At 43.5% G+C, this 65,821-nt stretch overlaps 1 protein-coding gene across 3 annotated transcripts; it reads left to right on the top strand.

Annotated features, from left to right (window-relative positions):
* The first annotated feature begins 5,281 nt into the window (after positions 1 to 5,281).
* PHF20 (PHD finger protein 20) lies at positions 5,282 to 60,935 on the top strand. 3 transcript variants are annotated; one of them, XM_026037291.1, is made up of 19 exons: positions 5,282 to 5,338; positions 11,301 to 11,415; positions 18,066 to 18,237; positions 18,464 to 18,548; positions 20,895 to 20,974; positions 24,087 to 24,474; positions 24,892 to 24,999; positions 25,969 to 26,148; positions 26,987 to 27,160; positions 35,945 to 36,220; positions 41,564 to 41,743; positions 44,463 to 44,561; positions 45,954 to 46,115; positions 47,752 to 47,921; positions 49,667 to 49,766; positions 52,449 to 52,644; positions 55,068 to 55,467; positions 56,653 to 56,836; positions 58,876 to 60,935. In XM_026037291.1, exons 2-19 carry the CDS (start codon positions 11,333 to 11,335, stop codon positions 59,016 to 59,018), a joined length of 3,180 nt encoding a protein of 1,059 aa, XP_025893076.1. In that variant the 5' UTR covers positions 5,282 to 5,338; positions 11,301 to 11,332; the 3' UTR covers positions 59,019 to 60,935. The 3 variants fall into 3 exon arrangements, with proteins under 3 accessions (XP_025893076.1, XP_025893077.1, XP_025893078.1); XM_026037292.1 differs by lacking the exon at positions 41,564 to 41,743; XM_026037293.1 differs by lacking the exons at positions 35,945 to 36,220; positions 41,564 to 41,743.
* Positions 60,936 to 65,821: the final 4,886 nt, after the last annotated feature.

Genomic DNA, 65,821 nt, shown 5'->3' with positions numbered 1-65,821 from the left:
GGCCCCGCGCTCCCTGCCTTGGGGAGGCCTGGCGGGTACCGCGTGTGCGGGGGGGCCGCGCGGTGCGGCCGGGCCCGGCGCCCCCGCCCTGCCCCCGGGATCGGGATCGGGATCCCGCCGCGCTCCCGAGCGGCCCCCGGGTCCACGCGGTGGGAGCAGCTCGGCGGGCGGGCAGGCGGCCGCGCTGCACGAGCCCCGCACGGGAGTGCGCCGCCCTGCCCGCCTACGGGCTCCAACGGTGTGCCGTAATAGACGAAACGACTTCTTAAATACTCTGCTGTAAAGTAACTTGGGGAAAGGAAACAAAAAATGCGAGTGTCTGTGCGGGCTCTTGTAACTGAGGAGCTGTTGAGCAGGAACGCTCGTGATGGGGATTTATTTATTTACCTGTGTGCAGGTGAGCAAGGAGTGCGCCGCAGGGTCTGTTTGCAGAGCCGGGCGAAAGGAGCCACAGTGGGGATGCGCCAGCGCGGGCCGCTCGCCGCGCTTCGCTGTCAGCAGTTGTGCAATAGGGAGGGCCTGGAGGAATTCCTCTTGCTTGACTCAAGTCCGCTCGCGGGAGAGTTCGGTTTATGTTCTGCCCGATAACTTTGTTAGCGTTTCCTAAATGGATATACTGGGCTCTTCTGAGAGTGAAATCTGTTTGCCTGCTGCCCTGGGTAGTTAATCAAGGTCAGGTTGAGAAGGAGACTAGAATGTTAATTGCTTATAACAGTGCTGCCTTGGCTGGAACGTAAGAAGTGTATAATTAATTCTTACCTTTAATTGGATAAGTTCTCTGAAGCCTCGTCTTTGGTTCTTGTGGTTCCTGGATAACTTAGGCAATGATTTGACCTATTTTGACCTAAATTTGACCAATTTTGACCTAAATTCTCCCTGCTGTATAGGAAAAGGTGCAATCTCTGGTTTATTTGTAGGGGATGCTAAATTCTGTATGACTGCCTCTTTGATACGTTACTTCAGCCCTGGAAACCATGTGCTGCCTGTGGCTGTAACGTGTCAGACCTTTGGCATAAGTGGACGTTGTCACTACAGAAAAGCAATCCTGCCTCTTTCCTCCTTGTTTCTGCCCGTGTGGCACCGTCCCCTGCGGAGGGGAGCGCTGGGGCTGCGGGCCCAACTAAAGAATGTGCGTGGGGGAGAGCTTATTGTTCGGCCCTGCAAGTGGTTGTCTTCGGTATTTATACTGTGTTCTACATTCTTGCCTATTATTATTATTTTTTTAAAGATATTTTCATTTTACTGTTACATTTGTGTTGGGAAGCCTTGAGAAGCCTCTGTAGCAGTTTGGTCAACAGTCACACGTGTTTGCTCTTTATTACTTCATTTTGTTCCTTACCGGTTTCAAACTTCTCTTCCTTGCCCACAGGGTTCTTTTCTCTTGTGCTTCCTGTACGAAGAGAGTTTCTTCAGGTAAGAAATAGTGACTTAGTGCTCCCACTTTATGCTTAATGTCAAAATGCCAGTAGCCACATGGCCTGTAACTTCCAGAGAACATGTTGGCACTAGTGACTTCTCAGGCTGTGTTCTTGTAAAAAGCAACTTCTTTTTTTTTTAGAAGGATGTATTCACCGAATTTAAACAATCACTTGTGTGCACATGTATAGTGTGGCCATTCCCACTGACTGTAGATGCATATACAAACATATGTTATTTTGTGCAATGTAATATATACTGTGGTTTTTTTTTGAATGTTGCTAATTCAGAAACTTGAGAAAGAAAAAAAACCCCTGGACTTGAGTACTTCTGGCCAACCTTGTTTAAATACAACCAACTGAAGTCTGCCCTGCCTGTTCTAGTCCTCCATTTTGGGTCAATTTCCAAAGTTGGTCAAAACTGTAGTGTTTTGTGAATTTTTTGTTTTAAGGAAGGCATCACTAAAGAGCTTTCTTATTGTTGTTACTGAGGTTAAAATATTGATTTTTAAAAAAGTTTCTTCTTCTCTCATACGGAAATGAAGAATATTCTCTGCTTCCATATAGTGCAGTAGTTGGCCTTGCTCCTTTGACAGGAAGAACTCTCTTGAGCATGTTCACTGCTCCAGCTATAGAACTGAGCATCTTTAGCCTATGGACATGATGGACATTGCTGTTGCTTCAGTTAGGATCTTTAATTAGTCTTAGTGCTGAAATCTAAATGGCTTCTGTAGTGTCATAGGGCTTTCAAATGCACCAGACCCTTCACGAGTCCTCACCGCACTGGAAGATGCCGATGACTTGGTCCCTAGGGCTCTGCCGAGCTCGCAGCTCTCTCTTGTCGGCCTTGCTGTCGTCAGCCTTGAGAAACGGGCACTGATTTGAGACACGTGTCCTTTCCGTCCCTGAGCTGTGAGATGAGTCTAGAGGCAGCCTTGAGGTGTATCACTTTCTGTAATAAAATAGGCTTCACTTCTTCCTTACAGTGTGGAACACGTTCAAACACTCTGTCTGCTTCACAACGTCAACAAAATACAAAGTCCTTTATCAAGAAGTAGAGTGGCCTTGATCCTGCCCAGTCAGAAAGCGATTGGGAGTGGAATAGCAAATGCTGTATCTGACTGTTAGGACAATATTCACCGGCTGGCTGTAAACAGTGACTGAGGAGGGTTTCAGCAGTCACTACCTCAGGTGGTAACTGTGGAAAATGCTCAGTCCTTCCATCTTAGTCTTGTTATTTTTCTTCCGATGGTTATAATACATTTTGGTGCTCACTGATGAGAAAAATCTCATGTTCAACACTTTGCTACAAATGCACTTATGCTGTTTGAATATCTAGAGCAATCTCAAAGCCAGGCATAGGACGGCTGGTCCAAAATGAAGAGTTTGCTGACCACTAGATAGCCTTAAGTACTAAATTTCTGTGCTACTGCGAACAGCTTCTGTCACCATTTCTTAAAGCTCAGAAATGGTGTGGTAATTGGCGTGGTTCAGTAAAGCTGTGGTCATCTGTGATCTTGTAAATGCAGGCTTTCCTAAAATACCAAGCTATTCCTTTCAGAAAAGTTGTCGGTGATGATACTTAAGTGTCATTTAAGAGTTAAATGTTTGTGCTAGCTTTAAAGCTTTGACATCAATTGAAGAGCAGCATTAGATTCAGTAAGCTAGATGTTTTGACCAAATGTGCTTCTGTTTGTTTGCTTTTTCTTTTTTCTTGCAGCCTGTGAGGAAGTATAGCACAGGAATGAGAATCTGTCCCTATCTTTCCTTCTGTTTTCCTTCTTTTTTTCTGCAAAAAGGTGGTATGACTCCACAGGTGTTCGTTAGGCAGGACTGAAGGGACTTTTTGAGGACAATAACAGTTTGTTTGGCATGAGGCAGTGTTTCTTTTTTTTTTTAATACGATGCTAATATATTCTTTTTTTCAGTTCAAGTTTCAATCAGGAAAAACTGCGTTGGGCTTCCCAATGCAGACTGAATTAGGCTTCCCAGAGCAATTCAGGCCTGTAGCCTGTTTTCTGTCACCCTTCTGAAGTCTGCAGGAGTCTCATATATGGAACGGAGCGGCTGTGTGGATGCAGAAGCAGTTCTGAACGTTTACGTGACGCAGCCGCAGCTCCTCCTGCCGTGTGTGGGGGGCCGTGGCGCCTCCGGCCAGGGAGGTCTCGGGCCTCGGGGAGCGGTCGCGGTGCCTCGAGGAGCGGTTCTGGCTCTTGCCTCCCGTCCGTTCGCGTGGCTCGCTGCAGCCGGGGCTGGCGCCACGAGCCTCGGCTTCCGTGGGAAACCCGGCCAGCAGCCTGCAGGGCTTCTTGGGTTGGGACACGACTGAGCGCTTCATTTCCTTGAGAGAGTTCTTACCGTTCAAGCTGTTAGCTTGCACCTCGGAGTGTGCCTCACGCAGAGTTTGTGGTTTTTTCTTGTCCAAGGTCTAGAACCAAGGGAATGTTAGAAATCTAAAGTTGACAAAAATTTTTCAATGCAAGAATTGTCTTTTTTTTTTTTTTTTTTTCTACTCTTTTGTGGCTGTTTATAAATGCAAGAAGATTGTTTTTGCATATCTTAATTATTGAAAGGAGCTTATTAAATATTGAAGCCTAGGTTTTATTAAACATAGATTTCTGAGATAAGTATTAGAGTGTATCTCTGTGAATGTATTTTCGAAGGTACTGTGGCTAGATGCATCAAACCTGGATTTTTGGTTTTAAATATCCTATATTAAAAGTTTATGAGGAAAGTTCCTTAACCGTGATGATGCCACAGCAGAAATCCCCTAGTGTGAGTAGAAATTGTATGCTGCGTTGGAAATGACGATTTTGGTTCAGTGAGTCTCAAGTCTCCTTTAATTCTTTTGCAGAAGGAATTCGATGCGCTTCCAGATCTAGAATGCTCAAGCATTTTGACCCTTTGGCGCAGATCTGTCGCTCTGGAATTTGTTTATGGCTTGCTCTTGTTCTTAAATATTAGTTTTGGTGTTTTTTTTTTCCCTCCCTCCCTCTGTCCTCCAAGTTAAAGAAGGTTTGGATGTTGTGAGTATAATTAATGCAGTGATACTTGTGGGGGTTTCTTGGTAGCAGTTTTCATTAAGCTCATGGAAGGAGGAGGTGGTGTTAGAGTGGTTGCAGTTAAGACTGGGGCTGTTTTGGTTGTATTTGTTTGAAAACCCTTTCTGCTGAATGGTGGTGGATCGAAGTCAGGAGAGGAGCTAAGAATTTCAGTGACTTGGAGAAACAGAGGGAGGAAAAGGAAGAAAAGATGTGATGCGGGAGAAGACAACAGTGTGAGCTTCTGTTTTCATCATATTTAGTGATCCATTGGAAAAGAAAGTGAACACACATGCTTGTGTGTTGGTGATGACTGGTTTTTAGTCTGTTATTTCACCTTCAAGTCCTATGGTTTCAATAATGGGCAAGACAAAACTGGCTATAGTCTGTACCTTTCTTTGGTCCGTGCAGTGGGTTTGTCATGTCAGTAGGACGTTCTGCTCCACGTATGTGTAGACAGTGCCTCAGCTTTTGACTTACTGACATATGCAAAGTTCACTGGTGAAACTGGCTGCTTGCTTAGCTTGTTCGGTGCTGTCTGGTGCACCAAAGCAGGAATAGCTAGCTGTAAACTTCCTGATGGCTTCTACTTGGCAAAGGATAAATAAATGATTAAAAAAAAATAAAAAGAGGTTGTTAAAACATTGTGGGGGGCTCTGTTTCTAATTTGGATGACAGCAGCTTACTGACTCTCAGTATTGAAATAACTTCAGAGTAATTGACCTTGCTAGAATAATGACTGTTGAGTAAGCATTTTTCTGAACTCTGAAATACCTGTGTTGCGGAACTCGTATGACTCCTTTTTTTTTTTTTTTTCTTCACTATAGTTGCACATAAATACTTGGAATGTCTGCATCTCTGTAAGCAACGAGTTTCTTCTTGGTGAGTATAGCTAAATATCTCTTTTGTTAGTTTTAGCCTTATTTTCTTTAAGCTGTTGAAACTGTGGTTTAAATTTCGGGGTTTTCCTAATTTTTGCAAATGTGTTTTATAGTCTTAAAATGAGCTTGCAGATTTTTAATTGGATAAAATATGGCAGTTTGATTGAAGTAGATATTCTTGAAAATACTGTATGTCATTTAGGAAACACATACTTAATTTCATATGACTTAAAGCAAAAAATACAGCTACAAAACACTTCCCAAATCTTTTTGCTTGTCCCTTGCCTGTTTTTTTTTTTCTTTTTTTTTTAAAGGGGCAGGGAACAAGCAAAAAAAGAAACTTAACCAGCTAAATGAGAGATGATCAAGTGACTAAAAAATGAATACTCATTTCTTTAATTGCACTTGGTAATAGATTTTATTGTAGAAGGTTGCCATTTCTTTGTTCTGTCGAATTATCCATGTTTTAATTTCTGCTTCTGTGTTGGTCTTTCCTAGCCTCCACACAACAGCACAGTTGTGTGGGATGATGTTGAGAGGATGAAAATGAGTTTTGCAAAATGCCCTTTAATTCAGCAGAGAGCATGAGGCCCTCGGTTTAGAGAGGGTGACTTATGTCTGCTGGTAGCTCTTCATGGTCACACCAAGGGTGTTGAGTAATTCTAGGCCCCCACCTGAAGAGCAGAGCAGATAGAGCTTTTGAGGTGTTGTAGCTTTGTTGGTCTACTAGTAGGTTCGTTAACGAGAGAAAAACATGGATCTGAAATTATGTAAAAGTCTTTTGCTCTGAGTAAATATTTCAGCTTTAAGGAACTACCTATACAGTGTCCTTATCACTGGAAATTAAAGTATTAATTCAAGATCCAATTTCGAGTGTTGTGTTGCTCAGTCAAGAACTTGCTTCCTGTGCTATATTGATTTAGTCTTGGAAACTTCCAAAGAAAGGAGTGAGTGTTGGTCAAGATCTAGTTGAGGATCCTCCATAGTGCAGGCCAGAACCAGCTGCATGCAGCCCCGTGTCTTGTTTGGAACGTGTCTTTTGGATAGATATGTGCAGGAGCTGCATTATTCCTGGAAGTTGCCAGGAATGTCTAATTGTCTGCCTGTCCAGATGGAATTTTGCTGTAGCTGCTGCTCCTGCATTAGAAGACTGGGTAGAAGGTCCGAAGCTTTGTGGTTGAGGACACGTGTGAGTTATGACTGTGTCCTGAGGCGCACTCGCTTTACTTTGAAGCACTATGTGTATGCGAAGCATGAGGGGGGAACAGAGAAATCCTTAGATTAGTAGCTAGTACAGAAACCATTGCTTGGTTATATATAACTGATGTGTCTTAGTGGTGGTTTTTTTAATTACCAGGGAAAATAACAGTGAGCTATAATTGATAGTGGCAGTGATGCTGCAGGCAGAATCTGGTAGGCACAGTACAGGCAGGTGTTTTTGTCTGTGGACAGTAAGTCAGTGCCTCCTAGGTTGGTACCAAAGTCATTTTATAAAATGGTGCTTCAATATTTGTGAGCATTATACTCAGTTTTCCTGAGATGCTGTAGGTTTGTCTAACGTAATGGTGCCTGTAAGTCGTGTTGTGCAGTGTTCCTCCTCTGCAGGTGTGTGGTTCCAGCACGGCGTGGCCGTGGGCACGCGCCCGCACAGGGGCCAGGGCTTCCCAGGGGACCGTCCCTTCCTGCGGGGCTGCGTGCGCGGGACCAGCTGCTGCGCGAGGCCTTCGGGCGCGCGGCCGGCTGCTGGAGAGGAAGGGCCGTGCCCGAGGGAGGCACGGGGCGCTGGGGAAAGGTCAAAAGCAGCTGTGGCTGAGCAGGAAAGACTTTAAAACATGCTGGGCCTCAGTCCTTGGCCATTTCAAAATGGGCAGTTCTGTGTGATGGCAGCTTTGGCACGCTCTCTAGTGCTGGAGGGAGTGATAGAGTCAGCTTGTGTTTTGTGGCATCTATGTTATGTGTCCTGGCAGAGGAACTGTTAATACTGCTGTGCATTAAGAAAGCAAAATATACCTGTATCTTCCAGTGCTTGTGGAGGAGCCAAATTTCACCTCGTGGCATTAGCGGACCAGTATTTAGCTGTACCTGTGCAGCACCTCCTGTGAAAACAGTGCAGTCTGTTGCTAATTCTTTTCACTGCAGCAGTGCTGTCAGTGCTTTTTATTAACCCAACACCTGTCCTGCCTCCAGCTCTTCATAGTCCTCTTGACCCTCTAGCCATGCGGAATGGCTCTTGGGAAACTCACAGCATGCTTCCCAGGCAGGCTGAATTCAATGTGATTTTCCTCCAAATATTTACATATTTGTATTTATGTAATCTGTCAGAGTTTTAACATGCTTATTTATCAATCCAGAGGACTAAGGCTATGAATAAAGTGTAAGTGTCTCTATTATTTTCCTCTCCCCAGTATTTGGCTCTGGAGGGGGGGGAAAAAAAAATCTGGCTTTCACGCAGATATATTAAAGAAAGAAGGAGGCCGAGTTGTGGAAACCAACTGTAAGCTAAGTGATATACCAAGTTTAGAGATAAAACTTACCCATGAGAGATTAAAACAGACCTGTACTCTCAAAGAGAATTTGTTTTAAAATGGAAAGAAAAAAAAAAAAAGCATTTTTAGCAGGGAAAGTGCGAAGGAGAACATGTTTCTTCCTGGTACTTGTGGGTTATTGAATAGTCTTTTAAATCTTAATTGCCTCATAATGGCTTCTGTTTGGAAGAAAATGCTCCCCTGTTTTAACAGTAGAACCCAATAGCTTTAGTGACATGGACTTTTGTTTGGAAGAGTGACTTGCCTAAGTCCCAGCATAATGGTTCCTGAAACAGACCTAATCTTCCTAGTGGGGTGACAAGTTCTAGAGAAAAGGCTTACAACTTTGGGAGCAAGCCTAATAACCAGCCCTTGTTTTAATTGTGGTCTTGAGCACTTCAGAAATGCGGATTCCTGAAGTTACCAAAGTAAAAATCCTGCCCAAGTTTGGCAGGCAAGTTACCAAGTTAACTCAAATTCTTTCTGCTGAATAGCATTTTTAAGGAGATGTTTGGATAAAGCTTTCTTCTTTCCAAGTCATAGCTGTTACGCTCTCTAACTTAGCCTGGGGTGCTTTGTTAAGAAATCTCTTCTGATATGATTTAATTTAAAGTTTCTAATTAATCTAAGGTTTCTAAATTGAGGTTTCCAAGTTTCTGCCCTTCTCACAAAGGAGGGCAGAGGGGCTGGACCTTAAATTGCTGAGCAGAGGCAAGGCCCCGTGTTGCCTCCGAGAGCGGAGGCCTCCTGTTGCTGCGGTGCTGGTGCTGGCGCAGTGCAGACGGGTCTCGGAGCTGCCTGCTGCTCTCCCTGGGGAGAGGCGGGCGAGGGCAGCGGCCACGAGGGTCGGAGGGTCGAGGGTCTGCACCGTGCGGCTTCCACCTCGCCTCATGGCCATGTGGTTACGGCTCCAATCGCTGAGTTGCTCTGGTGAGTAACTGATTTAGCTCGTGTCACGTGCTGCCAAGTTGGGACCTGCTCGAGAAAGCTGTGTCTAAAATGAGCTGCGAACGAAGAGGACGGCGTGGCTGGCCACACGTGTTAAGTGTGGGGACTGATGGATCTAGTGAAATGGATCATTCAGATGCGAGAGATAACGCGGAGGAGCCCGAGTTTAATGAACTTGGGGCAGACGAGTAAGGAAGGATGTGGGAGGGGGGGCAGAAATGAGAAACAAATTTTTGTCCTTACTGTTCCTGCCCACTCCCGAGTTTTTCCATCAGTTGCCTTGCAGCGAGTCTGGCTGGCATAGTGATGCGTAGCCTGTGCGTGCTGCAAAACACACTCGTGTCCCCCTGACTGCAGCTAGAAATTGGAAGCAGTTTGGGTATTTCACGGAGTCTGTAGCCTCTGTAAATATAACTAAATGCTTCCCTTTCCTTGTGGTACTCTTAGCCATTTTCTGATAGTCAACTGAGAATATACTAATGCCTTCCTCATCAGGTTTGATGTGGTTTTGGGTGCTGCTAGAAGCCCTGTTTTATGGGATTTTGCTGCTGAAGTCTGCAGACATGTAGCGTGCTCCTCCTGGAGCCTCAGAGACCTGCCCAAAAGGACTCTGGTGCTCCAGCATTGCGGCCCTTCCGGAAGGGGACTGGTGCAGATGGCCTGGGTACATCTTTGGGACTGTTTTGTCTCTTCATGTCCATTCTCAGTGGAAAACTGAAATAAGTTTTGTGGTACAGGAGAGGACTTGCAGCTGTGCTTTCTCTTACACTAGAAGTAAAACACAGAGTTTCTTTCTATTATGCATTTGGAGTCATTGAATTTTAGTGCTAATGGCAGAAGGTGATACTTTATTGCTTATAAATATGTAAGGGAAAATAGTGCATATTTTAGATATAAGGGGCTAACCTGTTTGAAAAAGTAACCTGTTTGGAGAGGGGAAAAAAAAAGACAAACTTTCTTCTAAAATTTCCTCCTTTTTCCCAGTTAAGTTATGGAGTTATAAGTTAAAGAAATAAACAATTGAACAAAAAACTCTAGCACGCTCGAGCTGTGTTAGGAGATGGTAGGTAGTGAACTGAATCAGAACCACGCTATGCTGACCCCGTATTTGGTTATCGGATACTATGGAAAAGTAACGCTCAATGTTTCTGAATTCTTATCTGACTACAATGTTTTCTAGTTAGTGTGAAGCACCATATAGTGAATTGAGCACTAAGAGTATTTTTTTTTCCCCTCCCACCTTGCTTATTCTTTGCAGGCTTTTTTATTTATTTTGTGAAATAGAAGATGCCTTTTGGTGGGATGCCCACTTGACTCTTGCCATCCCTTGGCAAATGGCCTGACTTAAACAATGTAAATCAAGTAGGTTTTGCCTATATAGAAGGTTCATGATCTTCCTAAAGATCTTTCATATCTAAACTGCATTGCAACTCTGGATAGTTATTCCTAAATACAGTCTTGTAAATGATGTCATTCAAGATCTGAAATCGGTGAAAAGAAACTACTCCTGCTTAATTCTTACCTTACAGTGCATGTTTCCTTATTCCTCTAGTGTGAGATAAGGTGGGGGTTTGTTTGTTTGTTTGTTCTGTTTTTTTAATTCAGTCTTCAAGATAAAGTCCTGCGTGTGCAGGGGGTTTGGACTAGATGATCTCTAGAGGTCTGTTCCAACCTTAACCGTTCTGTGATTCTCTGAAGAATGACGAACAAAACGTGTTTGTTTGAATTTTGGAGGTTGTGAGCTTAAAGATTTCACAAATAAGACATAATTCGTGTGACACAGCTAATGCAAATTTGGGGAAAAGAAAACCCAGTCAGGAGTTTCTACTGAATGTACCTCAAGAATGATACTATTCTGGCAAGATTCTTAAATGTGTATGTAACTATTGGAAACTTGTTCCAAGGAACGGTATTTTTACTTCCTAGTGAAAATGGGGAAGTGGAAAGAAAGCAGTGCAAATGGAAACAATGTAGGCAGTTATATTTTAAAAATAGTTAAATAACTCCATATTTCTGGTGTCCCTGTTGCATTTGTAGTGATGAGGTGACATAGTGTTATGGGTAGTTTACTAAAGTGATAGCTTTTGGAGGCTTTCTGGATGCTGTGTGTGTTTCTGCCACCTCCTGTTTGCTGAATGCCTCTTTCTCATCAAAACCTGGAAGGGGTGGGGGGAAGTAATATCATGAAACCTTTATGTCAGACACGAATAAACACGGGATTGCAAACAGTTCTTAACTGACTTGGAACTGGGGTTGGTGGACAAAGGTTGAGCCTCAGTCTTTTATGGGCCATGTAGCTACTACTTTGTACATATATTTGAAATGATTCTGCACACTGTCCATTGGGATTCATTTTATTAGAGGGAATTGTCCCTGTGACTTCTGCAAGCGAGAAATAACGAGTTCCCTTAACACCTAGCTTCTGGGGGTATGGTGCTTATTTTTTGTATGTGTCTTGATTAGTGATTGATATTTAATTGCATTTTTCAGGGGAATAAAATCAGCAGTGTTGCTATTACAAAATGACAAAACATCCACCGAATAGAAGAGGGATCAACTTTGAGGTGGGAGCCCAGTTGGAAGCCCGTGACAGATTAAAAAACTGGTATTTTTTAAAAAATTCATATTATATTAACGCTAAGTCTTTAATATCTTAAAAACATTTTACTTTGGTATCGTATGTAGAGTCCTAGTTTATAGGAAAATAGTTAATTTTTAAATGCTTACATACCAGTGGTTGAAATGGGCAATAAATGCTGTTATGTTGTGCTGGCTCTTAGAAAGAAGCATACCCGTGCTGTCTGCATCTGGGAAAGAGCTAAACCTCAGTGTAGTGCAGCTCCAGGCTTGAGTGCTCTTTAATTCACACTTTAAACACTGTGCCATACACATCTCACAGAGCAGTCTAGGAGGGGGGTGAGTCCTCTGCAGTCTGTGATACCCAAGGCAGCTCCTCACTGCTTTCCTTTCCATCATTGTTATGAATTCGTAGGCTTAATGTTGTGGTCTGTGCTCATTGGTAAACTTAGTTAAATACAGATTTAAAGAATTGAAAAGGGCTGCGCATTCCTAACAGGAAGTTTGTTTTGGAGTCTACCTTGAAGGCCTCATAGTTGAGAAAAGTTTATCTCACATAACTGCAGTGGGGGGTGTAGTGCATCTTCTAACTATGTCTGTTTTAGAAAGTTAGCTTGCAAATTAGCATTTAATAATGTTTAGTGAATGGGATACAAGACTAAAAACTGCCAGGGTAAAGGACTTGAATATGAGTGTCAACTGGACATTGTTAGTTCCTTCAGTTATCTTCTCTCTGTTGTTTGACCAACTGATGGTTGATTTTTATTTAAGAGTCTCTGTGGGTTAAATCTGGTTGTACTTCAGCCTCTAGAAACGGCAGGCAAGATGAGCTGTAGAAGTCACCACGTTGCAAACCACCGAGGCGTCCCGGGAGCAGGGGGTAATGTACGTGGCTGGGTCCAAAATGCCTCAGCTGCTTCCTAGATCTTGTTCACTTTTCAGGTAGAAGGGGAATGGAATTGTAAAAATGAATAAACATATCTCTTCAGAAGAAAAGTACAAACATTACATTGTATTTTATGTTGGCTTTCCTGTGTGAATTAAAGCAGCAGGGCCTCAATTTGAATCTATTCACATCTTTTGCATGCAAGGAGATCTTGGCAAGTTTACAGCAGTGAGATTTCTAAACCTGTCTGTACAATACATGCAGTGTAGGCTTACTAGAGGTATAGTTTAATCTATTTTTTTCCTAAGTAAGTCACGTAAGTGGTTTGTGACCTATCTGACTGCTTTGGAGAAAAACAGTGACTAAAAATACAAGTACTTAGTTCTCATATGGTAAATTTGCAAAATAGGGTGAAAAAAAAACAGCACCTGTTGTTGCTTATCTCTCTCTCTTTCTTTTTTCTTTTTTTTCTTTTTTTTCTTTTTTTTTTTTTTTAGTGTTTTGACCGTATTGCAGTTCTTCAGCTCTTGAAAACTCATGTCTTCTGTGCAGTGTTTTGCCACTCGTTAGTTCAGAACCTAGTTATCGGCTCTCCATTTTTGAAAGTTTTCTTTCGCTTGCTGGTGTGAACCCTGGGTCAGAAAGCTCACGTTTCCTTAACCAGTCCCCCACATGTATTCGTTCTTTTAGGAGCTGAGAACCAAAAGCTACCAGAGCTGGATGTGTATTTTCTCTCGGCAATAGGAGTAGTGACAGACCAAGGCCCACCACTTGTGGAAGGTGTGGCCTTGTGGAGGACAACAGGATTTTGCCATCTCCCCTGTGTTTATTTTCACCTGCCACAGTGAGAATGGGAATACTCCTTGGTGTGGTTTTGATGTGCTTTTCAGATGGATTCAAGACTTCTGTTGTGATAATTGCTCTTCCCAGTGCTAGGCCATCAGAGGTCTTAAGTGTTTCTTGTGCATTACTGTGTTATCTTGACATGTGAAACATAAGCAGAAGTCTCCTGTTTTAAATGAGATCTGGCTTTCATTTCTGTGCTCAGTACCTTACACACTAGTCAATTGAAGGGCCAGTATTGCTTCTCAGATGGCTGTGGTGCTTTGAGGAAAAGTGTTTAATCTTGGAGCCCAATGTACATGTCTTTTCATGGCCAGGGCTCATGTCTTGGAATATTAGCTTGGGGCTTCCTGGATGTTCAAGTGTAATGCCCATCTCCCAGCTGTGTGTAAGAGAAAAAGGGTGAAAAGCGAACTACCTGTGCAAAGTGAACTTGAATTGGGTGTCTTTAGATCCCTTATCAAAGGGATCTAGTTGTCTGCTGGAACATAATAATCATGCATTTCAGTTCCTGGTGTGTATCTGTGTCATCTCCTGGACTCAAACTCCAGAGAGTACAGTGAGTCCACGTTTGTTGTTGCTTGGCTTCATTTTGGGAGGTTTGACTGGCTCATCCAAAGCTATCATGAATTGTCCCCGATGACCATTTGCTGACCAGATAGCATCAAAAGAGGGAAGAGCCCTGTCCACCAGCCAGTGCCTCCATGCATCCATCCGAGTACTGAGTTCCAGAGGATGTGGTGGGACCACTCCACTAATGCGGACCCTGGCAGATCCCAGAGGGATCAGCTGCATCCATTGACATACACATACTGTCCCTGGGAAATTGAGTTGTTGGAATTGTTTGTGTTGGATCACTTAAACCCCTTGGCCCTGGAAAGCAGCAACTGCACTATAACGAAAAGAGGATGGCTGTGCTGGACGATTGTAGGAGGCAGGTGGTGACCTTGTTGTAACGACATCTTTCTCTTTGCTCTATCTACTACATGAGGAAAATGGAGATTAAGAGACTTCTGATTCAGATTAAGGCTCTTCAGCCTTGAGCTCAAGATTAGTATTTTAAGAGTATTGTGCTACCCTGTTAAGGGTAAAGATTGTCAGTCTCAAGAGATGTAATTGCTGTCATTGTCAGGACTTTGTCCCAGTACTGAGAAGCTAGGAAACCACATATGTGTTCATAGTGCCGGTCCTCCAAGGTGTCTCGCTTCCTTTTGGTGTTCCTTTGACTGCAGAAAGATCGTCCCTTTCTAGTTCCAGGAGAAAAAAGACTTCACTGAAATTATGATTTGGTGTCATAATTAGGAAAGAAAGGAGACAAACCAATCCTGAACTGAGAGATAGGAACTCCTCTGGTTAGCACTCTGATTTTGAATTTTCAGGTATTCCCGTCTTCATAGCAAGGGATGGATTTGCACTTGTATCTAAAAGAAGCTGCTTTCATAATGCTTGCTGTGCTCTGGCAGCAGTTGTCTGGAGTTGCCTGTTGTCGATAGCCCCCAGAACTTCAGAGTTCTGCTGTTTGAGGTCCTGACCGACCCTTGTGTTTCTAGTGAAACTCTAGTCCCACCAGCGTGTGCATCTTGGTTTTCTCTTTTTTGATGTCTAGTCATCACATTTTTCATAAGTCCTTGAAAGGTACAAGCCAGTCATTCCCTTTGAATTTTTCTGAAAAATAACTTGCTTTGATGCCCTGATAAATTGCCCAAAGTTTGCAAGAATTTCAGCTTGTTTTTATGACGTGGTAGAACAGTATTCAGAGCGATATTGGGAGATTTCTTGCTTGGGATTAGTTAACAGTCTTGGAAGTCCGTGCAGTCAGCTAAACGCCTCCTTCATGGTCTGGAGGAGGAGCTGTTTGACCTTACTGGGACACGTGGCAACCTGTACTCTCTTTTCATGCCCTAGGCTAGGTTTCAGCTTAGGTGTTTCACCTTGTCATTCCGTAGGTGCTTTCTTGATTAAACAAGAGGGCCTGCCTTTAGTTGCCTCGGCCCGGGGTATTTAAAGTCTTCTTGCCCCATGTGCAGGGGTTTGGGGTATTATTCCTCTTCTCTGTAGTTCTGTAGGGATGTGTGCCCCCTGATGAGGCTCAGCACGTGGGACTGAGCTCTTGAGAGCTTGTGACCCTTTCTCTTTAACCTTGAAGTTGCCAGGTGCTGGACAGCACTATGGTGTTTGTGTCCCAAAAGAAGTTAGCATTGGGAAGGTTCCAGGCTCGTGAATGCATCTAGCATAGTGTCTTAGTGACTTAGTGTTTCAGTGGAGCATGGAACAGGATACTGGTGGATGATGGCTGCTTTAGAAAGGTAAGATTTATTAGAATTTTTCAGGGTATTATTCAGGAGCTGGCTGAGGGCTCTGGTTTGTCTCCGTTTGCTCCAGACCAGGCTGAAATTTGGTCTCATTCTCAGGTGTCTTTTGCAGTTCTTGCGGTTATATTAATACTTCTCTCTATCTGAGAGTTTTCAGAAGGTGAGGTGGGACAGACACAGGTAGTGATATTTGTGCATGGTTCTGGGATGATGGTTCTTGATGTGAAGGATGATGTTCCTTCTTTAATTGGGTATGAGGCAGGGTGTGGTTTTGCATCATATAACTTGTTTGACCCTTACCACTTTAGCATGTATCTCCCCAGAGAGACAGACAACATATCCTAAATGATGATTGGCGTGATGTTGAGCCAGTTCTCCTTAGTTTTCATCAGCTTCCCTCTGGGTCTCTGGGAATCTGGATGAGCCCTAGACCCACTGCAGACCTGATAGCAAGGACTTATTTCCTGCTGGCCTCTTACTGAGGATCTGTGGATTCTTACCCTTTGGTTATGCTGGGCTCTGCAGGACTTGGATACTCTCAAAGGAAATGCATGGCATCTAATAGATTTGATATTTTTTACTGCCAAGAGACTGTCTTTGAGGTATTAGTTACCAGTTGCCTGCCTTGAATTTCTGTGAAAGCAGTGATTTTGGTGATTGTTGTAGCTATGGACAGAGTAAGAAAGATTTATGTCCTAAAGGCAGGCAGATCTTGCCTGGTGTTTTTAATTCTCACAGACTCTCTCTCCAGGCCTGTTCTGATCTCTCTCCATAGCCCCTCTCAACTTGTCTGAGATGGGGGATTAATAGCAGGGTTTTTATCTGGAACATATTTTCAGAATGGAACTTGCTCAACGCATTGGAGGCCAAGAGGGTTTGTCTTGCATCTTTACATCTTTAGATTAAGTCTTCAGAAGGCCTTACAAGGAGGTTTCCTGTGGGTTGGATGTCTCTGCCTAGTGCTGTTTCATGTGGGTGCTGTTTAGATGACTGTTGTAGTGTATTGGAACAAGTCAAGAGCCTGCTGCTATGCAAGGTACTATTGTGGGTCAGAATCTGTGTTGTCAAAGCTGAGATGCCTGTGTCACCAGGAGCTCCCATCTGCCATCCTCTCTCCAAACTGCTTTAGCTCCACATATTTTGATAGCATTCTGGGCCAATCTAAGGCAGGACGGACGTGGCACCCAGCGGTAAGGAGGGCCCCAGCGTGCGGCCACAGTGCGAGACGTGGTGGCTTTTTCACTTGCGTCTCCCTTCTGGACACAGACCATAATTGCTGAAGAACTTCAGTTACGAGTAGATAGCCTTTCTTTTCATCAGTGCATGACTGTAAAATGATAGACCGAAAACATTAAAACACTGCATTTAAGTCTCAGTTTTGTTGAGTTTGGATTTTATTTTTAGTGCCGGGTTTGCTCCTATGCTTGATCCACATGTTCTGGTGCTCTTGGTGCAGTGGAGTGAACTTTAATTCATGATGTTATCTTCAGCTGTGATAATGCTGATTCTGAAACATTTACGGAAGTCTACAAATTACCAATGCAATTAAAGAAATGCATAGTCTATAAGGTGTTCGTGATTGGAAGCTACTGGGTTTGACCTCTGAATCTCATAGTAATAATTTAAAAGTCCTGGGACTTCGAAGATGGGTTTCATCTTTGAGAACATAAAACTTCAATCTGATTTATTGGGCCTGCTAGATGCTGGGAGATATAGGACTTACAACTGTAGGTTCTTCAGAACCTCAGCTAGGAGTTCTGTGGAAGGTCATTGGCATGAATTGATGGGTATCTCTTAAGAGGAGTGAGTGTATCAACCTCCAGGTCTTGTCCTTGATAAGAGAGCTGAAATGACTGGCTTGTCACCATAATTGTGTAAATACTTTATTTGTTGAAAGTTGAGGTTTAGGTGATGTCTTCTGCCACGCTAACTGATATACTTGAAAAGATAAGTTTTAGAGACATGTCTTCAGGTCTGGTTATATGCTGCAAAGTTAAGTTGGTTTCTTTTTTTTCTAGCTGTAGTATGTGGTCTAGCAAAAGAGTATTTCTAAAGCTTGTCTACAAAAAAAAAAAATACAGCTATGGCAGAGCACTTACGTTGTATCTGTTACAAAGGCTAGTACGTTTGCATCTGAGAGTATATTCCTGTGGAATAACTCTTGTTATTCCCACTGGCTTCATCTTTGAGGCTCTCCTACCTGGCCCTTTCCTCCTGCCCTTAAGGCAGCTATCAGTTTTGCACACTTATGCTGGACATAGCAAAGTTTAGCCTTTTTCTCACTCCCTAGTCCTGGAGCGGAAGGGGGAAATGTAGAGAGGAAGAGCCCCTTCAGCTGCGCCCTCCTCATACAACCAATGTTTGCCTTCATGCAGTTCAGTTCGGGGGTCGTTCTGTGCTGGACCTTTTAATCCTTTCTAATAGCTTTATTGCTCATGCAAGAGATATGTGTAATAATATTAAGACTGTAGAGATGTTAGGTGTGCTAACTTTAGTTCCCATTACAGCTGATCAAATAGTCTTCAGATACTCTGGTTTTTGATAGTTGAGAAGGCCACTTATGTGTAATGTTTTGCACTGTAGCTGGAGTAACTGAGATGTACTTGTTCTTACTTGATATTAATTACTGTTCTCCAGGTATCCAGCTCACATTGAAGAAATTGATTATGAGGAAGGGAAAGTACTTATCCATTTCAAGCGCTGGAACCATAGATACGATGAATGGTTTTGCTGGGACAGTCCTTACTTGCGTCCCTTAGAGAAAATACAGTTAAGGAAAGAAGGATTACACGAGGAAGAAGGATGTGCAGTAAGTAGCAAATATAGAGCATTGGTGTGTGTACCAGTTTAATATGCACTTAGGTGAATTATGACCACTCAGATGTATTAAAGCATTTAATTGTTGCTGCGCTAGCTACCATATATAAGTTCTTTGACTTATATCTTAAATATTGGGAATCAAATCGTTTTGATTTAATTAAGTTAAATGTTTTATTATTTCTTAAATGCAAATACTATTAAATACTGTCTTTTAGGGATTTCATATAAATGATCAAGTATTGGCATGCTGGTCGGACTGTCGCTTTTATCCAGCCAAAGTTACTTCTGTTAACAAAGACGGTAAGGAGCCGCTCTTGCTTTTGTCATGCTTATTACTACTGCATTTTGAATTTCATTCCAAGCTTTTTGCTTAGGTGGAGAGAACACGGCAGACAAAATTCCTGTGAGAAATTTTTGAATCCATATTTTAGTCTATTAACTTTTTAAGCTAACCTTTTATATTTTTGCAAGATGCCTTCTTAGTCACAGATCTTTCTGCTGAGATGCACAAAAAGTGAAAACAGTAACGTGAATAAACTTTCAGAGGCATAGGCTAAATAAAATCAGCAGCCCTTTGTGCAGCAAACTGGAAATCAGGCTTTGTCTAGTAGTCCAAGACTGTGAGAGGAGTTCAACCAAACTGGCTTTAAGGAATCTACCTAGGAGCAAGGCCTTAATTTTGGAGCATATTTTCTTGTGCCATTTCCTTTAACTATTCATACTGTCCTCCAAAATGTAATTCTTTGATTTTAAAACCAAAACTGATTGTTTTTTTTTATTCTTCTTTCCCCTCTGCTAAGATTTTAATGTTCTGTTTCCTCTCTGTATGTTTTATTGATGTTGGTAGCTGGATAAGCACCTTCTTGAGAACTTGAGACCTCTGCCTGTTGCACAGGAAACTATGGAGCACATTTACAGTTGCGGGGCTTATGACAGATGGATATGCGCACAGCCCGGTGTCTGGAGGGATGCTCTGACCAAACAACCCAAAACACCTTTCCCCTAGCAGTGCATCCCTGAAACAGGCTGCCTGGAGCGGGAGCTGGCACCTCTGCTTTGAAGGTTATCATGGCTTAGCTACCACATAGACTCAGAGAATCCTTGAGGTTTGAAGGGACCTCTAGAGATCATCTAGTCCATCCTGCACACTCAGGGTCACCTAGAGCACGTGGCACAGGGCTGTGTCCAGGTGGGTTTTGAAGACCTCCAGACAAAGAGACTCCACAGCCTCCCTGGACAGCCTGTGCCAGGGCTCTGTCCCCCTCACTGTCAAGAAATTTTTCCTTAAGTTCCTGTGGAACTTTTGGTGCTTCAGTTTGTGGCCGTTTCCTCTAGTTCTATCAGTGGCCACCACTGAAAAGAGGCCGCTCCCTCCTCCTCACTGCCTCCTTTGAGGTATTTCTAGACACTGCTCAGGCCCCCTCTCAGCCTTCTCTTCTCCAGGCTGAACATGCCCAACTCTCTCAGCTTTACCACAGCTGACCTGATTTATTTGTGGCTATTTGGAAAAGCCTTTCACCATAGTTTCTATGCTCCCGTGAAAAGCCTAGACTCTTTAATCTGCAGAAGGCTCCTTGGTATGCTTCTATATCCTTGATGGTGATTTTTCTTTTGGCCATTATTAAGTGTGTAGTTACAATTCACATAGTTGCATTAAATCTCCCTTAATTTGCCTTGGCACGAGCTGGTGTGCTTTTGCTTTATGAAATTAGATACTAAATTTTTCTGCTGATCCAATTCAGTTATTTTTAAAGCTTTTTAGAAGAAATGGTTGAGATCTTGTGGAGAAAGAACCAGTAGAGTTTTTCTTCTCTTTCTCTGGAAGTAACCCCCGTTCCTCACCTCTGCTTCCTTTGCTGTGGCCATCACTGCTGACTGTTGGAATTATTCATTAGTTAGAACCTGCTGACTAAGTGCTTTGCTCTGTGCAGCACAGACTTGTGTGTTACGTCTCTGTTAAAGCTGGCTACCTGTTCTTTGAAAGCACCGTCTGAGCATTGTTGTAGCAGCCCATTTACTGTTTTCTGGTTTCAATTCATAGGAAAGACCTTTTTTTTTTTTTTCCTCCCTCCCCACATGTTGCTAAGTGAATATCTGTGCTTGAACTTACAGTGGCAGCAGTAATTGCTATAAGAATATATTTGGGGAAAGTGGTTTCTTTGCTGTTAAATTCAATGTAAAGATGCATACAGCTGTGTTAAAGCTTAAGAAATCTTCAATGAAATTCTTTACAAACAGAAAAATTTAAAAGTTTCCTCTTTTGAGTATCAGTAATTAACTGTGAAGGACAGTGCTTTGTCTAGAGCAGCTATAAAAGTTGTATGAGCAAGAAAATAAATCATTTGCAATTATCCCTCAGGTTATCGTAAGTATTTTGGGGCTTGGGCAGGAAAGTGTGTCTAAGGAGCAACTCTGACCTAAAATGTGTACCTTTATGTCTATAATAATTATAAATAAAACCTTTGTTATTCCTCCCTTATCTGGCCTGTAAAGAGAAATCTCTGCTGTTCAAGCCTTCCAATAAGGCTGATAAGGAAGCTGCTATTTAGGTCTGAATGTGCAGCTTCAGTAGTGCAACTGTAGCCAGTCGCTCTGTTAGGTAACTTCTGATCTTTAAATTGCTGTGCTTTGTTTTTCAAATTTTAGGTACCTATACTGTGAAATTTTATGATGGTGTAGTTCAGACTGTCAAAAACATTCATGTCAAAGCTTTTTCCAAAGACCAGGTAAGTAATGTGTTCGCGCTGCTGGCATGTTTTAAAGCAGGCAGCTCAAGTGACTAGGTTCGCTTAATTGCAGAAGTAGGAATCGAGTGTTTAATTATTTTACTGCTGACATGCAGTGTGTCTGAGGTGAAAGCCATTAAAATGAAAAGATGATGCAAATCATGGCATGACCCAGGAAGTTCTCAGTTTCATGGTCTCGTGAATGTACTCTTTGAAGTAAAATCAGTGGAAGATTCAGAGTGTGCACAGAGTCCGTACACTACGAGCAGGGGTAGGATATTGTAAAACACTGCAGTTGTTTTAGCTATTAACAATTAGTTTAAAATATATATCAAAAATTGAGTGGATGGAAACTATGAGATCAGCCTTTCCTAGAGGAACTAGTTGGTTATTTTGAGCCCTTCAAGGAAGTTGTCCAGTAATCCTTCAGTTTGCAACCTGGAGATAACAGTGCTGTTCTCTAGCTGTATTCTGTGCCAGTGATTTGGCTGCTTTGCTACCCTTATCTACAGTGACTTCAACCTCAGCTAGTGATGGAAGGTGAGCAGTTAAAAATAAGGAAGAAATGCTAGTTTGTGCGTGTTTGACAGTTTTTGTGCTTGGACGCGCAGGAACGGCTGACGGGTTTGGCTCTTCTGTGGCCTGGAGAACTTTCTAAACATTCAGTATTTGCTTTTGGACAACTTTCGTTACAGGAATGGTTTTAAGGTTCAGATCCTGCCAACACATTCCTGTGGTGTGTCTGTAGTCTGTGTTTTTTCAGGCATGATTTATTCTTGTGGAAAACTAAAAGCAAAAGTTTGAACACTGACGTGGACCTTCTTCCAAACAGAAAGAAGTCCCAACATTATTATTCTCAATAATAATGTATTATTGAAAAGTACAATTTAAATCTGCCACTGCCTTGAAGAGCCTGCCATTCCTTGGTGTTCTGCAGATTGTGTATCTGCCAAACTGTGAGGGGAAAACTGTTTCAGATTTACCCTAAAGTGATGTTTCAAATACTAATAATTTGACTAATAGACTAAGACTCACAAGGGAACTACCTGAAGACTTATCATGACCATGAGAAATACTCCTAGTCTATTAAATTAAGCAGTCTAAAGAAAGCAGGTCTTTTGCAGCTCAATCTGCAGGAGATAGGGGGGAAAAAATGGCACAATATTTGGTCTCCTTTAGAGAGTTTATGAACTTTCCATATGGCTTTGGTTATGTCTTTCCTTTTGAAAGGAATTTGAGTTTTCTTTTCAGTACAACCACTGGCTGGGAAATTTCTTTTAACTTGAGAAATTAGTTTTATTACCATGTTTTATTTTGCCCTTTGGCATGAAAACCATAATAGGAGAAATTATTTTTATTTGTTATCAAAGCTCATTAGGAAATTTTAAACAAGTCAGCCACTTGAGAATGCAGGACTCAGTTGCGAATGTAAGTAGTTTAAGGTATAGATTTAGATACAGCCTGATGTAGAAAAGACTGAAGTCATGAATACTTGTAGCTTTTTAAAATTTGTTTAAAAGCCTGCTTTTTAAAGCATAATAGAATAAGGCAGCCCTCTTCAGTGGCGGTGTTCCCCTGCTGTTGCAGAGAGGGAATGACAAGCTGCATCAGACAGTGATGGTGAAATGCTGACTGCCTGCGCAGCGTGAGTGTTTTTGTGCAAGGACGGCTTTGAAGAGCTCATCACATCAACAGATAACCCGGGCTTAGGGTGTTTACTGATCATTTTTTTGAGGAAGACTTGATTAAGATGTTTCAGATATGTTGTGATCTCTCCTGCTCTATTCACATAGGATTGTTCTGCAAGCAGCACAGTTGGTGCAATGTAATGTTTGAAGGTTTTTGGTTAATTTGTAAGTTCCCAAGTTTGACTGCTGTGGTAGTTTTTTTCTTTTAAAGAAAGAAAAAATTATTTCATGTCTATTCTCTGCTGAGTGTGGTTAAAATGATCTCGTGGGAGGTGGAGCAGATGTGCACGTTGACCATTTTATTGCCTCAATTTCTTGGGCCTTTGGCCTAGAAACTGCTGTCTTGCAGTGCATCAGTTTATGAATCCACATACAGATAGGAAGAGGCGAGATTGTACAGGAGCAGATGAGATGTCGTCTCAGAACTTGGTGCAACCTAAATCAACTGTTCCAGTTTCTTTACAAAGAGGTAGCCTTTCTAGTCCTGTGATCCTTGTCCAAAGTCTTCTCCGATTGTCTCCTTTAAGCCTGCTGTGCATAGCAGTACTATGGCTGAAAGGAGCTTGGTTGCCTAATAACTTGAAGCAATTAATGAGCAACAGGAAGAGGGAAGTTGGTTAAACTAAAGCCAATGTTAACACAAGGCCAAACATAGAGAAGAATAATCTAGACTCAAAATCTAAAGGAGGTTTCTGTTGGAGCGGGAGAGTCCTGAGACTGCAGTTGGGTCATTGAAGGGCGGGGGGGAACCTAAGCAGCCCTCACTGCACCATTCAAAAATGGATCTGACCAGCTAAGGAGAGCAATCCATGGCATTCCCTAGCAGAGAACTTGGATACAGGGCTGTTCTTCCTAATTTTGTGCCATTTAAAGAAATATGTGTGTATATATATATATATGATAAAACAATACATTTGAATGTAGTATCAGTAACTTGATGGGGAGTAAACCTAACTAAACCTAACTGTGAAGGCAACCTCATAATTCTTCCTCAGATTTACAGTTTAAGTATTTCTTTCGACTTCTTCGGTGTCTCACTGTGTACCTGGAGTTTTATTAATGGTAGTGGTGACTAATTCCTTCTTAGACAAAGGTGTGTGAAGGATTGAAATTTTCATTATATTGGACATAAAGTTAGAATGTGTAACTTGATTAGGAATTTGAGTAACTCTGCTGCCTCAAAATTGTGTCACATGGCTCCCTAGTATTTATGTTATCCTGTTAAACCCCTATGTGTCTGCTCTGTAGGTCTTCACAACTGAGCTGCCTCCAAGCTCTAATGTGCTGGTCGCTATAGAAGGGCATGTGCTTTTCTTTCTTTGAAAACTGGTCGAAAAAAAAGAAAAGGGGGAGGAGGTGGGGCAAAAGGGAGGACCTCCAGGTTGCAAGAAGTTAGTTTTCATGTCACACTCTCTTCCTTCTAGACTATTGTGGGTAATGCTAAGCCTAAAGAAAGAGGTAATGAAATTCCGTCATCTCCTGAAAAGCGGGAGAAATTTAAAGAACAGAGGAAAGCAACAGATAATGCAAAGAAAAACAAGGATGAAAAGACATTAAAGACTGAGAAAAGGGTTAAGCAACCTGACAAAGAGGGAAAATTGATCGTCATCTCAGAAAAAGGCAAGGGCTCAGAGAAGAATATAGCTAAGAATGGAAAAGAAGATAAAGAGAATATATCAGAGAATGATATGGAATATTCAGTAGACACACAAGTTGAGAAGAAGCCTGAGAACGACAATGTAAAGAGTCCACAGGAAAATGTAAAAGAAACTAAACGAAAACGTGGAAGGCCACCAATAACTCCTCCAACAGGTATGTAGCTGCACATAAGTTGCTCAGACCATACTGTCTAAGTCCTTATGAACTTACATAAGAGAATGAAGTGTTTTGCTGTTCTGTTTGCAGGCTCTGAGTCTCTAGAAGTTTAGACTTTTTCTTATCTCACCTTTACTCAAGCTTCAAGACAGTTGAGAGCATACTTGTTCTTCAGATTTAAAGGTTTTTAATGGTCTGCTCAGAGATCGGTTTTAGGCAAATAATCTTCATGAATAACTGTAAAATGTGCTGGCAACAGGATTCAGTTCTGTTGTGTGGACATGGGGGAGCCAGGTTAAACTAGGGGTGGAGACGCTTCTTATAAAGGAATAAATAATGACACTTAGGAACTTATTTTAGTAGTTTTCCAGTTTCAGATGCAGTCAACTTTCTGTTCTCTATGTGAATATACAGAGCAGAGTTCTCAGAGGCTGCAGCCCATAACTTTAGAGCTAAGACGTCGGAAAGTACCTAAAGGAGGTGAAGTTCCAGCGAAGCGTCCCAGGATTGATAAAAATTTGTGTGAGTATTTTTGGTGTTGAGCTATCACAGTAACTGTTCAAATAAGTTTCAGAAGCTTAAGAGGATTTTTTTTTTTTTAAAGAAAGTCTTAATATTTACCATGGAATGTGTTACAAAAATGGTTCAAAGGCAGCGCCCGCTTTTTTTCAACGGGCCATTTGTTTATAGCTGAAGGCTTTTACCAGTTTCTGAAAGTTGGGTTGGATAGAGGGACCCTGCATGGGCTGACAGTTTTCATGCAGAAATTTACAGAGTTTAAGGGCAGGAGTGGTTATATTCTGTCCAATATTTAGACAATCAAAAAATCCTTTTTCTAAGAAACTGTGGGTGTTTTTTTTCCTTATTATTCCATCTACCACATTGCTTAAAAAGGCAAACAGAAAGCATTCTCATTTTTTAATAGTATATATTCATGTCACTGCAGTCTGATAGCTACTGCTTCGTCTTAATATACTGTATAATGATGCTGAGAAACTTCAGAGTGTTGATCAAGAAATAAAATTATCGTCTATGGTACTATCGCAGACAGAGATGAGGAAGAGCTAAAGAGATTTATATTCCAGAGGACCAGAAAATATAAAAATTGCAGTTCATGTATTACCCAGCATAGTCGGGTCAGGGTTGTTTGTTTCTGAGCTGTCTGTTTTAGCATCTCATATCAAACATGTCCCTGGGACGGTTGCTGTGGAAAGCGACGCTTTATCTGTAAGACATCTGTATTCACACTTTATCTGTAACTCACAGCACGTTTGAAACATTAAGAAACCTGTATCAAAATATTTAGGCCTCATTTTTGTGCATATATCTATTTGTGAATGTGAGCGTAGCTTTTTCAGAAGCCTAGTTAGGAGAACTGTTTAACTTCTGCTGTTAAACTCAGTCATTAAAACAGCTTCAAGCTGTTACTGTGCGAGAAGTCTTTCGAATGTGCATGTGAGCTACCTAGTATCTCAGATTTCTGTTTTTTAGCTCAGGAAAAATTGAAAAACTCTTCAGATAATCATGAGAGAGACCAGATTAGAAGGCGATCTTCAAGACTCTCATCTGGTGTTGGCCACGAGATTGAAAATACAGATCACAACACAACAACTTCAACAGAAATTCAGACTGTGAAAGATACAGTATCTAACCCAAAGGAACTTGAGAAGGGTAAGTAGCTTCCTGGTTATGTCCTGAACATAAAATGGTAAAGAAGGCTTTTAGTTGTTACAAACACTGTATTTTCACTTGCATAACCTCCAGATTATATATCTGCAATTAAAACAAACCTGATTTCAGCAGCAGTGCAGGGTAAACCCCAGGAAAGCTTATTTTGATCTCTGCTCCACTGATTGCCCTTCCTCTGCTTTTGATTTCACCTCTGTCCGTAACACTAGCATTTCCCCCATGTAGTAGGGAGCCCATAACTAGCTGCGTCCTTGGCTGCCGGACAAGGGAGAGCCCTGCTGGTTTCCTGAGGACTTAAAGAAACTGAGTTAAAGAGATTGTAGGTTATGCTTGGGAAAATTATGTAATAGATGTTTATTTTTTTATATTCTGTATTCTTTTATGTCCTTTTGTGTTGGGAAGTAGTTTAAAAGTTAAATTACAGTTTAATCAACTCATTGAACACTAAGACAAACACAAGGGCTCTCTTTTTCTGTACTAGGCAGCGTGGAAGTAGCATCCACCTCCTTGTCATTGCCTTTTCCTCACAGGAGAATCTCTGATAATCGTTTGAGTAGACCTAGCCTATATCAGGCTGTGCTGAACTAGCAGCCTCTGCGAGTTTAAGCAGTTGAAAATTTAGAAGGCTGCTACAGGTACCTATAGTGTGGGGGTTTTGTTTGATTTTTTTTTTTTTAAAGCTTTATGCTAATATAACAGCAAATAATCTGACTGTAAATGTGTATTTGTCTCTCCTGTCATGTGATGGATGCACATGTTGGTATTTTGGTATGTGCTTTGGTGTACCTTTTATTCATTCAATTTTTTTCCTCCCTTCTAGTTGAGTTAGGAATTCCTGTTGAAGCTGACCAAAATTTCTGTGAGGAAGCATCTTCTGGAGATGCATTACATCCTGCAGTTCTCGGGGTGGATGCTAGCCTAGAAGAAGAAAAAGTTGAAGATTCTGAGCCTTCCTCTGCTGCTGACAGACCTGAGGATCCTCCTGCTGCTACAGGTTCAAATTTTGATTTCATATTTAGTGTAGATGCTTTGTTAAGGCAGCTGATACCAGGTACTTCATGATTTAACAGTATAATTAAGAAACATTCTTCTAATGGTAACTGAGGGGAAAAATGCTTATGACCCCTGAAACACTCAGCTTTGCTGTTATGTGTGGGTTTTGGACTTGACAGCAAGCCTCCAAAAGGTGGAAATTATAATCTTTAAATGAAGTTGTGTAGTACTTTTAATAAGAGGTAAAATAAATATAAATATTTGTTTTCGGGATATAATTTAACACTTGCAATTCTGATTTAGGTCAGACTAAAGTCTTAAAAGATCTGCTTCTTTTGTAACTTTGCTTGTGCTGTGGAAAGATGGTAGCATTAGTATTATTTGGGAGTCCTGATTGTGCATTTCTGTATCCTGATGTTCTGGCTATTGTCAAACTTGAGCCCTAGAATATTTGGTGTATTTGGTGCAAATTTATGGAATAACTGAAACGTTCCAGTGTCTGCCCGAATGCACGTTTTCTCTTAGACTGGGGAGTGTACATGCCATACTTTTTCAAATTAAAGTTTCATACACAAAGAGCAGACTAAATCTAAATATAATGTTGCTCTGAGATTATTCCTTAAAAATTTTAATATCCCCAGTTAATTGAGGAAACTTGTGCTGATAATTACCTAATTATTGTTCAATCAAGAAAGCTTCAAGTTATTTGGGGCAGAGCAGTTGGAGGGATTTCTAGTCCAGCATCACTGGAGAAACCCGCACGCGCCGGGTGTGCTCTGCTTGTTGGTTCTGCAGTCCCGCGTGTCCCTTTTCCACCCCGCAGTGTAACTCTCTTGGGCCAGGGTCTTCGTGCAGCTGATAACGTTTGCATGTGCATGGGTAGTGCAGGAAGGAGTTACCTCTTCCTTCTGTTTGCTTGGGTTGACATACAAATAGACCTTTAGCAGGCTGCAAGAGCTTTTTCTTGTCAGGTTGTTTTTGTCCCTGTCTGCATGGAAAGTGCATGTGTCGGTGTTTTGTTTTTTTGTGAATGGGTTGTAGCTCCTCTTAGTTAAAGAAAGCAGAAGCTCTGGTTGTCTGGTGCAGCTGAACAGCACATTTGAGTAATGTGAGCACTGGGGCAGAGCCTGCGTGATGCCCAGGAGCTGCTGCTACTCCCCATAGCAGCTCTGAGTGCAGGAGGAACTGAGAGCCTCTCCACAGGGCTTTGAAGCCAAGCAAGGGTGGAAAAAGTCCTGCTCCTTCCCGTGGCTGTAGATGCTCCTTTCCCTGTCGTAGCTGGCAGGACCGGCTTGCTGTCCAACACCTGAAACAACTGGAATTGCCCTGCAGTTGAAAGTTTAGACTGAAGCTTTTCCTGGGTAGCTGTGGTAAATCCTCACTTCACTTGAGCATGTAGGAGTTGCTGCAGGTGCCAACATCGCTCCAAACAGATGCAGCAACTGAGTTATTGTGGGGCGCAGCTGGCTGCATGTGGGGTTCATGCCTTGGAGGTGGTCATTTTGATAGTTATTGCAGGTCGTAGCTATTTTTAAAAGACAGTTTGTATTATTTCACTAAAAAGACTTGCTTTTTATTCTCTCAAATACTATTAAAAAAAAAAAGTATGCCAAAGCTTTCCACTGCAAAAGATACTGTCCTTTGGAGGTGCTTTGTGTAGGAAAACAATATGTTGAAATGCTTTTTAACTTCGGGGATCTGATATGACAAAGGTGTTGCATTTTATAAGGTGTGTGCAGATTTTCATTTAGAAGTGTAGCACACTTAAGGCTACAGGCAACAGGCTTGTTCTTCGGTTCATTTTGTGTAACCCCTGAGGATACTCCTGGAATTGTAACTTGACAAACCACAGCCTAATTTTCTGGGAAGTTGGAGTGTAAATCTTGGCTTTCTGGAAGAACATATGGTGTTAAGAGTATGGAAGAGCACTCTGAATAGTTATAGATATTCTTCAAAACTGTTGCTCTGTTAATATAGTATTAATAAGGCATCTGCTACCAATGTTTTTGTGTAATAGTATAGTAGTCACTGAATATTCTCAAAATAAAGAATATTTTACTTGGTACCATAACAAATACCTCTGTTTTGAGATTAATGGTGTAAAAAAAGACCCTCTTGGAAGAAGGGCCTTTGTGTTGTAGCTTAAGTGTAGGATGTCAGATGTCTTAAATGATTCCCCAGTGTCCTCATTTCACATTTTGCATATGATTTAACATTAATGCATATTTTGCATATGATTTAAACTTGTCCTGGTATCCGTATAGAGAGAGGGTGCAGGCGTAGCTGTGCAGTCACCTCAGAGATGCTTCTTCCCTTTTTATATGTTTTGGAATCTGGGTTTGTAATAACTATAAAAAAAAAGCATAGACCAAACAGACTTACCTCTGGTTTGCCTTATAAAAGTGTCTTTCCTCTCTGCGTTTATTGCTGGTTGGGAAAGCTCTTGCCTTTACAGGAAACGTTCTGGTGTTCACTGGCAGATACATGAAATGAAGCTAAACGAAAGCAGCAGCCGGTTTTGTTCCTTGCCTTGCTTGCTGCTGTTCGTTGTGGGGTCCAGAGGCGCTGTATGTGGGTTTTGTGCTCCTGAACCCCGGCAGGTGCTGGGCTGAGCTGCTTTTCAGCACAGGGAGTGGGGATCGTGTGCGTCTGGCAGCGTGCAGGCTGCTCTTGCATGAGGTGGGTGCTGGGATGATGCTGGTGCCCGGAGCTCAGGGAAACACGAGCCCTGCGGATGCCTCTTGCCTTCGCGGCCGCTTCTCTCCGACTGTTTTTCTTCTAACAAATATGCTGCTGAGCATTTGTAATTGGGCTTAAATTGGTGAGAATCCTGGTTGAATATTTAACAACTATAAAAGTGTAATTCCCATGGGTGTGATCTGTGGGCTAGGGAGATCTGCTGAGCTCGCCAAATGGGACCCGAGGAGTGGAGATGCAGCGACACGACGTTTGGTTTGGGGCCCAAAGCCTGCGGGCCTTGGCGTCCGCGCTGCTGCCGGCACGAGGTGCAGGAAAGGTAGTTCCCAGACACGAGCTGCCCCTGAGCACTGGCCTGCAGCTCTGCACTCTGCTCTTGTCTGGAAATGGCTTTTGGGTGTTGGATTTGTTGTCATTTAATTAGTCGTCTCATTTGTCATAAAAATGCCAGCTGTGTAATGTCATATCCAGATAGGGAAGCTAAGTGCCTTTAATTGGAAAAACACCTGAAGATTGTGCAATAAGAATTGCAGAGGGTTTTTCTTGAATGTGGCCTGAAATCAAAGTGTAAAATCTACTGTAGTTAACATTTAAAAATGATTAATGTGTGATTTTATTGACCCAGGAATCTACAGTCCCTCCATACTGTCAGAGATGGATTTCCCATAGTTAAAAGTAGATTTGTGTTTTCCTGCAGTTACTTTTGCCTTACCCAGCAGATCCTGTTTTCATGTTCTAGAGCAGACAACCCGCCTGCTTAGGCAATCGTAATACAGGCAAAATAAAGTACAAAGATGGAAGTGAAAGATGATTTTTCATATTTAGAATGGTACAGTAGTGTGAGGGCTTTTTTTTTCTCCCTCCCCCTCATAGACTTTAATCTCTCAATTAATGGGACTTCATTTTCTTTCCATGGGAGAGTATTACAAAGTGTAATAGAATAAATAACCTTATTTTTCTTCAGCATGTGGCATGAGCGAGTGAAACCTGACACTGCTAGATTTAACAAGCTTGATATCTAGGAAGAACATTATTTATAGCACTTTAAAATCAGAAAACCAAACGCAATCTCTCAAAATGTCTTCCGCAGTCTGTTGTTGTTGGGTTTGGGGCTTGCATGTGCTGTTACAAGCTGTTCTAATTTGGAGGGTTTATGTGCTTGCTGTGTTACAAAGCGTATATGTACCGGTGTTTTGAAAGGACAACGTAGTGTTGCTTGATGAAACCTAAATTCCTTTTTAAAATGTCCAAATCAAGTAATGGTATTTACCTGAAGGTAAAAATCGCGTACTGCGGTACCTTGGCTCCCTGTGGCTGGGGACAAGAACTGCTGTGCGGATGGAGCTGAAGCGGAGGCAGCAGCTTGCGGCCAGCCTGTGAGCGCGGGCCGAGGAGGCCGCCGCAGCTGCCCCGCGCTCGCTTTGCCCTCGCACCCCGCTTGGGTTTAACGGGAACTGCCTTTGCTCTCCACGGACACACCACGGAGCCGGTAGTTCTGCCGTCGGCAGCTTGAGGGTGTTGAACGGGTGCCTGGGGCCTGGTCGGGCATTCGTTTGCCTTGCGCTGACCATGCGCTTTCCTCCTTTCTTCCCTCGCGGCTTTGGCTTTCGCTTAAGCAGAAGCAGAAGACGCTTGGAGCCTGTCTGAGGGACCCGCTGTGCCTCCCGTGCCTGCGCGGGCCGGCTCCGGTGGGGGCTGCGCTCCGGGAGGCGCGATCCGACGGCTGCGTGCCGGCGCGGGCCGCGTGCTGGCGGGTGTGCGCGATGTGGGGGCCGCGTTCCCCAGCTCGGAGAACGTCCCGCCGCTCTGCCGGCGGGAAGGGTCGGCGTGGAGGACGTCCCGGATCCTCGCGGCCGCGGCGCCTCCTGAGCGCGCCCAGGTCTGCGCAGCGGCACGGGCGCTGCCGCGCGTCCTGCGTGCCCCAGGTTTGCTTGGTTATGGGTTTAGAGCTGGCCCACGCAGGAAATGGCGAGGAGAATGGGTGGAATTAGTGTCCCGAGTGCTTCTTGCAATGCCGAATAATGATTCGGGTGCCAGGGTTGCAGCTTGGAGCAGCTGTGGCTATTGAAAACCGGGGGATCTTTCTTTGTCAGTAGTTGTAGTTCTGTAGTTCTGTACCAAGCACCTATATTGCTTTTAGTTCGGTGGATTTTGGATGCAGTGAAGATGCTTGCACATTGTTCCTAGCTAAAGTAACTTGTAACTTGAGGAGATCAGTTAGGCCAGATGTTTTTGATTTCACAGCTTAAGTCTTGAAATACTGAGGTTTTGGACCAAGAAAGCAATTTTGTTACTAATGGGGTGAATAGCAACATTTGGTGAGCTGAAAAATAACAATTAAAAGTTCAGATGAGAGAAATCCAAAGAAAGAGGGAGTTGATGAGGAAGTGATCCAAAGTATAAGGCATAAGGAGTGTCAGCTGGGCTGGCTACAAGGATGCGTTTCAGACGTGAAGCGTGTGGGAATGGGTGCGTTCCTGAGCAAGTCCCGGCTCCAAAATGGGTCTCAGGCTGCAGAGACAGACTCTGCTGAACAGGCAGCATTAGGCCCCGAGGACCGACTTCATGTTTCTTGGAGTAGATGGAAATGTCACGCAGGAGCCTTCGTCACTGCGGTCCGGGACAGTGCAGTTGCTTCCAGAATACATATTGTTATTACTTTTTATTTAAGTTTGCAATTCAAGCAAAACAGCAACAAAGAAGACTGAAAGTATGGATGGAAGCATTGCAGAATGCATACTGCAGTGAGAGAATACATCAGTTGAATAAGAGATGAAGGAATAAGTTGGGCATCTGTAAATACTTCTGCAGAGAGCGGCAAATGCAGCGCGTAACAAGATCTGGTGGCTTGAAACCTTCGTTTGGGCAAGGAGGAGAGCACAGAGAATGAAGCGCCCTGCAGGGGCCAGCAGGGTGAGGCTGCGATTCCGCAGGCCGCAAGTTTCTGTGCCCCGAGAAACAACTGCAGTAGGAATAAAATGAAAGAAACATTTCAAAAATAAAAAACATTACTCCAATTGCAGCCATCTCTTGGGAATTGAGTCTGCTAAATTGTGTCACGTTGCTCTTAGATGCCTTATCACAAAGGACGAAAGCTGTGGGTTGCACAGAGCAATGAAGAAGCGAGGTTACTGATGGGGAAGAACGGACCTTGGAGTGAAAACTAAAGGAGCAGCGGCTGTTGACCTCGAGCCTGCGTGGTCAGCGCTAGCTTAGTTGTGTGCTGGATGAGCATTTTGAATTTTGGCCGCTTTCAGGTTTGGCTAACTTAAGCTTTGGTGTTTCCTGGAGACGCAGCAGATGGCAGCTCTGTCAGCAGCTTGCTGTGTGTTCAGAGGGAGCCTGGTACACGTAGGCAGCTTGTCCAGCTCGCCCTCTGAAAGGCAGAGGGCCTGAACGCCAGAGGCTGGGTCCTAATGAAGCCAAAACTATCTCAGTAGTTGTTGCTGTGTTTAGTGAACAAAAACAGTGAGTTCTGCGCTTTAAATGCCCGTGTAACTGTTTGGCCCAGGCCGTTTGCGGGGCAGAGGAGGCTCGTGGGAGGCCGTGGAGGCTCGTGGGAGGCCTCGGGTGCAGCTCTCTGCACCTTCCTGGCCCCAGGGAGTCGTGTCCTGGCGTCGTGTTACTGCAGGAGGGAATCATCTCCGTGTGCTGGCAATGGGAACGACTCCGTCCCTGCTCTGAACCTTCTGCCATTGTGTTTCCCTGCTCTGCCCTGAATCATTTCTTTTGCCTGTTGCAGTCAGTTTTCCTGTTCTTTCCTTCCCCTTTTCCCCCAGGTCTCTGCTCCTTTTGTGTTTCTAAGCTCTAGCTGATCCTGATCCTCTAGCTGATCCTGATCCTTCTAAGCTGGTCAGTTAGAAGCTATTCCCTGTATCTCCTCACGGATTGTCCATCCCAATGGAAGGCAAGTGCTCTAAGCTTGGATACAGACCTAACAGGGTCTCCTCCTAACAGGTGTATAGTCATTTCCCTTATCTTCGTAAGACTTGTACAAACCTTCAAACCCTCCTGCCCCTTTTTTGCTGCAGATGAAGGCGGTTTTTCCATTGTCCTATCACTACTAAATTGAAGCAAATTCCCTTTAGTTGTCCGAGTTCTGTATTGTGGCATTAAACGTGAGCACTCTGTGTGCCCCCGCAGGCCGCTCGTTGGTCTTGTCCCTTGCAGCCGCCGGGCACGACCGTGCGGAGCCGGCGGCTCGGCGGCCGCGGGGCAGCGCGGGAGCCGGGCGGCCGTGGGGCGGCGCGGGAGCCGGGCGGCTGCAGGGCAGCCACGGGAGCCAGGCGCACACGGCCTCCTACCCGGTGCGGCGCCACCCGCGCCTCCTGTGGCTCCCGCTCCCCATGAGACCCCCAGGCAGCACATTCCCCCACGGGGCAGCGCCTTCTCCCCCAGGTTGACACCTTCTGTTTTACGTTCTTTTTCATCAGGCTTTAACTGGGGATCGTGCTTTGCCCAGCCCGGCGTGCGGGATTACAGCCCCTGAATGCTGTGCCATAGGGCAGCTTCGCTGTTGCCCCCTCAATGACTGAGTCTTGTTTCTTTTACATAACATACTAGTTAAATCTGAATATAGGTTGCATGCAGTTTGCTAGGATGCTTTACCTCTCTGACATAACCTTTCTATATGCAGCTCAATAGAATTTACCAATTTTGTTGCTATACCCTAAAAATTTCTCAACAAGCTGTCCTGTGTTCTTCTACCAGACTTATCTTGGCACTATCTTCAATTCTCACTTTTACTTATTCCTATGTGTATAAAGTTGCAGGAAATCTTTACTGCAGTTGTTTGAAATGTTTTTGGGTCCTTTTGTGCTCCTCGTTTTCAGTTACTCCTAATTAATGTCTAATTGTATTTAACACTCTATGTACTTCTGGTTTTGCCTCAGTGTTGCTAAGGCTGCTCTTTTCATTAAATGCATCCTCTTTCTTAACCTCCTGAGTTTGGTAGTACTTAAAAAACTGGAAATATGCTAGCTTTAGCAGAGCAAATAAAAAGATTGGAGCTTTTCGTATGATCCCATTTTCCTTTGTTTGGCAATTTATGTTGGCGAGGAGGGAAAGCCATGTGTGTAGTAGTGATGGATAATTGTGTGGATCTCTTTAACTGGGATATGTCCCTGTTCTCCAATTTATGTATCTCCGCAGATGCGTCTGATAAAGATACTGGTAACAGGAACATCTGATTTACTCCTAGATCAAAATGGTTCTTTTGTGTTTTTCTTAGTAAAAACATGAGTAAAAATTTTGGGAATGCTGGATGAAGGAATGGGAATGTACCAGGACAAGCTTGGGTATCTTGCTGCCATGCTCAGAAGTGCTCTAAAAGCAGTGCCTTAAATTTGTTCGTTTTGAGTCTGAAGATTTTTTTGTGTGCCATTTTTGCTGAGAAACTACCTAATTACAAAATCTCTCCCATGAGACTGAACAGTTGCAAGTAGTTTGCCTTAATTTTGTTCTTTTGTTGCTGCTGGAACATTGCAGTTGACTTTAAATTTTACTTGGAAGAGGTACTCCTGCCATATTTGTGTAATATTCCCATATTCTTGAAGAAATCAGCCTCTTGTGCGAGGATAGGGCACCCAGAAAGCAGATAAGGTAGTTACAAGTACAGAAGCAAGAGGGGTGTTTTTGGAAACTGTGCTCACCAAAGAAGTAGGTAGTTAAAAATACTGAACAGAATGTGATCTTCAGGGAGTGTTCAGACTGTCCCATCTTTGTGTAAATCACGCTGTGGGTAGCGTGGCAGGTGGTCCCGCTCAGTGTTGCCCAAGGAGCTTAATGAACAAAAATTTGACAGTAACTCGTTCGTACGAAACACACCAAGAAACGCGGACATCTTGGCAAGACTTGTAGTAATGTACGTAGGACAAGCTTAGTTTTCCAGTACCTGAGCTATTTACCTTAAAGGCAGATATGTACCATTAGAATTTTATTTTTAGTAGTTTGTAGTTAACGTAGCTTTTGTAGTTAACTTAGGTTTGAATACATGTCTCTTGTTTTTTCTTTTTTTTTTTTTAGTTTAGGTAACAGTTTGATAAATATAGCAAATGCATGGGGGAAATTATCTGTTTTGTTCCTACAGTAACAAAACCTTTTAGGAGAGCACATTTTCTTGCATCAAAAGCTGCAGCTGTTGATCAAGATCACAAGTTTAGATGCAAGTTCTTGGACTGTTTAAAATCCTTCCGCAAAGCCAAGTTATTGCATTATCACATGAAATATTTTCATGGAGTGGACAAGGCTGCAGAATCACGGCAGAACCCAGTAAAAAGAAATATTCAAACTAGAAGTTCTTTGGCTTCTGAAAGAGCTAATCAAGAGAGGTCTAAAAGAGGACGGACTACAGCCGGTTCAATGTGTAAGTATTTTGAGTATTTTGCTCATCTGTTCTCTCTCTCTCTCTCTCTCTCTCTCTCTCTCTCTCTCTCTCTCTCTCTGTCTCTCTCTCTCTCTCTCTCTCTCTCTCTCCTCTTTTTTTTTTCTTTTTTCATCAGTAGGCAGAAGGAGCAGCAGTCACTCACTTTCTTCCATTGCATGTCAGGCCAAAGGAGTCTCTTTAGGACTCCGTCTTCTGCATTTCATCTGTTTTCAACAGTTCTTTATTTTAGAGAAGGAGAAACATAATGATATTTTTACACACATTTTAGAAAAGGAAAAATTTAAGAGGTTCTTTCCCTTAGCTTATATACTCTTGTAGAACCCAAATATTAAACCTTTATTCCTTTTTCAAAATTACATAATTCACTGAGCTTCTGACCTTTGATTTTTGCTTGGCAAGTGCCTAACTAGTATAGTTAGTACAGAAAAAAGGACAGAGCAACTCAATTTACGAATTTACGTTTTATTTCTTTCTTGATCTTCACATTGCATGGTCTGACTTCATGATAATATTCATCTAGAAAGCTGGTGCTGATTTCTCCAGTATTTACAGCTCTTGCTGCTGGACCTCCCATGCAGCAGTAGCAATTTGTTGCAGGATCCTCATGGAACTAGTGAGTAGTGGAAACAAAATAATCTCAGTGGTTTAAAAAAAAGAAGAAAACTCTTATGTTTATAACTGCTTTGCAGCGTTGAGAATCATCTTGGTCAACTCCTGCTTCTCTGTTTGGCCCTCTGAAGTGCCTGTTTTCTTCGTCTTGCATAACCTCCAGGTGACGGTCTGGGCTTACCTGTGAACGAAGCATTGCTGCTGACAACTCGAATCAGTGCTTTGCTCCTGGCAACTTGTTTCTTTTCATGCTGCAGTTCCATATGAATTGTGGCATCTTTTTTTGTCTTCTAGTTGAGACCATTTTACAAAATCTGACTGCTGCTTTTCTGAAATCCTTTTACCTGCACACGCTGCTTAATGCCTTTGCATTTGGTCTTTCATTAATATTCTCTGTAGATACTTAGACTCTTAGCAATCTCACAGCTCATTCGCTGAGCCGTAGGTCACTAGAGCACAACATGCCTGGCCTAACTTTGCTTCCTGTCTTATCTGTCCTTTCTGACATGTCCAACGAATCCTTTGTTCATTTGAGATGCTACTGCCCTTTTCTAATAGATGGACTAAATTGATATCCTATTACTGCATGTAAACCTCTCTATACCAGCTGCTTGAGTAACTCCAAGTCATGCCAAAGCACTGTTCAGTTAAGCAGAAGCCTGTTTTCTTTGTGTGCTGGGGTGTGCCAGCTTGTGTGCAGCCCACTTTGCGTGCAGCTTTAACAAAGCTGAAATGCTGCCTAGGGCAGCTCGACGAAGAGCGGCTCATGGCGCTGCACAGTGATCAAATGGGCTGCCTGCCCACCACGGGCTTCTCCTTAGCACATCTCTGGTCTGCTTTCTGCGACACTGCTTCATTACTCCAGTTAGAGGATTTATTTTGCTGTGATGGTCTCGCGTGTTCAGAGCAGTGGTTCAAGCTCCTGGCCCTCACGCCTGCCCTTTCCCCCAGCTCCGCAGCGCTGGTTTGGCATCGTCGCCTTGGCCAGGACCGGTGCTTCCTTGGACGCTTCCCTCCCACCGCCTTCCTTCCCCACTCCGTGTGGGGTCACTTTTAACCCGAACTGTTCTGGTGCTGCCCTTGTCTGCAAGTAGCTTTCAGCACAACCAAGGGGCGAAGGGGTGAATGGGGGTGCAGGAGGTAGAACATCGGGGCTGCAAGTCACTTTCTTGGCTGAGCCTGCTGCTGCAGAGCTGCCACCAGCTTTGCGTTGAGAGGAAAAGCTAATGTCACTGTAACACTGCCCATCATACAGCTCTGTCGTTAAAGCCATCTGTTCTTTAACTCAGTGTGCTCTTCATTATTCTAATTTTTGCTGGACTGGTACCACAACTGATGTAGAAAAGTGTGTGCTGCCTCCTTGGGCTTGTGCTTTTACTTTGACTTTACATACTGTTGCATTTGGGGTTTTGTTTTCCTGTCCTTTCTCAAGGTTCTCTTATGTTCCTAATTACATACCTAGGAAGGTAACCTGTAAGCAAGGTTCTGATTATGCCCACTGAACATTTTTGTTATCTTTTTGAAAAGGTATTTCAGGTTGTGCTGCTTAATGAGGATACAGGCTTTCAAATATATAATTAAACATGGTACATGGTGGGTTTACTCATATTTGCAATGGGTTTTGTGAGTCTAATGGGGAAAAAAAAAGTCCTGATCAACTTGTCCTTCAAGTTTAAATGAACTTATTAAAAGCATTATATGTTTTTATGCAGGTGTCTTGAAAAAAATTTTGCTACAAGGTACATCTTAGTGCTTAAGTTAGCAAAAACTTCCAACTGAGAAAAGACAAAAAATGAGTCTTTTTTTTTTTTTTTTGCCATGAACTTGGAGATGCTCTGGCTTTAGATTCACAAGATTCACAATCACAAGATTATTTCCGAGTTTTAGAATTCTTTACTGCTTCTTCTAGATTAAATTTTAAAAAGTGTGTGTGTGGGGGGGAAACTATTGACTAAATCTAATGTGAAACTGCCTAGTTTTCCTTACGTTGCAGGAAATTATGCAATACTCCATTTGAAACACTTTATTCTTTCTTTCCTGATTAAAGTTCTGACAAACTGAAAAGAAGGTAGATGTATCTGTTCTTCATTGACTATGCCGTGACAGGTGAGAAAGAACAGAAATCAAGGATAGTTGCCCTGCGCTCGAATGGAGACTGAAGATGCGGTATCTGAACGGGGGCGAGTTTTGCCGCTTGGTATTGTCCTCAAAACCTTGAGCTGCCAAAGTTAATTTGGAACCAGTTTGCCCTGTCTTGCCCCATGTTTTGCCCCACGTTCCCAAACTTGTTAGGAAGTACTTAGGACTTAGCGTTCATCTGTCGTGTACCGTGGGAAGACCTTTTGGCTCAGTATGAACTGAGAAGTGTTCTGTAGACTGATCTTACATGTCCTGAGGCGGGCTCAGAATGTGGACGCCCTCTTTAAAAACAACCAGCCTCCCTTCGTAGCCCTCTGGATAATCCTTCCTGCAGGAACCCAAGTTAGTCCTCTTGATAAAGTGGTATCTGCTGGAGGAATGTTATCTGAGTGTGAAAAATCTCTACAGAGAAATCATGCTGGTCAAGTCTTGAAGCTCATTTGAAGTGAAAAATTACCTGTGCAAAGTCCTTTAATCTGCTAAAATATGATACTTCTTTCATCTTTCTACTGGTTCAGAGATTTTAGAAATTATCTTCCAAACCTCCCTGAGGTGGATGTATGATAACTACTTCAGACAAGGAGATGATGTTTGTCCTCAACCAGTGCCGCCTTTTAGAGCCGTCCTTTTGTTTGCATTGATTATAGGCTTCCGATTGAGAGTATTCCTGGGATGTGCGAGAATGAACGTCTGCTTCCGGGAACTTGCACAGCAATGTAACTTGGTAAAGTTGCTTCCATGCCATGATGTAGGAGGAAAGGAGAAATTAAACTTGGATCCAGCTTATATTTTGTTTTCCATATGGATTTGCTTTGTCCTACAAGGTCTTTAAGAAGACAGGCTAAGCCTAACCTGAAGATTTGACTTTCCAGCCCTGGTTATAACACTGGTTACGTGTTTGCCTTTTTTCTCAGAGACAGTCTTGCAAAGCAGTTGATCTACTGCATGAAGTTAGGTTACTGGAGTAATCTAAATGATTATGTTCCCTTGTGATAACATTCCTTCCTTTTTTTTTCCAGGCAGCTGAAGTTCTTCTAAGGCAATGCGTGCTTCCAGAGAACGCCTTCAAACAGAACTCCATTTTCAATCATTTCATTGAACTTATTTTCCTAGTTTACAAGTACATAAAATGGCTTTCTGGGCTTAAAATATTGTAAGGGGAGAAAAACAGCCTATGAAACTACCTGTATGTTGCTAATACGTTTTTACTTACTCCAAGGAAAGCATAAGCAATAGAGATGTTGGCACAATGTAGCTGCCATGAGTTGCCCAACTGGCAAAAGAAAAGAAAAGAAAAGAAACGCTACCTTTATCAGGCAGTCCCATTTCTGCAGAAATGGGCTTTGGTGAAAATTCTCTGTCCAGCTGTAGCTGCTGCAAAGATCAAGGGACTAGAGGCAACTGGTTGTTACTAAAATTGTTACAAAGACCTCTCTCTTCTTGAGGTTCTGACGGAACTTGGGTGGGCGAGAACCAAAGAGACGTTCATTTGAGGGCCTGTAGATGTCTGGATCTTTGAGCTTCTTTTGCCTGAAGAGATTCACTTGGTTCTGAAAGCTCATTGCTGAGGCATCTTAATAGACTTCATTTCAGTTTCAGCATGAAATCTTTGTCAGGCCAAAGCACTTCATTTCTTGCTGGACTCTGCTGTCTAGGACTCTTTCCTTCTATTTGCAGTTGTCTTCAGCTCCTGCTCAGGGTGATGCAGTTAGAGGTGGCCAAATGAAAATCCTGTGAGCACTTCAGACAGGAAAGGACCCTTTTCAATGGCCTCAAGTATTGCGGGCCAGCAACAAGTCCGCATGGCTCGGGGTCTGATGCCAGATCCCTGAATGTCGGGGCTCTTCCCTGCTGTAGCCGCCTGTCCTACGCGTCACACAGCCTTAGCTTCTGTCATCATCTTTTTCCCCACGTCCAGGAGTAATTCTGTAGAAAGATTTGCTAGCTGCTAGAAGAAATAGGTAAGATGAGAATTATTTAGCTTAGCGTTATCGAAGTGGTGGCCCAGACGAAGCTGAGCCTGTGTATCACACTTTATTTCATCCAATAATCTTCAACTCCTGCATCTCAGTTGCAGAGGTGGTGTTTGTCGCATGCATTTAAAAACTGCTGTTCCTTAAATGTGCAGAGCTTCTGTAGGCACTTGAATTAGCTTCATTAAAAGGACATTTTTGAGAACAGGCTGTGATTTCTGCTCAGTAGTTAAGAAAAAATAAGAGATTCTTTTGTTATATAAAATAGTCCAAATGCTTCTGCCAAACTGAACTGTTTCTGTTTCCCTCTTCTGTTTCCCACCTTAGTTGTTTCCCTACATTATGTCAGGAGGAGCAAAGTTTCTGGGGAATGCGTTTGTATCCTCTGTGTTTCAGAAAAACAAAACCCACGTTCCAGTTTTTAGTGTCTGATTTAACGATCATCTGCTTCAGGTTTTCCAGTTCAAGCTGCTGGGCTTGTAAACTGAGCAGTGTATCTCACCAGGGACCCTCCCTACAGGCAACAAGAACTGCTGCTGGCAAAGTAGTTTTACATTTTGAAAGCATTTAAAGTTTGGACCTCATCTGTATTCTCTTGTAGATGCTCCTCTACATGTAGCCTTAAGACGTACACCATATAGAGATGAAAAAATAGAAAAGAGAAGAACTTCAACTCCTGTAAATGCATTAAATAATCACCGGCATTCTGTCAGAGAACAAACCAAGAACCACGTAGAGAAAGTGCTCCGGAAGCCTCAAGAAAAAGAAAGAGTTGAAAATGGTAGGCATTTAGTATGCAGTGAGCTCTTGGAAAAGCCTTAGGCATAATGAGGAGCCAGTCAGTGTTGATACAAAACAGTCTGCTGCTTTCAGACACTGCAGGTTTTCCTGGTTGTACAATAAAGTTATATAAGTCACTTTTTCCTCTTTGCGTTTCAAATGAAGACTCAATGAATTTTAAATTTTCTTATTATAATTGCTTCAGGGTTCATTTTTAGGTTTATGGTAAATATTTTAATATTTTTTGCATCCTAAAAATATTATTATATAAAACGAGTAAGAATCTTTCCATGCCCTTTTGCTTGATACGTGCATCTTATTGCTGTCAGTTCTTCAGCTGTCCATAGTTTTCCACCATTAAGTGTTTTAACTACTCCTGAGTGCTGAGAAACAGAAACTTATGAAAGCAGAAAGATTTTATGACTCTTTATTCACTTACCTGGTGAGAGTTTGAGCTGTAAGGATGAAGAAAATGCTTAAAAAATAGTTACTGATGAGATGAGCTGATTTAAAGAATTGCTTGAGGAGTTTATCTGACTTGGTAGTCATTTAATGGTTCTGTTGGTCAAAGGAGGCAGCCAGGACTTCAGTGGGAAGCCAGTATTTACTCCTGGACATCTTGGGTAGTTTGAGAACAAGATCTATTGATGTTTTCAGTGCTCTGAAGCCATGGGATGTGTCTCTTGTGAGAACCAGACATAAAGATTAGAATGAATTTCCCCCATGTGGGTGCTGGGAGGAATGTGGGGCTGAGGGGCCGTCGCGGGTTCCGTGGGGCCCGGCTGTGAGGGCGGGTGTTTGTGGCATTGGGTAGGGGAGCTTCTCTCTGGTCACAGGAATCCACAGGGATGTTCCTCACTGCGCAGCCTGCTTGTCTGGCCTCCTTTGAGGGAGAACCTCTAGACTTAAGTGTTTGCAGGGAAAGCTCCTGCTCTGGTGGTTTTGGAAGGTCCATTTCATCATACTCTGGATTTTTCTTTTAATTTTTTTTTTGAGGGGAGAATTGCGTTAATGATACCATGTGCTGTTAAGATAGCAGCTCTGTGCTGAATTCACAAGTACTTGTCCTTATGGTTTTAAAACCCATTCCAACTCTGTCAGGAAAAAATATTGTCCCGTGTGTTTTACTGTCTATGACATATATGGATAGTGATAACAGTAGCATTTTCTGCACTTGGGGGACTCTCAGGTGATCCAAGCAAGCAAAGTGAAAAGCAACAAACATTTCCCACCCACATTTATCTCAAATATTCCCCACTTGCCCTCGTGCTGGACAGATGGAAGGACAGAGCCGACCCGCGCAGCGGTGTGCGAGCAGGGCGAAGGCAGCAGTGCCCGGGGGATCCTTTCCTCGCTGGCACAGGCCTGTCCCGCTCTGCGGCCCCTCCCCGCCTAGTTTCCTTGGTCCGCAGCCCCTCCTGGGGGGCCGCGTGCCCGGGGCGGCTGCTGCCCCCGGAGGGTCCCTGGGGCGGCCCAGGGCAGGGCCGGCGCTGCCCGCAGTGCCCTCCCCTCCTTGCCACCCGCCTTCCCCTTCTGTCATCGCAGCACGTGCGCAGGGCCCTAGGGACGCACGGATACAGAGCTGAAGCTCTCTCGAGTCATAGGTTTTGAACGCGATAGGTTGCTAATAACATATTGTAGGAGACGAATGTGTAAATACATGAGTTTTGTGCAAAAAAAAATACATTAATTTGTTTCCTGAGTGCATTAGCAGTTGCAGATTATTTAGAGGTTTTTGGATGGTTTGAATAGGAGGCTGCTGACAGCGTAGTATCTGTAGATGGGTTATGTGAATAATCAGACATGGAAATAGCTTTAGAAGCGACGATGTGAGTGGCCTGATCAGCCAAGCACTCCAAATGACCGAGCGCAGGGCCCTTCGGAGATGCAGAGCTGCCTTCCACGACGCCGAGCGGGAGCAGTGCCGCTGAGCTGCTGCGGGGTGCCCGGGAAGGCAGCTGCGGAGAACGAGACCAAGCACAGGGGCTGCCACAAGGCAGGGCGGAAAGGGAGCGCTTGGCCCTGGCGCTCAGTTGTGCCACGCAGCGGATGGGCTGGGGGCGACCCAAAAATCCTCCCGCGGCAGGAAGAGCTCTGTGTTCCTAGAAGGATATGCTGGGAAAGAGGTGGAGAGAGAAGAGCAGGTGCTGCCAGCTAAAGCAGTTGTTTTGGTGGTGCTTTGTTCTCCATGGAAAGAAGTATTCTGAATATTCTACTGGTTGAAGAACTGGGCTAGTATTGGGGTGGTTGGGGTTTTGTGTGTGTGTCTGGTTGTGGATTTTTTTTTTTTTTTTTTTTTTTTTTTTTTTTTTTTTTTTTTTTTTTTTTTTTTTTTTTTTTTTTTTTTTTTTTTTTTTTTTTTGTGCCTTTTTTTTGTTTTCCAGACTTGCATCATGGTGCTAATGAAATTGCTTATGTTCAGCCAAACTTCAATTTTCTGATTATAAAATGAATGCAACAAATTCCTCTCTATCTTTTGGAATAATCTCTTAAGGCTGAAACTCTCTTGCTACCTAAGTACTGAGGCCAAGGACCACTGATCAGCTGGCTTTGCCCGAGTACTGTTGCAGTGTATGTGTGGGACGTTGACATTAGCACTTAAAAAAGACCATTCCCATCAACTGGGAATTTTTGCTCCCTTTTGTAGTGAATGGTCTAAAGTGTTAAAATATAATTAGATGTGTATATGTCTTTAAAATAGGAGTATTATCTTATTTCAGCTGTTAAAGAACAGGAGAAGAGCAAAGAGAGAAAATCCAAAGACTATGGAAGGTCCAAATCGAAGAAAAAGAAAAAAAAGAAAAGGAAAATTAAGCCTGGTAAGGGTCTTTTCTGTTCTTCAGAGGAATGTGGCTTCCTTGCTTTGTTTCGCTTGTTACTGATTGCAAACCCTAAGATCAGGCATTTCAGATGAGACTGTTTCCTGCAGTTAATCTTTTGGTCCCGATTCCGTTAAGTGGTTAGCATTACATTGTGATTGGCAAGATAACTGCTCTTAGTTGAGGTGCTTCACGGACATCCAGCGTGTGCAGATGACAGTGGCACAGAGTGAGTCGAGGTGCGAAACGGATGCCACGGAGTTGCAGAATGGCCGAGGTTGGAAAGGGCCTCTCGAGTCCAGTGCATTTAGAGCCCCCTGCCCAGGCCCCCTCCCAGCAGCTGTGAATCTCTCTGAGGAAGGAGGCTGCGGGACCCCCTGGGCAGCCCGTGCCGGGGCTCTGTCACCCTCTCAGCAAGGAAGTTCTTCCTCAGGGTCAGACAGAACTTCTGTGTTTCAGTTCGTGCCTCTTGCCTCTCATCCAGGATTTTAACCAGAGTTACATTTGAAATCATGGGCTGGTAACTTTTCATTTTTTAGCCAAAGCAGCCAAAGGGAATTATATTTCCCACAGTGCTGGTGAATTCAGTCTAGCCGTTCTCAACTTACTGGATTCAGTGAATCCCACAAAATCACAGGCAGGGATACCTGGTTTTCACCATCAGTGCTTGGACTTGGAAGAGTGTTTCTGAGTATCTGGTCAGGGCGGGAAAGGGTTGATTTACTCTTCGTGTAGGAGGAAAAAGAGGTGAAGAGTTTTCAAGGGGTTATCAGGACAACACAGTGTTGATGTTGCTGCCTCTGCCTGTATCCCAGGCAATTTGGATTTTCTTATAAAATAACTGTGTTAATTGAGCAACTTTCTATGGGACAAACTATACCAGGCTTGCCTTTACCCTTTAATGCAAACTTGCAGCCCTTTTGCTATTGACAGATCTTTTCTAATGTGCCTCAGGCTAGCTGTGGCAAAATCTATTCTTTGAACTTCAGCAGTGGAGGTGCTTCTTGGGGCTGGAATTGTCCTTCCTCTTAAGTAGCAGCCTTGCTGCTGGGGGGTCTGTTCACCAGGACCATCTGAAATGCCTGCGGACGGGTACAGTTAGCTCAACACAGCCTTGTGCCTGTGCTCTAGCCTGCTTCTTCAAACGTTTATTCCTTCAGCAGCGAAGGATGGCTGCCCTGCGTAAGGTTTTCTAGATCAGACAATCTCTTTCCTCTGGAAGGTTTAGAAAAGTCTTTTCGGGAGCATAAGGAAGTCCTAGAGTCTTAACAAACCGGCAATGACCTGGACGAATTGAACATGCCTCTTGTGTACGTGCCTGGTGCTACTTCTTTTCTTCTGTCTCTTTTCAAAGACAAGCTTGCAATAATAATATTTCTCACAATTTTGCAGAATACTCTGGAAGCGAAGAAAGCACAGACGTTTCACAGGAGCTTTCTCCAGAAAAAGCAGTTGTCCCAAAATACAGTTGTGCAAATAAATCGCCTGCCCACCCAAGCACGCTGCTGCCGTGTTCTGACTCCGCACAGCGCAGAGGGAAATCCAAGACAAACGGTGAGAAGACTCCTGTAGGTGCTTTGCTAGCACCTTTTGCTAGTAGTTCCTTATCAGTAGATGTGTGAGAGGGCTAGTAGCGCCGGAAATATGTATAAATTGGTGCTTCTGAAATGAATTTTGGCTGTTCTTATGCAGGAATCTTTATTTCAATTCCCCTAACTGAAGAAGTTGAACTAAATTAGCGTGCCAGAACTGTGTGCTGCTGCTTTTTTCTGCAATACATTCAAAGTTAAAAAAATAGGTTTTATACGTATCTTTAAACAGAATGTGTTGCTTTTGAAACACCACAGGATGTGGTTACATGTAATTGCATAGGTACAGCATTTTACATGGGTGTAATAAAGGGCTTTCTGAGCTTTGTGATAGTCAGGAGCTGTTGAACAGATATTTTATTATTTCTTCATATATTTCATACAAAGCTCACATAAAATATGGACACTGTGTTCCAGCCTTCATAATGTTGGAATGTCAAGTTTGCAAAATTTGAGTAAGATGGAAATGTTATATATGGTTATATATGGTTATATATGGGAAACATTGCTTGCCTAACTGTGCAGTTATGGTGTTGGGAACCACTTAGGTGTGTGTTTTTTTGTTTTTGTGAGGGTTTGTTGTTGTTGATGTGGAGGTTTTTATTGTTCTGTATTATATAAGGTATTTCAGTTAATTCTGCTATATGGGAAAAGGAAAAAATCATAAATGACTTAAATGAACTTGGTAATCACTTTTTAAAACATTTCATAAGTCTGTGCTCAGTCACATTATTTGGAGCATACAGACGGTGGAATAAATTTAGCACCAAAGTAAATGAGACTTGCTATGAGTATTAATGAAACTCTTGCATTATACTAAAGTATGGTGTGACTAACCTGTCCTTTCCAGCAACCTTCTGGAAGGAGTGCTGTGTCTCCCAGGTTGAATAAAACTTTTAATAAATAATTCTACAACAGTCTCACGAACATTTATCTTTCAGGTGTGTGCTTTTAACTTAAAAAAGCTTGTTCTGGATAAACAGTGCAGTAGAATTGTTTTGCACAGTCTAAGCTTGTGAGTTTTCCTGAAAACTTCGAGCTCTTCAGCTGAATTTCCAGGGCTTCCCAGAGAACTTCACAATCCAGCAAGAAAACGTTAGATTCTTGGCCCCCACAAATTGAGACTTTGTGTCATGCTGAGAGCAAAGATCAGCTCCTGTGTTGAATTCTTAGTCCCTGAAATATAACTAGAACTGAGGTGGCTCATAAAGATCTGGTTGATACCACAGATTTGCTCTGTGTTTCCGTAGTCTTTTTTTTTTTTAGCAGACTAGTTTGTATTAAAGAAAAATCCTGACTGAACTTACATATCTGCTTGTTTTTATACTTGACTAAAGAGACCTTATGCCTTTGCTTTGAGATGCTCCGTGTTGAGTTTAGCATTTTGGTGACAAAAGCTGTTACGTGGGGGTATTTTGAAGCAGCTGTTAATGAGCACACAGAACTTCATTGTGCTCAATAAGCAGTAGGGCACTGCTTGATGTTCCTTAAGTTAGAGTGAATTGATGCTTTTAGAAGCGGTGTCTCCATGCGCAGGATGGAAACCTTGAGTTATCTGATGTTTTAATTGCTCTGGATTTTTTATCTTGCTACTTGTACAGAGGAAGACACCTTGAGTGAATCCTCTACGGATAGCTTGCTTTGGAGCGATGATGACTGCAGTCAGGATATCGATGTGACCACTAACCCTGACGAAGAAGTTGAAGAAAGCGATCTGGAGATTGTTCGGTGTATTTGTGAAGTAGAAGAAGAAAATGACTTCATGATTCAGGTGCGACTGCAGCGGCGTGTGAATGTGCATAAGCTGCTGTAGCTCCCTTACGAGAGGGGCCCAACGGAGTGGGTGGTGTACCAGCCTGTACCTGGTGAGAGAGCAGCTTGGCCTCGTGGTGCTCTGCAAACGGCCAAATTAACTCTCTGACTTCCTGACCATCATCTTTGTTTCATATTAATGAGCTGTTACCCAACTGTGGACCCTGTGATAAGGGGAATCTGTTTATTCTTTTTAGAGTGGTAGTGGTGAGGCTCATCCTGCCAGAGAGCAAATACTGCAGGGTTAGGATAACTTTATAGGAAGGAAAGGTAGTTTCTTCTCTGTTTTTCTTGGGCTTTCATTTGACATTTAGAAATATAAATTTTGAAGCGTTTCTATAGCTTCACAGGATGCTACTGGATTTCATAAATGAAAACAGATGCGAAGTAGTTTAAATTTGCCTTACATTAGCATTAAGGGTGCAAGACTCCTATGGGTGTCTGCCTTTGGAGGATAAGATTTGGGTCACCAAAGTCCAAACAGAATGATCACACAATCACACTTGTGATCACACTTGTGATTTTTTTTTCTATGTGATGCAGAGGATGCTGGGCCTGAGGTTTGGCTTTGGAGGTGATTGAGTGTAGATGAAGCTCCTGTATTTTTGTTGTAGTAGATCAAAAGCTGCTTTAAATTCCCATCCAGTGGGCTGAGTTCCCCTTTTTACACTCACACCTATAGGACCACCTTTCCATTTTGTGAGGCCAGGTCTTGCTAATGACACATCTCGGGGAGATCTGCTTCTCTTCCCCTTTTGCATCCTCCATTTCCTTAACTGTTACTTTAGGCCACCAAAGTTAACCTAATGTCATACTCGAAAACTGGTGTGTCTTGCTTTCTGCTCCGAAACAGCAGAGCAGTTCGGAGACGAGCACTAATAAAACCAGTATCCATGGAAGGTGTTTCTTGAGTTCATATCTCTGTCAATCAGCGAAGAGGTTGCTTTGGAGTTGCCGTTTGTACTTGTTCTAGCTCATTTGGAAACTTTGCCAGTGCTGGCAATGTCTCTGCAGCAAACTTGGCTTGTGCTCCAGGCAAATAAAAAATCTGCTCTCTTGTGCCTCGGTGCCATGAGCTCCTGTCTTGGTCAGTGTAATTGCTCACGTCTGCAAGGATAAATACTGAAAGAAAGGGGTTTGGAAAGCTAGAACAAATGCATCCCCACTTTCATTTTGTATTAGTAGAACTGCCTTTTGCTGAAGGAAATAAAGTGTTAGTGATATAGTAATACATTGTATTGACTGGTCCTACATAATAATCTACATATCCCTTAGATTTCTATATTTGAATGTACTGATGTATTTGAGTGAAAACTTTTAATACAGAAAATCTGAGATACACCAATAAGGGAAACCTGATTGCATCCCAGGGACTGTTCCCGTCCCTGGGTGTGTGCACACATCTCCAGACAGATTGGTTCCCAAAGGGAATCCAATCCCTTTTTAGCTCCTTTCCAGATCTGTTGCTGCCCCCTTAATACTTGTTGTCATTCTCTGTTAATCTGTGTGAAAAACGTGTGAGGGGAGAGGGTTGACATTGCATTGCAGTGGGATCCTTTAATGTATTTATTTGCAGCTGAATTTGAGGATGTTAAGGCATCTTTTTGTTTCAATTGTGTACATGATGCAACTCTTCAATTGAGGGGATCATATTGGCCCTGTCGGCTTCGTTTCTGTTAATCTGCAATTCTTGGCTTTGAACAGTGTGAAGAGTGTCTGTGCTGGCAGCATGGAGTCTGTATGGGTTTACTGGAAGATAATGTACCTGAGAAATATACCTGCTACATCTGTCAAGATCCTCCAGGTACAGAAATTAAAGGTTACAGAGCCTTTTTATATGTATAATAATTTGAATAACTTTTTGTATGTATTGCAAAGATGAAACTTTGGTTTTGTTCCATTTAGCTATGCCTGCCCTCATAGCAGATTGGGTTCAGTTATAGAGAGTTTAATTCATGTTAATATAGTGATGAGTCAGTATTCCTGTTTATGTGGTTTTAAGCGTGATGCTAGAAAAGATGAGCAGAGCCTCCTTGGAGCTTACAGTGTTGGCACATGGCAGGGGAGGCAGCTGCCGCAGCAAGACTAGGCCCACGCACTCCAGACACGCCAGCAAGAGGCTTGCTGGTTCCCAACAGCTTTGACTGGCTTCACTCCTGGTTTTGGGAGGGCGCTTGCTCTCCAAGTGCAGAAATGCAAGTAAAATGTCTCGGGTACCGCAGCAAGAGCTGCTCAGGCAGCCGGTTCCCTGCTCCAGACCGCGAAGTCGGATGCTTTCAATAAGTTTCAGTCCAGCTTCCCTTAGCACACAGATCTTTTCTGATGTCCTGAACTACAAAATCTTCCTAAACTGGAAATGAATGAGGTTCAGACTTGTGTCCGTACTTGGGAATGGCAAGGAAAATGGAATATCTGCTCGCCTGTTCACCAAACCCTGCTGGTCTATGTGCACGTTTAGATTCTGAGCTCCACTTTTTTTGGCTGTTTAAAAATACAAGCCCTTCTGGTGGTTTAATTCATTGAACTGTAACTAACTACAATTCATATACTAATGTCTTTTATACTTGTAATGCGTTGCATGCAGTTAGCCAAGCAGTTGTGTAATTTAGGTAACATTTCTTTAAGTTTTTATTTTACAGTATTTAACATATGGAATTTTAACTTTTTGGTGTGTCAAGTTAGTTTTAAATTTAACATCCACATGCAGATTGAAGTTGTGAACTGCTTATATTCAGTAAAAAATAAAAAAAACACAATGTTTTGGCATAAAGTCCCTACAACTAAGGTTTATTTTGTTTAATTTAATCATTTGTATGGATTGTTGATTTGAAGATCCTGAAACATTTATTTCTCATTTGAACTTAATCTCTATCTGTAGATAAAGATTTAAATAAATTTTCCTGGAAAAGGGGAATTATTTCTAATTTTTTCAGTGTAAAAGTGGTTTCTCAAATCTACTTAATATGTCATTGACATGGAGCAAGTTCCATAAAACTTGGGAATCTGCAGAGAGATTGCTTTGAAAATTGGGCATAGCCCTTCAGCCAAGCTGTTTCAGTGCTGCAGCTTCTTACAGCCCCAGTTATATTAACTGAAATTAAGTTTAGTGCAGTTATGCCTAAAACTGCACTCGCTGTTACTTGTAAACAGGTGTGTACTGAATCAAGTGGAGTTTCTAAGTGATTTCTTTTAAGATACTCTTCCCCCTTGCTTACACATTGTCATGGCCCTTTCAAGGGACAGATTCTTCCCGCCACAGAGCGGACGCGGTGGCAGACACTGTCTGCGTTTCTCGGGCCTATTCACCTGGAAAGGGGGTGCAATCTTTTGTTTCCAAGTGCACTGCTAGGTAAATGATAGTGTAAATAGGCTTTAATTGTGAATAATCCCAGTGCTGTTCAGATCATCACCGAGTTCTCAAGTTCTGGGTTTCGTTCCTGTCAGCTGAGCTTCATCTTCTCTCCTAGATGGTAGCGTTGCCAGCAAACAACTCACAGCTAAATGGGTGTTGGGTAGCACAGGTACGTGGGGACCTTCTCCGAGGGGCTTCCAGCCACACCGAGCAGATCCTCTGCTTGATGTGAAATGTCTGTCTGAAGATGTTCATCGAACTGTTACAGCCCTAACAGTTTGTTTTTCCAGGTGGTGTTTTTATCTGAACGTGAGACCTTTTCAAGGTCTCCATACATTAGCTATTGTCTTATTTGGCCTAACACTTGAATGTGCTTCTGGGCATATTCTTTTTCTTTTTGAAAGAATTCTGGTATATTCTGAGGCAGTGCTTGTTAGTACAGAAGTTAAGTCTGGAAACATCCTTTGTGTCCATGGATGCTCATACTGAGCACAATAAGAAAATCACGTTTGGACTATTCTGTTACGGCTATCTAAAAGCAATGTAAGCCCACATTAGCAAGGTTTGTTAACTTCTTTGGATGGTTTCCGAAGACTTTTTTCTTCTTTGTGCCAAATTTGCCACCAAAACTTCATCACCGCATCCTTTAAAACTTGCATTTGAATGACTGCATTAATTCATGCCTGCAACTGTTAAAATAAGACCACTGGGGGAGTGGTAGTGCTGCTTTCCTGCCTTTATTTTAGTCACTGACTTTTGCTGCATTGTCTGTCTGCCGAGAGCTGTTTCCAAACCATCACTTTACTTTTAAGTGGTTAATAGCAGTTGTGTTTCCCTGCTAAAAACGCTTTTCTTTGTCCATCATGTGCAAGTATTTGCCATGGATGTCCTGTGTTCCTGGCTTCTACAATGGAGCATAGGTGTCTTGTGTGGTGGATTGGTTGGGTTGGTTTTGACTGAAATGGTGTCTTGCTTCCATTCTAGAGGCTCTTCTTCTTCAGAGGTTTGGCCACTATCATAGATGCCGTTGATACATGCTAAAGCTGCAAGACCTTGAGATAATCAGAACTGCTGCTGGTAATGTTAAGCTGAAGTTAATGCTTCATTTTAATGTACACATTACTGTTGCTTTAGGTCAGAGATCCAGCTTAAAGTACTGGTATGAAAAGGAGTGGTTAAGTAACGGTCACATGCATGGCTTAGCCTTTTTGGAAGAAAATTACTCCCACCAGAATGCCAAGAAGATCGTAGCCACTCACCAGCTGCTCGGCGATGTACAGAGAGTCATCGAAGTTCTGCATGGGCTGCAGCTGAAGATGAGCATATTACAGTAAGCTGTGTTTAAGTATCAGTTGGCATGTTCTAGATGTGATTTAGCTTTCACAAAATAACTGGAAATGCAGATTTATTTTTATGCTTCTCATGTCGGTGCATCAAGATGTAAAAACTGGCTCTGGGTAAAGAGGGGTTGGTTGGGGAGGTACAAAGAGAAGGGGGAGAAAGCTAAGGATAAATGCTTCTGCTAAAGCACGTAAACAGAAATTTAAATATTGAGAACTTTTTATGTGACAAATTGCACAACAGCAGCCACTTCAAGAAAAATGTTTAGTATTTGCAGCATTCTTGTGAACTTTTTCCCTTAGAATTTCATCTGGTGGATCCCCTGAGGACCGTGGCAATAATTGAGGTCCTTGACCAATGGACTAATTCTAACGAATGCCCCCCTTAATAGAGGGGCAGCAATTTTAGCGCTGGATTCTGCTTTCCCATGCTGATGTCCTTTAGTCCAACCCATAACTCTGTTCTCTGCCTCCCTGCCCCTGTGAAGCTGCAAGATCCTGTGATCATTTCTTAGCTCTTCCCTAGTCACGAGGGTTAAGATTGCTGCCTGTGTGTAAATGGAGAGTAGCGGGGCACAGAGGTGCTGGAGCACAGGGTAAGTGTTTGATACCGTTACAGACCTTGGTCCTTCTGCCTCCCCTTTGGCTCTCGTTGTGCGGGCCTGGTTTGGTTAAAGACACCGTGTTGAAGTCTTGTTGAAAGCCCCAGCCCCATGTTACTATTGGGACAAAAAGGACACGGACACACGCCCAAAGGCTGCTTATTTTTAATAGCAGAATGGAACAATAGGTGTGTTCCTGTGGCATGGCTAGCGTCTGGGGAGAGGTGAAGCCCCTGCAGCTGTCTGGAGTGGCGCTTGGTGTTCCAGAGGTGCCTGGAGGATCGGGAGGGACAGCTTTGGTGCAGGGGGAGGGCACCACGCTGGTGCATGGAGGGAAGGCTGCTCCAGTGCTCGACGTTCAAATTGCCATTCCTGTGTAGCTGACTTCTGATCCTTTGGTTTTCTGTCCCTGTGAAGTTATCCTTTGCATTGTGCTGATCAGCAGAGCACTGTCAGGTGTCAGATATCTGTGGAGCGGGAGTGGAAGGCTTTGCTAAGTGAACACAGTTGGCTTTTGGTGTTTGAGAAGGGCTGTACTCACCACAGCCATAATATACTTTTAATTGCTGGAGAGGTGCTTACATGGAATAGTTCTAAGCAACTTTTGGTACTTTTGCTATTTAGTTTTCCTTTTCTACCCACAACCTTAACAGTTGTTGTAGAGCTCACCAAAAAGCGGTGACTTTGGAGGCCGAGTTGTCGTGTCGCGGTGAGCGGCAGGGCCAGCAGCCTGAGGATCGGGTTGAGGCGGCGCCTGTGTGTGCGGGGCGGGCGGGAGGGCTTCGAGGCAGCCCCCCGTCGCAGGCTGCAGGGGCCTTGGGGTCGGCAGGACCTCCCTGCCCTCCGAGGGCAGCCAGGGCCCCGGCTCCGCTCCGCGCGCGGCTCTGCAGCCTCCTGCTGCTCGCGGGATGCGGGAAGGACCCTCTGCTTGCCGTGCTCGCTCCCTGGCTCGTCTTGTATCCGTGCAGGAATCTGCTGCCTGCAGATTCTGCTGCTGGACAAAGTCACTTCAAGCAATATCCTGTATTGGTGTGAAAAAAAAAAATCTGAGGAGCATGGGGGAGTCATGCTGTTATTTTTATAATTGTATCATATTGTTGTAATAGCAGCTTTTGCTCAGGGTCTTGTGCTTTAGAGGAAAAGTTTTTGTTTTGTTGATTTTTTTGTTTAACAAAAATGAAACCTTCTCCACCCCACCGTCACTTATTATGAGGGGTTAAAGAAGATCAGTGGATTAAACTTTCAAATTTCTTTTGAGGAGCTGCAAGCTAAATGCTGATATTGAGCGATTGGGGCAGGGTGCTTTTTGCTATAATTTGTTAAAAATGTTGAAAAATTATTTATGCAGATGAGTAAGTCTTTCAGTTTAGCTTTAATATACCTGACTTGCCCATTTTAAAACATTGTTAGAAATATTCACATGAAAATGCTCTGAAGAGACAAATTTCCAGTATTGAATCATAATGTTGCCCTTGAAAGAGTTTGTTTGGTTGAGAAGTTCTGTGTCTACTTGAAACTTGCACTTTTTTTTTCTTAATGCCAACATATGGCTTATATACAATATTATAGAAATGAAAATAGTCAACCTAACGCAACCTTATAGGAAGACACACAACTGAGGTCACTGAAATTCTTTCAGACTGTTTGGGGATATTTACTGGTGGTGAAGGTGACTAAAACATATAGTAGCTTGAATTTCCTTGCTTAGTTTCTTTGCATAAAAGGGTAGTGTTCTTTGCATAAAAGGGTAGCGTTCAAGCACTTTAAAGCTTAAATTTAGTGGATATTTTTACCTTCTTAAATTTGAACAGAAATAAAGACCATCCTGACTTACAGCTGTGGTGTCATCCCTGGAAGCACATCACTGTGGATGAAAAGATTCATACAAAACACATCATTCACATTGAAGAGAACTGTTGCAAAGAGGAGAGTGCGAGTTACAGAGCTTGGAATGGGACAGTTGAGAAGCCCGCGACCATTCCTTCCGTGGAGGAGTCTTACATCACGAGCGAACACTGTTACCAGAAGCCTCGCGCCTACTACCCTGCTATAGAGCAGAGACTGGTTGTGGAAACACGGGGTGCAGCCATGGATGACGGCGTGAACAGAATAAGGGAAAACGGGGATGATGTCCTGTCGGAGAGGTTCGGTTGGAACCTGGACCGAGAAATATGCAAGATGGAAAATGAATCCAAACACAATTACTCCAAGGTATTTGTATTAAAATAGCATTGTCTGTAAGGAAAATGTGTTTGCCTGGTGGAATACAAGACTGAGAAGCCTTTTTTTTAACTGGATGTCTAGTTTATTCGTTGGTGGTTAGAGTTTGTGGGGTTTTTTTTTTTTCCTGTTCAGCCATTTGAATTTAGATTGTTGGTGCGAATTGAAATAATAGACATGGTCACCTCACCCATTTCACAAAAACATAGAGTAGCTTAGTCCAAGATGGACTTCTGGACCTGAAATTACCTGTGCAGCCTGCGGTTGGATGCAGTTTGCTCCGCTGCCCCTTAGCAGTGACAGGAGGGAGAGGAGACAGGGCAAATGTCAGATAGTGTCAAACTCGCCCGTGTTCCTGCTTTCTAGCTATTTCCAGCTTGCTCCAGTGTTTCTTCCAGTAGATATTATAAATTCATTCCATATTATTCAGATAACATTACTTGAAAAACTAAACTGAACTGATAGATAAAGAGCTATGGTCATTGAACAATTTGTATTTTTTCCTACTGAAACAGTCCAGCTTTCTTTTCTAGCCATTGGATCGTATCATAAATAATGCCAAATCTTAGGACATACAGACAGAAAAAGGTTTAAAAAGCCAGATTAGCCACTGGAATATACTCTCCTCTGTGTTTTAGATGGAAAGAATGTTCAGTTTTTTTCATACATATGTAAGTTGTAATTTATGTTTTATAGAGAAAGCTCTTTATGAAATAAATTGAGATCCCTTAGTGTTTCCTAGAAAGGCATATATTTCAGTTCTTTAATCTTGGAGCTTTTTTTCTAAATTCTGTCTTAATTCAGAAGAACAGTTACAAAGGACTAGCAGAAGCCATTGACGCTGTATAGTCAGGTTTATAAGAAGTGTCGATTTTTATTTCTAGATGCTTAGAAATGAGGTCAGATTAATGCAGCATCTCACTGAGAATCCCATCCTCCTGCAAAGTGATTCACTCTTTAGGTGATCACTGTCACGTCAGAAACATTTTTAATGTCCCCTAAAATGCAGAGAGTGACGAGACTTCGGTTGGCAGTTTGCAGGGAGCAGGTCCCTTGGTGTCCTCCACCAGCCTGAGGTTTGTTGAGCAATCGGCTTTGGCTCCGTGAGGACCCAGGCTCTCTGCCCCGGTGATTCAGTGCCACTGTAGTAAGCACTTACGTGTGTGTTCCTGCTAGGTAAGAGAGCCTGTGTCCAAGAAGGTGTCTCCAGAGGAAGCCATTGAAATGAAACTGCTGGAGAAGGACAAGGAGGGAGTTGTGAACTCTCAGCTGCAGTGGCAGCTAAACCTTTTAGCTCATGTGGAGTCCCTACAAGATGAAGTCATACACAGAATGGACTTCATTGAGAAGGAACTAGATGGTAAGTAGCAGTTTGCTATTAAAAAAATTAACAGTGTTTTGGCCCATTCAAATAATGCTGTCTGACCAAAACATGTGGGCTTGAATTTTGTTTCTGCAGAGCTAGGAAGAGGTGAGCAATGCAGTATCAGTTTTACTGCATTTAATAGTAGAAAATTAATACTTTGTCTAGTGTATTACTTGATCTAATTACTGCCTAGAGAAGGGGAATTTTTAAAACAAAATTAAGGAATAAATTAAAAACGATTAGAGTATTATGGAAAAAGCTTTAGTTGGATCATCTTTTAGTAATTATGTCAGAAGTTTTTGTTCATCTACTCAAACCAGAGCCGTTAATGAAAATCTTTGAGTGTTACCTGAGTGCTCGTGGTTTGAGTTGTTTGTTTTCTCCAGCACTGGGAGTGTCCTGCAGAGAAGGGCAAGCCTCCTGAGGTGGCTGCCGTTCCTTGGCAGCCTTGCACGTGCGCTGTTCGTGATGGGCGATGGATGTTAAAATGCACAAAAATCCAGAAATCTGTGTGCGAAACTACCTGAGGGGATCTGAGCGGCTGCAGCTCTTTGCTTCCTCTTGAACTTTTTTACTTGAAAAGATGCAAGCTTTTCTTGCTGTAAATTTTCAAGACGTAGTAGAATACTGTCCTCATCTATTTTTAATTTTTTTTTGTAATTTGCACAGTACAGTATCTGAACGTCCTTGTTCTTGAAGGTTTTGGTGGTTAATCCTGCTCGGTGATTCCTCCAAGTGGCCTCTGGTACACAAGGCTTTGTTTCTTTTCCTCTTTGTCTTCCAAATCTTCCTAAATGTCTCTTGAAATTTTTTTTTACCAGTTATTGGAAACTTCTTGTTTCCCACAAGTGTCCAACTTGTGTCCTTTATATATTTTCATTAAACAAGCCAGGCTTCCTTGACTTTAATTTGAAAGAAGCTGCTTCAGGGAACATTCCAGCAACTTTTAAGTCTGATCTTTGCTTGTGCAGTGGTTAAATGGGCAGGTTTTCTTTCAAGAATGCTGGGAATCTGATCTTTGCCAAAGTTCTTTCTTCATAGTTTGATAAGATAATGAAATGTTGGATTAAAGAGATATTTTAAGTAATGAAGATCAGGCGTGTAATTATAGCATCTGTTTCGTAAATGATAAAGCTCCAGGTTAGAAGATTCTTTATTTTTGCCTTCACTTTTGAGTTGGTGAAAGGCTGTTTGGTGTTGCAGCTCCTAGGAATTTTGTTATTTCAGGCTTGTATTTTTTGGTGGTTGAATAATCTGTTTTTCTGCAGCCTTGTCCTCGGTTAAGCTAATCTGGAGTCTGGTTGGTAGCAACGTCCGCTGCTTTTCCCTCTTGAAAGATCCGTGTGTTCCACCTCACTGCGGAAGCGGGAGGTTTTGGTTGTCTGGCGTGACACTGTCCCACGCCCCGACCTCGCTGCAGGATCATCGTTCTGGTGGCTCTGCGGGAAGGTCTCCCAAGTTGTCTTGCAGTCGGCTAACAACAGGTCTGGTTGGCAGCAGAGACGCTTGGAGGATGAATTCTTTTTCAGTGCATTACTCTGCTGCTTCTGCTTTTGAATTTCATCTCTGTTCTCTTGTTATCCAGTTCCTAACTGTCTAGCAGTCACCTTCTGCACTGACCTCAAGTCTTCCGTTAGCGTGGTCCTGTTTAGGCTCTTCCTCCCAGTGAGAACTGGGTAGCTGCATCTGGCACAGACCTTAAAGCTTTTCTGACGAGAGTCTCTCTACAGCCGTGCCCTTGCTTTGGAGTTCACACAGATCGGGACCGAGGAACGTGAAGTCAAGTCCTACAGTCTCCCAGGAACATCTGCTATTCTGCCTTTGCCTTTTAAATGGGAATTAAGTAGTTGTGTGATGTCAAGAGGGCTATTTGTAATGGTTTTCTGATTTCTCAGAAAACGCAACATGTTAAAAATGTTCATGAAATTTGAAAAAAGCTTGTACAACAACTTTGAGAAGTTTCTGCTTTGCGTTAAGACTCTCTGCCTGCTGAGAAGGGGAATAGTGACAAGTTTCTCTTTTTTTCTTTGCAGTTCTGGAGAGCTGGCTGGATTACACAGGAGAGCTGGAACCACCAGAACCACTAGCTCGACTTCCACAACTCAAACATTGTATAAAGCAGCTTATCACGGACCTGGGGAAAGTGCAACAGATTGCGCTTTGCTGCTCAACGTGAGACTGGGAAACGTTGGAAACGGCTGCTGGGCCTGAAGGTGGAGCGTCTGACGTGAACAGCTCTGTATATTTAAATGAAAATAGCATGCTGGTTGCATGTAGTGCGGATTGACTTCAGGGAGTCGTGAAGAAGTGCTGTTCAAAGAACGGCAGGGTTATTTCCTCTCATCGTAATTTGGGGTTTATTAAACACTTAGTACGGAAGGGGTTATGTTGTTCTCCTCAAAGTTTGAGCCTTGGCTGATAAATTACACTTAAACTTTCCCACCTTACAAGTTGTTCATGGAAACGGTAGACTTTTTTGCAATTGAATTGACTAAAAATTGTGCCACTGAAGAACCGAGTTCTAAGAGCCAAAAATGTTTAGTTGACAGAGGTTGTAAATAACTTTCCATAGTTTAAGTGACTTGTGTCATGTTTTATTCCTTCTGGTTTATGCATAATAGCACACAGTATTTAATCATTAGGAAACAGTATAACAGTTTTCAGTCTTAGCAAGTATGAATTTCCAGCTCTTACTGTAAACTGTTACGTGGAGATTTGCAAGAAACACTGGTCTAAACTCCACTTGGATTACGTTAAATGATGTAGCAGAAGGTCACAGGTGGATTGCACTTGCTTTTCAGAAAAAATGATTGTTTTTCCATATTTATCCCGTCACTATCACACGACTTGGTACTGGGGAAACCCGTCGATGTCTCTGTGTGTTCTCCAACCCTGGAAACTGTGGCCGTCCTGTGCCTGCTGAAGCAGGGCCCGTGGGACACCCTGGTGGCGGGACCGGATCCTGCTGAGCAGACCCGGAGCAGTCTCGGAGTTCCAGATTGCACACCATCCCTAACAGACCCTGTGTAGTTTTCTACCCCTTTGTTAATAATTGCCATTCCAGTTATATTTTGAAACGTAGACCTTTTTCAATACTCTGAACGTGTTCGTTGTAAAGACTTCCTCTGAATGTGTGGTTTTGGGAATCAGTTTATTTTATATTTGTGTAAATAAAGCCTCAAGATCTATGCATGAGGTGCTGTCCTCGCAGACAGCAAGTGGGTTATTATCTTAAACGGTGTATGTTCCAGAAGTCCCTTTTTATACCTTCAGTTTTAATTTTCTGGTTTGTATTATTTTTGTGCGGGCAAGGTGAAAATGCTGCTTTTGTTCGAGGCCACGATGCAGTCCCCTCGGAGCGGTGCTGGGTTGTACGTGTTTGAAAAGCCTTTCGGCCGCACATCGCAGCTCCGCAGAGAGCGCCCCTGACTTCACTTTTCCTTCCCAAGTGTTGCCAGGTCCCCTTGGAAAACGGTCAAGCTGTTCTGCATTGAGGGAGGATGTCCTGAAAAAGCTGGATTTCTCTTTTTTGTTGTTGTTGTTTCGTTTTCACGTGATGGTACCACCAAAGGTTAAAACCTAAGCACAGTTGTAATTGAGAGGCCCATAACTACAAGTTTTAATTATGGATGTGACTCTGTAATGTTTATATGCTGCAAAAAATAATGATTTACTATGTAAACTTGAAATAGGCGATATTATTGTAGGAGTAACAGTATCTACACAGCAAATATTTTAATCAATTCCTTCAGAAAACGACCATAACTCGGCTGCTCTAGGTAGTAACTAAGGCTTTTCTGCCCAGACTCATTTCAGGGAATAATTTGTCTCACAGTTTTACAGCGCTAGTTGGTATATAGTGAATACCACCTATGTATAGCAGAAAAGTAAACGTATTTTTCTGTAACACAGTTGGAATAAAAGCTTACCTGGTATTTAACTGTCACTTCACTCTCTAAAGGTGAAAGCAATGCGTACGCTGGGACACATTCCTGTTAAGGACACCTGCGTTTGTGGGTACCGTGTAGCTCTAGAACACACAGCAGTAACCAAAAGATGAGAAGAGCATCGGTAGGAGGGTTGTTAACAACTGTGAAGGGTCTTTTTAAATTATTATTATTATTTTATTGTAATGTCTTCAGGCAAGCTTGACCTGCAAGTTATTTTCTGTTTGCAGTTTACAGAGCAAGAACTCAGCCTAGGGGCCCTCAAGAAGAGCCCAGTGCTCACAGGTTGGCCGTGCCCACGGCTTAAGGGGAGGAAAACGGTTAAACCACAGTTAACCCCCGAGCAGGCTGCTTTCCTCCTCTGTAAATCTCTCTTTTTTTTTTTCCTTTTTCCCCAAGTAATTGATTTTTATGCATTCAAGTTGGTTTTTGTTTGTTTTGTGTTTTTTAGTATGCGTTTAGTAGGGTTTTTTTGTTTTGTTTATATTTTTCTGTCTTTGCCAGTTTATTTTGGCTCAGGGCAGTGCTTTAGATTTGGAGGGGAAGATACTGATGGGTGAATCATATGGCCAATAGTGGAGGCTTGTTTTCCTTTTTCCCTTTGGTAGAGCAATAGGGAAGCCCTTGCAGATAAAAACTGCAAATATTTATTTAAAATAGATTAGCATTTCTTGTGTTCAGGAAAGGTTGGTTGTTTTGCTCTGCCTGCGTTCATTCTGTCCCTTTGCAAGTTTCCACATTGCTGTGTTAGTCTGGACCAGCTCTTTGGTCTGGCAGGTCCCTTTTTTCTTTCCTTCCTTTTTCTTCTCTCTCTCTCTCTCTCTCTCTCTTTCTCTCTTTCTCTCTCTCATTTTATTTTATTTTATTTTTTTTTTTATCACTGGTAAGTGAATGCAACGTGGAGCCTTGATGAAATGAGCAAACATTGCACTGTGGATACATAAGTGTATTTGTCTTTGTTTTATGCACTATTAGAACTGAGGGCGCTGTATATAGAGTTTTGCTTTGGAGCAATATTTGCAAAACTTGAAAACTTCTGTATCTTGGTGTTTGGAATAAATAAATAGGCTTTTGTTGGTTTAAGTCTTAGTAAAGTCTTTGTTTCCATTAATGATCATTCAATAAAATACTTCTGGACTTTGTGTCTTCACATAGCATTGAAATGTAGGTGCTGTAGTTTGAAAGCGATATTGGCAATTGCTCTTAGAGTGTCTGAAGTGATCTCCAGTTCTCATATAAATACTGTTATTATATTGCAAAGGAAACAGCTCAGCTCTGGTTTGAGTGAAGCTTCAGTATTTTATTCTGATTACAAAGAACTGCAGACCCTGATTTCCCCTTCCCGTTTCACGCGGCGCCTGCGGGCAGCCTCTCACCTCATCTCAGCCGCCCGGTGGCGGCAGCGACGCCGCTGTGCTGGGGTCCCGCGGGCCAGGCCCGGCGCCGGGATCCTCATCCCACGGAGCTCCGAGCCCAGAGAGGCTCCGTCCTGCACGGCGCGCGGCTCCGGTGCTGGGGGGCAAGCGCGGCCGGCTGCAGCGGGCCAGGAAACGCAGCCTCAGTGTGGCTGCTGTTTGCAGGGTCTCATTCTAACCCCGTCTGATGCAAAAGTGTATTTTGTCTATCAAAAATGCCACAATGGGTAGATAGTTGTGGAGTAATCGATGTGGTTTTTTTTTCACTGAAATCTTAACTTTTATATTTTTTTTCAGAATTTCTTGACAAAATTATATAGAGCATTTCAATATATGTCATAGGAATGCTGTTTGTAGTGTTTGCAAACTCAAGCTTTTGCATTCTTGCATTCTTGCATTTTTGCATTTTGTTCCAGGACTAGGATTTCTAGCTGTCCTTGGATTGCTGCTGATGCCTTCCTAGCGTTGGGGCTTGACATTCATTATCCCACTGAAAGATTGGTCAGTTGTTTAAAGTTCGAAAGCAAGAATTTTTTTTCCCTGTAAATTAAATATCACAAATTAATGCACTTGTATAATTTCCCAATGTCGTTGCTAAGCAGCTAGAATTACTATGATTATTTAGAAGAATTTGTCATATCTCTGCAAAGCTGCTGTCTCTTTCGAAGAGAAAAATACCTAAACCTCTCGTCTGGTTACTACCTGCTGCGGACAGCAACAACAGTGTTCAGATAGGCAGGTAATGAAAACCCGGGGACCCAGGCCTGATGCAAAGGTGAGGAGATGAATGTCTTAGATAATAGGATCCTAGTCCTAGAGTCTAAAAAAACAATTAGGCTTCTCAGGAGCTGGGATTCCCAGTGTGCATTTTGTATGGTGGCACTTTTCTGGGAATGCCATCCACATGTGTGGCCACATGGCCTGAGTGGGACTTGCTTCTGAATGCTTCATACCAAGCCTTTAAGGACAGTGTGGGCCTCACTTTCCTCGGGGCGATGGAAGTTCAGATGTATGGGATGCTGCGGAAGGGAGGAGGAAGGGTTCACACTTAGCAGATTATCACAGAATGGCTGAGGTTGGAAGGACCCCTAGGGATCATCCAGTCCCACCCCCTGCTCCAGGAGGGACACCCAGAGCACGGGGCACACGGTTGCATCCAAGTGGGTTGGAAAGATCCCCAGAGCAGGAGCCTCCCTGGGCAGCCTGGGCCAGGGCTTGGGCACATAAACGGTTTCCTCACACAATAGATGCTCCAGCCCCTTCATTGCCTTTGTCGCTCTGTGCTGGTCCCTCTCTGGAAGCTCCACGTCCCCCTTGTCCTGGGGAGCCCAGAGCTGCCCCCAGTGCTCCAGGTTTGGCCTCCCCAGAGCTGAGCAGAGGGGCAGGATCAGGATCCCCCCCCTGCCCTGCTGCCGACGTCCTCCCGATGCAGCCAGGAGCCCCTTGACCTCCTTGGCCACGAGGGCACTGCTGCCTCATGGACAACTTGTCTACCGTATTAAGCACACTGAGTGCATGGGCTGTCATAAGGAGCTCCTTGGGCAGGGTTGGTTCGTTAACTGGTGCCAAGTTGCGTCTTGGAGTGAAAATCAGAGCCCCGGTTGATGGTTGCACTTTGGGCTTCTGCAAGTCTGCAGAGCTGGTGCCTTCCAAGGCCCAGAGCTGCTGGGGCTGCCCAGGCTCTTTCGCTGCCCATCTGAGTACAGGGGCAGTCTGACCACACAGCGCCCATGGTCACCACAGACACCAGAGCCTTTGAACACGTCCCTGGGCTTGGAGCCACGGAAAAGGAGTGAGGAGGGCTGGGAAGCAGCTGCTCCTGCAGGCAGGGCCGTGTCCTGTCCCGCCGCTCCCTGCGCACGCGCGGGGCTCCTCGGGGCTGCCTCATGCTGCCCTTCCCCTTCCCGCTGCGGCTCCTGTGCTGGAGGAGCCCTGGGCCCGTCACGCTCCTTCGGTTCCTCCCAGCCCTTCCCCGTGTGTTGTCGCGTGTGCCCTGCCGGGCGCCGCAGCCCCTCAGGCTCTGCCCTCCGGCCCTGCGTGTCCCGCGGCAGCGCTGGCCGCTGGGCGGACGCGCTGGAACTGTGCCCATCCCTGCACAGCCATTAACAGCTCGAGTAAAGACATCCTGCTTAGTGCGACAAGGGGAGTGCTGTTTGTGACGGTGCTGCTGGCCCTGCCAAGCCCAGGCCCTCGCAACCACCGCTGGAGGCAGCACCGGAGGCAGCAGCAGCTCCGCGGGGCTGCAACCGACACCGCACAGCGACGGTGACGGCGGCGGCAGCCGCAGGGCCCTGCCTTGGGGACCGTGAGGGCATTTTCCAGCAGGCCTCACGTCCGTCCAGAAGGAGGAGCTTTGGACACGTTTGTCTCTGGCTCCCTGCAGTCTGGTCCAGCCACGAGAGGCTCTTCTGGGGCCTCTGCACCAGCTCCTGGCTGATGCTTGGAAAGCGACGTGCAGAAGTCACAGAGGAGCTGCCACTGCAGGGCGAGTGGGCCCTGGGGCAGGAAGATGGCCAAAGGCAAAGCTTTGCTCACAGACACATGTCACTAACACAAAAAGGGTTAAAAGGGCCCTAGCGGCAAAACCAAAGGAAGCCAAATCCTCTGTGCCGGCCCCGGTGCCGCTAAGGGTGACGGCAGCGGTTGCAGCTGGGTGTGGGGCAAGGTAGAGACGGAGGAGTAACCCATCAGGCCAGAGCGTAGCAGTCCCTGCCCAAAGACAGACACCTGCGCCTTAGAAAGCTGTGTTTGAGTCAAACAGACTAGGCAGGCATGTAAAATGAGCCTGGGGAAGCGGAGGGAAACGAGAAAGCTGGGCTGGATTTGCAAAAGCAAAATAGTGCGACATGAAAATGAAGGGGAGGTCTGAGCATGGCAGAGGCAGGAAACCTGCAGCTCTTTGGGGTCCTGCTGAAACAGCCTCTGCGAGCACACAGAAAAGGAAGGAAAAGATGTTACCAAGCAGCTGAATTGCTTCTGCATCGGGTTTTACCACAGAGGAAGTTTTAGGCCCTGGCCCCAGACCTGTCTTTGCTGATAAGAGAGCTGTTGAAAGCTAGACCTCAGAATCTTGCTCTTTTGCTGCCTTTATACTGATTTTAATTAAGTCTGTTAGGCTGACTGATCCAGCCAAGACGATTTTAGCTTCAATCTGAGTTTGACATGAATATTTGCATGCTTTCTTTTCTCTTTAGAAAAAAAAAAAAAAGATCCTTTTTCTAGGAAACACTTATTTTCCTATTTCCTAGAACAGCAATAACTATATTGCATTATGTAAATGTATTAATTAAAGCGAAGATGAAGCCTGGAGGGCAGAACTCCCCGGCCCAGGGAGCGCGGCGCTGGGCTGCGGAGCGCTCGCTGCAGCCCTTGCCAGGCCGGGGAGAGCCGGCAGCTCCGGCAGCTCTTCCTGCGGCCGGGGCTGGGCAGCCGCGCCGGGGGGGGACAGAACCAGAACTGGGGCGTCCCCAAACCTGTGCCACGGTTTCAGTTGACAGTTTATGATTTATTATGCAACCCTGAACTGTACATGAGGTGTCCTTTAGTGAAGACATAAAATGTTTATTGCCAGATGTCCAACGGGCTCCCGACCATTTTAGGAACCCTAAAGCTAGTGC

Source organism: Nothoprocta perdicaria, unplaced genomic scaffold, assembly GCF_003342845.1.
Source record: "Nothoprocta perdicaria isolate Ctin4 unplaced genomic scaffold, notPer1 scaffold_196, whole genome shotgun sequence".
NCBI lineage: Eukaryota > Metazoa > Chordata > Aves > Tinamiformes > Tinamidae > Nothoprocta > Nothoprocta perdicaria.
Note: the sequence above shows the minus strand (reverse complement) of the source record. Positions and strands in the feature narration are given on the sequence as shown.

Bases quoted from the DNA above. Each gene is read 5' to 3' on its own strand.
- PHF20 (XM_026037291.1), top strand. From the start codon at position 11,333: ATGACAAAACATCCACCGAATAGAAGAGGGATCAACTTTGAGGTGGGA. The intron at 46,116-47,751 runs GTGAGAAGACTC...CTACTTGTACAG, and splicing joins AGGGAAATCCAAGACAAACG to AGGAAGACACCTTGAGTGAA. The intron at 52,645-55,067 runs GTAAGCTGTGTT...AAATTTGAACAG, and splicing joins CTGAAGATGAGCATATTACA to AAATAAAGACCATCCTGACT.